The sequence below is a fragment of the Camelus dromedarius genome, chromosome 5 (assembly GCF_036321535.1).
Source record: "Camelus dromedarius isolate mCamDro1 chromosome 5, mCamDro1.pat, whole genome shotgun sequence".
NCBI lineage: Eukaryota > Metazoa > Chordata > Mammalia > Artiodactyla > Camelidae > Camelus > Camelus dromedarius.
In genome coordinates, this window is record NC_087440.1 from 70,352,943 (window position 1) to 70,424,191 (window position 71,249).

Sequence of the window (71,249 nt, forward strand, 5' to 3'; positions counted from 1 at the left end):
TCCTTGGGTGAGAGATAATTCAGAGATTTCTATAACTAAAAACTCCAGAGGTAGGATTATGGCAGGCAAGGCTGGATTCAGGAACTCAGACAGTGCCATCTGAACTTGATCCGCCTTTCCCTCCTTTGCTTGGCTGTACTCTACTCTTCTTTGTATTAGGTTCACTCTCAGTAGACCCTCTCCACGTGGTGCTTCTGGCAGTTTCAAGTCCAGCTTCTGACAGCTTCTCTTCCCAGCATATCCACAAAAGTCCTAATCTCATCAGACTCACTTGGAATCTATGCAATCTCTGAGCCAGCCCACTGGCTGGGGCTGGATGTATTAGTCAGGACTTCTTTAGTTGCAAGTAATAGAAAACCTAAATTTAAACTGTGTTAGGCTGGGTCACTTGTCCATCTCTGAAAGCTAGTGGTAGTTCAGCTCCAACCAGTAAGGCAGGGGAAAGTGGGCCAGTGTCTATATAGATGAGCCAGTTTATGGTCAATTACTCCGGCTGCTTCCAGAGGCAGTGACTACGTAGAGGGGCCTGGTAGGGGGCAATGTAGTAGAGGTCTTAAAGCTGTGTATATGCAGCATTCTATATAAAATTAAAAAGCATCCATGTCAAATAATGGAGGACCCCTTTGGCTATTACAGGGAGATGGAGGGCGCTAAAGAGCTCCAAGTTGTCCCTTGGTGCCACCCCTGTAGTGTATTTACTTTGTAGGTGAAGCAAAGGCCCAATTGGACTCCTGGTGGCCCAGCCACACCCAAAGCAGGCCCTGGAGAGGATTGCTCGAACCACACACACTAATTATTGGTCACCACACAGAGATCAGGTTAGTTCTTCCAAAGTCCCAGGTGAAGACACATAAAGTAACATGGCCCTGTTCAGTGTTTTCTTCCATATGAACATCCAGACCTCAGTCTCATGGGGGAAACATCATAAGGCAGTTGCATAGCACCCAGTTTTGATCTTTGTGCTGTAGTAAAGGTGTAGTTGACCTTTCTGGGGTTGAGAGTCATGTTCTTCCACAAGACTATCACATTACTACACATTTTCCATTGTACATTCTTTCAGGACCATGCTTTCTTTTTACTTCTTACTTCAGTGCTTCAAGGAAGAGAAGGTGAAAATGGTGAGCCAATGCCATTGGGACTTGATCTGTCTTTCCCTCCATAAGACCAGTCTTCTTATCCAGAAAGATTTCCCTGCATTGGGGCAAGAAGGAGAGTAGAACCTCACTGTCCTCGAGTTGAAGAGATGTACTCTTTGGGCTCTGCTCACTGGCTCTCATCTGCCTCAAGGCTTGTTGTTTCTTTCACTCTGTGCATCTGCACTCCAAGAAGGCATGAACTTTTTCTTTCACTTCCTTTCTTCTATGGGTGATAATCTGACATCACTCCGAGAAGGAGGCTGAAGGTCACTGAATATAAACACTGTCACTCCTATCTGGCTGAGCACCCAGGGAGTGTGGAGGTAGGAGATGCCAACCACAGTGCCAAGGTTTTGGGTGCCACACGTGTGCTCAAGGGCTCTGTGTCTCTGTGCCTTTACCTGCTGAAGGCACGGTGGAGGACACAATTCCTCTGGGGTCACCTTTAACCACCTACCACTCCAGGAGGATAAAAGGTAGGAGCTGAGTTGGCAGTGGAAGTTGTAATGGGGAAGAATGCTGTTTGGGGTTGGCTGAGGGCTGGGTCTACTCACAGGAGTGTCCCTGAGCAGAAAGGAGAAGCCTGCTGGAGTGGAGAAAAAGCCCAGTGGTCAAATTGTGCGAGCCACCAGGAAAGCAGTCGGGCTAAGGCTGTAGCCCAAAAAGGGCAGGCCTCTTGCAGTGAACCACCCCAGGGCTTAAGGGCACCCCCGGTGGCCAGGTGGTCTGGTGGGTAGGGGTAGAGGCACCCAAACGCCTTAATGTTCTGCCCACCCGTCTGCAGGGAAAAATGAAACAGGCTTGCGAATGCACTTCCTCACTCACTCAGTGCTGAACAGTCCAAGGATGAAAATGTGCTGAAATCCTCTCTCTCGGTTTGGGAAGGACCGAGGAAGATGGTTCAACATAGGCTACGTCTGCTTCAAGGGTTTTTTGACTTGTCTCGCCTCTGCCTTCTCAATTCTCTCGGACTGAGCTGTGTCTCGGGGTAGGAGCCGGCGGCTGTGCGCGGGGGATGCTCTTACATAACCGCCCGCCGCGTCCTGCTTTCTCGCGCGCTCCTGCACCGCGGGCTGGGGGAGCCGGGGGCCGCGATGGAGCCGCGGCCGGCACTGCGGGGCCGGGGCCGCCCCCGCCAGGAGAGGAGCGCGAGGAGCCGCGGAAGGAGGGCGCGAAAGGCGGCGGGGGAGGTGAAGGTCAGTGGGTGTGAAGCGCCGGATCCACACCCCCCTCCTCCCGTGTCCCCTCCTTCCCTTCCTCTCCGTCCCCCTCTGACGTCTGGAGCTGGCAGCTTGGCCGGTTCCGCATTCCCGACCCCTCCCCGCCGCCCAAGGGCCGCTATATAGCCGGGGCTGATGCAACCCGTCCCGCCGCCCGCCACAGCCTGCGGGAGGGACGCTCGGCGGCCGCGACGGGGGGCGCTGGCGGCGGCGGACGCTGCAGCGGCGGCGGGGCTGGCGCCGCGGCGGCTCCCGGGCCGGGACGGGCCTGGGCACCGGGCGGAGCTCGGCGGCCGGGCGGCAGCGGCGCTGAGCAGGCACGGCGCCGGCAGCCGGGCCCCGGCCCCGGGGGCGCCGCCTCCGCTCGCGGCTTCTGCACGGTGGGTGCCAGGACGCGCGCTGGGGGCTCCGGGCCGGGCCGGGCCGGGCCGGGCCGGGCCGGGCCGGGCGGGGTGGGGCGGGCCGGCCGCGGACACCTGGGACGGCCGTCCCCGCGCGGGCGGAGCGCGCCGGGCCCCGGAACCCGCGCCCCGCAGGGAGGCTCCCGCAGCCCCGGGACTCCGCGCTGTCCTGGCGGGGGCGCTGCCGCCTGTGTCCCTCCCGCCGCGCGCCCGCGAGCCGGTGGCTTTCCTTCGGTTCCCGCCCTGGGACGGGAGGCTCCGTCCGCTCCCGGGGCTGCCGGGGCGCTCTCTCTGTCTCCCTCCCGCCTTCTCCTCCCCCGTCCGTTTGCAGGGAGGTGCTCTTCTCGCGCGGCGGGGCAGGCGGGTGAGTGAGGAGAAATCTGACCGGGGCGACGAGCCGTGGGGTGGAGATGAAGGGTGAGAGTCTAGGGAGGTGCAGGGTGCTGGTCGCGGAGGGATGACAGGGACCTGCTGGCAAGTCGTGTCCGCCCCACCCCCTCGCAGGGAGGAAGCGCGGCTCCTTGAGGACCTGGAGGAGGGCACTGAGAAGGGCTGGGGCTCTCCATACAATGAAGAGGGCTTCTCTCTGGGCCGTTGCTCCGGCTTTCTGAGCTGGGAAGGGGTCTGGGGCGGCCCTGGTTCCCTCTGGGATCCCCTAGCTCCCAAGCCAGGTTACATAAGGAGGCAAGTCAGCTCCTCTAGGTAACCAGTTCCTTCTCTCGACCCAGCCCAGTTTAGAGGGCCCTCTTCTGCCCCTCCCCTCCGAGGAGGCTGAGAGGTGGGGCTTTATGGCCTGGACCTCTGACCCTGGGGTTGCAGACCCAGGTTTTGCCTGTGTCGGTGGTAGAGTGGGGAGGACAGGGAGGCCTCTGCTCTTCTGCGGGGATGAATGGGCCATCCACGAGGCTGGAGATAAACAGGCTGGTGGAAAGGGAGCTCAATTGACCCCTTGGGTCAGCTCTAGTCTCAAGGTGGCCGACCCTTGCCCAGTGTGTTGCCCTCCCTACTGGCATGCAGTACACCGGCCTGTGGCCTGACCACATGTGCTCAGGGCAGATGTGCTCAGGTCTGCCTCTTAAAAAAGGACTTGCAGACTGTGTGGGTGTGTGTTCCCAGACTTAAATCTTGGTGGACTCTCCTCGAGGTCCTAGTTTGAGAAGCATCAGAAACTGAATCTTTGAACCATGATTGAGTGTCTGCTTGTCCTTTAAGGCCTTGCACCGAACTGTGTTCACATGTCATCTCCCTTCCCCCAACCTCCCTTCCCTGAGGGTTTTAAAAACACCTCCCATTACTTTCATCTTTCCAGCAAATCTGGCTGCAGCTTGGATGGGCACCTTATCTTCCTTTGCAGGTTTCTAGGGGAGAGTTTAACCAGGTATCAGGTGTGAGCATGGCTCTGATTTTATATAAACCTGACGACCAGGGAAGAGAAGCAAGCTCTATTCTCGTGCCTCTGGCTGGCTAAGGTTTTGCCTTGTTTAAAACAGGGAGGACGGATTTCTCAAAGACTCTTCTGTTCCCCTTCTCCTTTGGCTTTGGTTCAGAGCTGCAGGCAGCTCCAGAATCTTCCTGAAGAGCCGGGTGCTGTGAGATTTGAAAGGCAGCTGGAAGGCATGGATGTGGAGGCTTCTAATTTTTCTCCCAGTTGGTTGCAGCCTTCCCAAGGAGGTGTGTTGATAAGTGGCATCAGTGTCCCCTAAGGAAAGATTTGGACAAGGATCTCTCCACCAACTCACTGCTTAGCTCTTGCTGCCACCAGCGTCTGTTGTTGCCTCCTCCACCTGTTTGCAAGGTATATGGGCATCTTTTCCAACCTGCAGGACCCTTTGCAGCATCCTGAGAAGGGCAAGGCACTCCAGGCTTTGTTTGTTGTGGGGCTGCTGGTGTTGTGACGGGCTGTCCCTTGCACTACGGTTTCCAGCTCCGCTTGGGAAGAGAAGGGCCAGTGCAGACTCTAGGTTGGCCTACTCTGTATTCATTCAGCCCCAGCTCAACTTGAGGAATCAGAGCCAGGGCTGAGGGCAAGAGACATTCTTTTCTGCTTTTTGCTGCAGGATGCAGTTTGCTTTTTTTCCATGTGAATGAATTATGCTGGAAATCGAAATGGGAGGAAGAGAAAAATAGAGTGAGTGTGTACAGGCGTGTGTGTGTGCATACCTATATAGGCAGGGGGAGAGCAGCAGGCACATTATTTTTCCATTTTCCTTTAATTAAGGCTCTGTGGAGGTGTGTTTAAAAACAGAGGGTCTCCTATGTCTTTGAGGAGGGTGAGAACACTGTTTTGGCTGCGTCCCGGGCCATATGCAGCGTATGGTGGCCAATGAAACTGGGCCTGGCTCGTTCTGTTGCTTGTCTTGGCAGTCGGTTCCGTGGCTTGTGTTACCAGCTCTGGAACTTACGGGCTGCCAAGCTCCGTGTGCCTGTGTGTGTGTGTGTGTGTGTGTGCACACGCATACATGTGTGCGCGCCCGCACCCTTGTGCGTGTGTGTGGTTTGGCCTCTCGAAGCTCAGCAGAGACAAATGCCTTAGCGACCCAGGGTTGGAATTTTCAGCCTGTGTTTCTTTACACTCATTGCTGGCTGTGGGAGGCCCGGCCAGAGCTCACCATTCTAGGGCTTTTTTTTTTTTTCTGTTTTCTTGCAGCAGTCCATGGGATTCCTCTTGTGGAGCTCCATTTCCAAAGCTTTCCCTGGCCAATGGCGTTTTTTAAAAAAGGCCCAAAGGGCTGACCACATGCTATGTGTGTCTATGTTACATATCATACAGTGAACTCCTGGCACCAAGGAACAGAGATGGGACAAGGTGGGAAGACATGCTAGAAGGCTGGCCCCCTGGCAATTCCTTCCCAGCGCTGATCAGGATAAGATCCTGGCAGAAATGACTGAGTGTGTATTTATTGAGCACCTACGTTATTAGGCAGGGGAAAAGCTGTGCTTACAGGCAGGGCTTGTCAAAAGCTTTTCTCTGTGGAGAGAGGTTCCAGTTTCTTCTGGGATGGCTATGCAGGGATCATGGCGTGTCACTGTCATTTTCTTCTTACAAAGATCTGAGGAGTGACCCCTTGTAAGCAGTGCAGGGATATGGTGGATTGAAGGACGTAGGAGGAGCTGGCCCTCTGCTCCTTGAGGCAGGTGTGGGAACCCGGCCAGCTAGGAGTGCCCTGTTGCCAGTGATCTGTGCAGCTGTGTTCTGGCGAGCAAGATGGAGAAGAACTTAGAAGAAACCTAAGCAAAAGGCAGGTGTTCGGCCTTATTTCTGCACCTTTGTACCCAGGCCCGGTCTGGCACTTATTGTTTCTGTTCTGCAGTAACTGCCTGGATGCAGGATGGTCCTGCCCCCTTGAGGTTTAGAGCTGGAAATTGGGAGAGCAGAGACTCCTCTATGGGGGAATCCTCTTCATGGCCATAGGAAAGGGAGATCGGTGTTAGATGAGAAATGGGAACTGTACAGAAGGGACCTTAAAGGGTCATCCAGCACTAGTGTCCCTACAGAAGGAAGGCCCTCGAAGCTACACTGACTTCACGCTCACCAGGTACAGGCACTGTTCCAGGTACTTTCCAAATATTAACTAATTTAATCCTTTTCTCAGCCTTACAGCCTTACAGGGCAAATAATGTCATCATTCCCATTTTGCAGCTGAGGAAAGTAAGGCACAGAGAGGTTAGGGAACTTTCCCAAGGTCACACAGCTAGTAAGGGGCAGAGCTAGGATTCACAGTCAGATGATCTGGCTTTGGAGTTTCCACTCTGAACCCGTCTCGTTCTCTTGCCTGCAGAACTGAGACAGCCATCAGAGCCCGTCTCTTGCTTCTCTCCCTTGTTCTCCATCATGGAGCTCTCTGTCCTTTTGCTCCTTGCCTTCTGGAGCCCCTTGTCTTTGGGAAGCTGGTTGACCTGCATCATTTCAGATTCCAGGAGAGAGGTCATCCCAGACGATCCCTTAGCTCCAAGAACAGGTTTGGTGTTTAATTTTCCAAGACTTGTGATAGTACTATGCTCCGCGATGATGGGTCTGGCACCTTTCTGCCCCCTCTTCCCCAACCCTTGGCATGGACTTCCACCCTCCGCATTTTCCTCCCGGGAATCTCCCCACGCTCCAGCTCCCATGACCTCCCAGCTGTTCTTGCTGGCTCTCAGCTGCGGGCTACTTTCTCTTGACTTCCATCCCTACTAGGTAGTGCTCCTGGGACCTGACCCTTTGACCTCTCTTGCTTCTTGAGCTGCCCTCACTCACCTCCGCTTTCTCTTAGCCCCAGGCCTTGCAGCCTTAGACCATCTACACTCATCTGCACACCCACCCCTGGCTTCTGATGCCAGCCCAGGCCAGCTGTGTGCCAGGGATTTTAGAGCCTCCCTTCAACTTTTGTTACTATGGACAGGAAGTTCATGATGCAAATCCTAACTTTCTCTTAACCTCTCTTTCTCTTTCATAAAAAATCAATCTTTGCCATTCTAGGCGGAGATGCTGATTACTGGGCACTTTCTAAGAATAATAGCCTTTTATAAGTTTGACCCATCAAAGCAAGACTGGTGTTTATTTGTAGTTACTCCCATTAAAATATGATAATATCTTACAGATTTACATACTGTAAACAAGGGAAGAAAATAAGAGGGAAAAACTTAAGTTACTTCTACCCTTCATTCTTTCAGCTGAAATGACTTTTTTTTTTTAAACATTTTTTGTTGAGTTACAGTCAATTTGCAATATTGTGTCAAATTCCAGAGTAGAGCACAATTTTTCAATTATACACAAACATACATATATTCATTGTCACATTTTTTGAAATGACTCTTCACATTAATATCTCGCCCATTTTCTGGACTTAAAAGTGTTTTGTGGTTTTTCTTTTACTTGGTATAGGGCAGCACCCCAAATTATGTGCCTACAGGTCCCTGAGGAAGTCAGAAAAGAGAGATACAGATACTAGATCTTTTCTTTAGATCCACCTGGTTCCTATTTCTTTCTAGCTAGCTTTTAGGGAGCTGCATCAAACCACCCCAAATCTTAGGCTCAACAGCAGCTTAGGGTCCACTGTGACCTTCTGAACACTTTCTGTCTTACTCATGCCTTGACTATCAGTCTCATCTTGGATCTGTGCATTACCCCGTTTTTCTTCATTGGCTAGTTTCCAAGTTGTTCCTGGTCAGCATCCTGAATTGCCAAAGTCTTTTTGGATTCCAGGCCCGTCTTTTGAGGCACAAATAGGCCATGTGGGTCTCCTGCCGGTGTATAGCGCCTGCTCTTTATTTATGCGTCCCAGTTACTAATGGAGACATGGCAGGTGTTTATCTTCCTCATGGACCCCTGGGCCCTGAAGGGAAAACTCCAGGTTCTTCCCTTGAAACTTTTAGTGTATAGTTCTCCTTTTCCTCTTAAATTGTTTCCGGATGGAACAACTAGTTCGGGAAACGATTTCACCTCTTGTCATCTTTCCTATGTCTTCCTTGAAGTGGGTAAATTCTTCCTGGCTGTTGTTGTTCCCTGCCACCGCCCCCTCCTCCATTTTTTATAGACCCCTAAATCACATCAAATTGTTTTATTTTTCAAATCACCAAAAGTTGCCTTGCAGCCTTGGATCGTCAGCCAGCTCTTTCCAGTTAATGGGGATCCAGTTATGAAAGGCAGCTGCTCCAGCCCCTCCATCTTCTGCCCCCCGCCCCCAGAGCTGTTTAGGATGACTTCTCACTGGTAAATGTCAGCTGTTGTGGTTGTCTCCTAGGAATGACATGTGTTAAGGACTTTGTGGTTTGTATCGGAGCAGTTCGGGGCGCCCTTGATGGGGAAGGAAGGAGAAGGGGATTTTTTGCTTCTGCAGAGGAAAGCCTGGTGCTTGATCCCCTGAGTGAGGCTTGTCATTGGGATGGGTTCTCAGGGGAGCAGGAATGGCAAGAATTCATAAGGTTGATGCTCCCAGGGTAGGGGGTTGCTCCCTCTGCCAGAGTAGCAGGGAATTCATTATATTTGGGGATCATTTGTCGGTGTCTCATTTATACCATCTGTATTAAAATAAACAGAAGCTGCAAGCTGAGCCTATCATTCCTGGAACAGAGTGGGGTCTGGCTTCCATCTCCCAGAGATGGCTTAGGCGGGGAAACAGAGAGAAGCCTCTGGAGGATCTTTCTTGGGGTCTACTGTGGGAACAAATAATATGGAGGTGGATAATGAGCACATAAACTTCCAGAGACGGATCTTTACCCCACTCACTGCATTTCGCTCCACTGTGAATTTATCATTTGCTCATTCCTTCGTTCTTTCATCCGACAAGTATTTGTTGATTAACCTTTCTGTGCCAGAAATGAAGCTAGGCACTGGGGTCACGCAGGGTCACGCTCATCCCTGACTGCTACTCACTCCCTGAAATCACCTCTTCACTTGCTAAGTGCTGCCTGCGCCCAGCCATGTGGTACATTTTGCCACACATGAGTGGGTCCTTACAGGACAGGGAGGTTCTGGGGGCTTCTGGCCAAAGAGGGGATTTTGCACTAGATTTTTGCTTAGCTCCATACCTGAGGTGTGGTGCCCTCCTCCCCTGTTAGCGGTTTGTGTTCAGCTGAAGCACCAGGCATAGAGCATTTTCCAGCCTCCCATCACCTGACCATTTTGATGAGCTCAGCTAAACATCCTTCCCGGGGTAACTGACTCCTTGTAGCATCATTTCAGGTCTAGAAGAGAGGGTTTTGTAGGGTTTTTTCCTCTTCTGAGAAAATGTGAGTTTCCTTTGTCAGTTTGGCTCAGGTAGACTGAAATCACCCTCCTCTGCCCGCTGAGTGTCCACATGGCTGGGCCCGGGCAGCATTGTGCCACACAGGAGTGAGTCCTTACACTGGCGCCTTTCTTATTCTTCCGGGAGGAGACCCTGAGAGACCTACAGCTAATCTACCATGCCCCACAGTAGCCTCCTGCCCTCTCTGCGTTGCAGGCCTGGCTTGGAAGATGGAAGAGGTGACTTTCTTGCTGACCTTGGTTTCCAGTCCAGCTCAGGCTTAAGGAGGGTCACAGCACATTAACCAATCACATACGAGAGGTCCCAAGGACCATTTCTATGTCTGGACCCCCACCCAGGATTCCATGGGTTTATTCAGGGAACTTCCTAAATCAAGATCTCCATGGGAGACATAGTAGAGGGTCCTTTGTGCAAGAGAATGATCCGCCATTATGGGCTAATGTCTGAAAGTCCACCATTAGAAGGTCATTCCTTCTGCATTGACATCTCTTGGATCCTCAAAGGGAAGCAAAAAGGGCAAGGTAGGAAAGTTTGGCTTCTAAAATCCAGGGACCAGGAGTCCAGCCCTGGCTCTGTCCTTCTCTAGCTGTGTGACCTTGGGCAAGTCATTTAACCTCTCTGAGCTTCAATTTCCTCATGTGCAAAATGAGGATGTGGTTTAGATGAGCACAGGGCCCCCTCCAGTTTAAGACTATAACTTGATGTGAATGAGTCTCAGATCCTTTTCTGAGATGGCCCAGGGGACACTGGGTGGTAAGGAAGGGGAGAAAGGATGTGGGGTGGGAAGGAGGGGCTGAGGCACCAGGTGCGGGAGGTGAAGCAGGTAGAGTGCAGATGAAAGGGCCTGGGGCACTGAATGTAAACTTGGCGCAGGGCGGGGAGCTGTGTGCAAATGGCTTCATGGCAGATGTGGCTGGTGCTGAGGATGAAGGGCAGGTCCACTGTCTCGTAAGCACCCTCCTTTAAAGAAAGTGATGTTAGTGGAAGTCTTTGTGGTTTGAGGGTGCAAATCACTCATATGAGCTTCTCCCTTCAGAGTGCGGAACCCATTGTGAAAGAAATATGGAGCTGAACGGGAACAAGTTTCACCTTTAAAAGTGAGATGGCGGTGGAGAATGCAGCTTGCGCTTGTGGCCCAAATGAACTCCCTAATATGCCCCTCTCTTGAAATCTAGATGTGAGAATCTGGATGGGGGCAGGGGGTTTGGGTCACCCTCCAGGGCCACTCTTGTGGGAAGCAGAGAACCCAAGACGACGTGGTCATATGATTGCATTAACTGCCCAGCAAAGGCACGTGGTCTGATGGACATCACATCTCCCGTCTCGCCGAGTTCACCCCTCTATGTGGGAAGAGAGAGTGAAGACAGAAGAATAGGTCAAAACTTCTCCCCCAGAATTTTCAAGACAGATGAGGTTTTGACTTTATGGCCCTGTACAGAGAGATGGGAAGGGGGAGAAATTATTTTCTTTACAGAACTAGAATCCAGGAGCAGCTTTGTACTAAAATGCTACAAGGCTGCTTAGAAGCAAAGGCTGTGTGCAGATGATCTCCACAGCATTCTCAGTGCCTTCTGGATCAGAGTAGGTGGTCAATTGGATGGATGGATGGATGCATGGATGGGTCGGAGCCCTGTAAGTGACCAGAAAGTCTGACTTTATTGGCAGACAAGCTCTCTTCCCTGCCATGTGTGCCTTGAAGTGATCATTTCTTACCTATGAACTTCCCCCAGTAAAAAGAAGGAAGAAAAAAGAATCCCCTTGGTGTTGACCTCTCTAATTTATCTTTCATGCTTGAATCTGTCTTCCTTTGCAAAGCTTCTGGGTCTGGCAGAGCTAGAATATGTGTTCGCTCCGAAAGTGAAGAGCCTGTGGAAGACTTTTCTGGTACTGGGCTCTATGGGGGAAGCACGTGCTAATTAATTCCATCTCCTTTGCCTCAGTCTTTTCCTCAGAGATGCCAGATGCACACACTCACTTTTAACTTAGATTTGCTTCATCTCATATTCAGGGTGTCTTAACAAGTATGCAGAATGGGATGTGTGATTTGAGGGGAGGCACCATGCCAGCCCCAAAATAGCTCCCTCTTAAACAGGTGCAAAGGTGCTTGAGATGCCTCCATCCTGATCCATTTTCTTCAGAGGCAGTGTGCTGCAGTCTAAATGCAGTTCCTCCAGTTTTAACTGTGTACAGTCTTGAGAGAGTTCTCTTTCTAAGCCTCGGCTTCTCCCTCTGTGTCATGGGCTCTGACCCAGTCTGATGGGGCTGACTGAAGGATTACTGCCGTGCCGAGCACATAGCAAATGCTGACTCAATGTGACTTATGCTTGGGGTAGGCATTGCTGATGTGCCAAGGATAACCTTGGTGTGAATTAATTGATCAAGTTTCTCTCAAGAACAGAATGAACTTAAGGGCAGGAAGAGCACCTTCAGGTGGGGAAAGGGTTTAGGGGAATATGGGTGAAAGAAAGGACACGGTCCTGGCAAGACCTGGGGATGTAAGCCCCTCATGGAACCTGTCATCCGGCTAACAGTGCTGGTACTGCTCTTCTGCCCACTCCAGGCTGGACTGCCGCTCCTCCTGCTATGATGCCTGGGCAGATCCCAGACCCTTCCGTGACTGCGGGCTCTCTGCCAGGGCTTGGCCCCCTGACCGGACTCCCCAGCTCGGCTCTGACCGCGGAGGAGCTGAAATACGCCGACATCCGCAACATTGGGGCCATGATCGCCCCTTTGCACTTCCTGGAGGTGAAACTGGGCAAGAGGCCCCAGCCCGTGAAAAGTGAGGTGAGCAAGCCTTGTTCCCCCAGGCAGGATCCCAGGGTAGGATGCCTGAGTTAGTGTCCCGGGTCCAGCCCTAAACTCACTGTGTGACCTAAGCGTTGCTGTTTAATGTGGGGTCTGAGGACCAGTAGCATCCATGTCACCTCGCAGTTTATTAGAAGTACAGAATCTTAGGCCTCACACCAGACCTTCTGAATCAGAGTTTGCATTTTAACAAGCTCACCCAGGGAATTCATGGCCATGTTAACATTTGAGAAGCATGAGGTTAGGGCAGGATGCTGACCTTGTCTCTGGTTCTTCAAGGGGCAAGGAAAGAGTGATTAATAATACAAATATTGAATAATAATATTTGGTCCTCTCTCTGGGGTGTTGGGGCAACCAAGGGAGATAATGGAGATGTGCACATGCTTTGAAAAGTATACAAAGCAACGCCAGTCTTGGGTTATCTTTAAAAATTATTATCATTAGTCACATCATTGCCTGTATCACTCTTGGCCCCAGGCTGGAGCTGAAAGCAGGAACTTGGAGGAGGGGTGGTGTGGGCTCCCTTCCCAAGCCGTTGCCAGAGCTGGACTTGACCTCAGTCGCTCAGCATTGCCTACCTCAGCTAATGTTTGCAGGGGACCCACACATGGAGACACCCTCCTTGGGTCCCTTGCAGCTGCAGCTTTCCTGAAGAGTAGCTTTTCCCTGGGGACTGGTGAGGAGCAGAGGTCCCCAGCATGGGTGAGCATCTGTGCTGGGCCCTGCCCCCAGTCACTTCCCCGGGGCTGATGATTTGTCCAAAGGTCTGATCCAGTGAGAACCCCAGCAGGCCATTTCTTCAGAGGCCAAACAGGATAGCTGCCCACCTGGAAGGGAGGAGGAGCTGGTGCTGGGAGCTGGAGAGGTGGCTGGGTGGGGAGGGCTGGTTGGAAGCATCTGAGTGTCAGGTGCTAGACCGCTCAACAGGGAGGGAGCATTCACAGGCAAAGGCGTGCCTGGAGCGGGGCTCATCCTGTAGGATGGAGCTCGTATGGCTGGACATTTCTGAGAGAGGGACTCTTGAGTGGAGAGAGGTGTCTGGGTACCCACAGGGTATTTTATGCCATTCCTGCTCTCCTCTCCTCTCCCCATGAATACCATCAAGACTGCACACAAGGGCTGCCGGGGGCACAGACCAGGATGGTACGCTGGCCGTTGGCAGATTGGCCGTGGCTCTCAGATGTGTTTTGTTAGGCCTGTGCAGTGTTTTAAAAGAAGCTTGAACCAACATTTCATTTGAAAATTGGGATTTTAATCTTTGATTACAAAATAGGAAGATCTGGCCGCACGGTGCCCTGTTCACTTCTTTCCTGTCTCCAGTCTGCCACGGGCCCCCACAGCGCCCCGCTACGCTTGATTCTGCCTATACTGTCGGGCTTGCTCTTTGTCATCACCAGCTAGCTGCCTTCATTTACCTCGGACTGCATGGCCCCTGCCATAGGCATTTCTGCTGGGGACACCTGGATTAGGGGCACTGTAGATGCCCACTAAAGACTGGTGATTACAAGATGAGAGTTGACGGTAATTAGATTCTTCCGAATTGATTTTGTAAAATCAGCGTGCTGTCAATAGCACTCCCTGGCTTAGTTAGTCCTCTGTTTTTTTATTATGGAGAGCCCTTGTCTTTGGTTTTTTTGCTTTTCACCTTCCCAGGCCCAGAACTTGAAAGCCCCTGTTTCTGGGTGACTCCACAGTATTTAAAACCATTTAAAACCAGTAGCTGAGCAGGTTCACTGGGGTATGGAGGCTGTGGGATTGATGGAGTCAGGTGCCTTGGTCAGGGGCTGGCCCAGCGGGGATCTGCCTGGTGGCGGCGGCTCAGTTATCACCTCTTCCCTCTGCAGAAGGTGCTGGGGGAGATTGCTTGCTTGCTTTTGGAAAAGGCCTTTATTTGGATCGAGTATTTTTACATTCACAGCCTCCCCCAAAGTGGTGGCGTATGCCCTGTACCTGACAGTGACGTGCCATCCTCACAGGCACCCACAAACACACACCATCCAGGCTGTGAAAATAAAAAGCCATTTTTAGGGTGTATTTGCATGTCCTTTCCCTCACTGTCAGACTGCAGCATTGTGGGGGCGTCGAGGCAGATGGAGCCACGTAAGAAGTGCTGGCACAGAGTCACAGCCTGGCACTGGGGTCTGACCTGCACTGCTCTGGGTCAGACCCAGGGCGGGCAGGGGGCTTGTTCCTAAAGTTCCCAACTGAAAAAGAAAGCAGGTGGAAAGAGAAACTTACATGGAGAACTTTACATCCCAAAGACTTATTTGCATATGGCAAACTGCCTTTGGTGGATTTTCACATTGGCATTTTGGACTAGTAAAAGTCCCTTGATTAATAATAAGATAAAGCTCACATTTATTAAGCATTTAATATGTAGCAGGTCCCGGTGGGAAGTGCTTAACACGTGGGATCTCGTTTATTCCTTACCCGATCCTGGCGACTGGGTTCTCCCCCATCTTAAGGAAGAGGAATTTGAGGTCCCGGGAGGAGGAAGTCAAGTCACTCGGGGTCACATGGCTGGAGAGTGGCAGAGCTGGGCCCTGCGTGGGGGTGACGATGTTGCTATAACAGTGGTGTGTGCGCCAGGCACAGTTCTGGGTGCTGTCTGTGAAGTATGTCATTGAACTCGCCCAAGAACCCTTCTGAGGTCATTATTATTCATTATTATTACTGTTGTTATTGTTAGGCGCACATTATGGATGAGGTCAACAAGGCTCGGGGACGTCCAAGGTCACATAGCTAGGAAACGAGCCCAGGCAGTCTGACTCTTCAGCCAAAGCTTTTAACCTTATGCTGTGCTGCCTCCTGTGCTCTCTGCTTGCCTTCCAGGCTTCTAATCAGCGCTCTTTGGGGCTGGGGAGGCGGGATGAAGCTGGCCCCGGAATGCACCATCATTTTGATGACATGGCCCCATTAGCGCTGAGCCCGGCAGTTCTGCAGCCGGATCATCTCCCAGGCCCCCGGAGGGAGGACGGGCCAAGCCGCTCTGCAGCCAGCTCTGTCCGAGCCGGTCTTGGGCTGTCCGCCTTGCAGAGGCCAGCAGTCACTTGGGCCATGTACACATACATGAAGCAGTTGGGTAAAAGAAAATCGGAGGAATTATGTCAAAGGACAGATTTTGTAAATGATAAAGTGCTTTGTGCTGATGTTGTTATTATATGGTTGACACATCACGTGAAACTATTTCACTGCCATCTGCTTGCCTGCAGTCCATTCATCCAACAGATACTTGCTAAGCACTTATCATGTGCCTAACACTGTGTCAGACACTGGGAACGAAATCATACAAAGCCTCCCCACCTCCTACCCTTCTCTGGGACTATGTATTGTAGTGGGGACATCCAAAAACAAGCAAATTCATATACACAATAAAAGGCCAGCTAGTGGTCAGTATCATGAAGGAAAACTAAACAGACCACGTGGGCGGTGAGTGGCCGGGCTGCTCACCGTGATGCCTGGCTAGGGAACCTGAGCATGTTATATTCTGAGTTTATGGGATTTTTAGAGCCAGTGCTTCTCTCTTGCCTCTTTGTTCTTCTTTCCTTTCCAGTACTCCTTTTCAAGACAGCTCTGCTCTCTGGCTTTCTCCAGAGCTTTCCTTCCTTCCTTCACTTTTTGTTCTGCAGCCCCTTAGAGTTGGACTTCTCCATCAAACACTCTGTTGTCCTGGAGATCTCAGCCCTTCCTGTGTGGGTCATCTCCGAGTGGGATGCTGTGGTTGCAGGGGCCACGCCCTGCCTCTGGGCCTGGAATGCATTTCCAGAAGTGGGGGAGGGAGGCCAGAAGCCCCGCCCTTGCACACACATGCACACACACACACAAACACACACCAAGTACTTACTTAACAACCTGCTAAATGGGACCCCTCATCCTCTGTGCCACCCTGCAGTGCTCTAGAGGGGACTCAAGTTCAAGGGAGGTTGGCCTGGATGACCTTTTAAGAAAAGGTTGCAAACCATCATTCCATGGGCAGGAGTCAGCCTACAGATGAAATTTGGCCCTTACAGTGTGGTTTTCTTTCATTCTTTCTTTTGTACAGTGTGGGTTTCTTTTCTTTCTTTCCTTTTTTCCTTCCTTTCTTCTTTGTTTCTCTCTCTTTCTTTCCTTTTCCTCCCTTCCTTCCTTTCTCTCTCTCTCGCTCTCTCTTTTTTTAATTCAATGAATCACTATATGTAAAAGTTGGAAAATGTGGACTTTGGGGCTTCTTTAAAAAACCCAGACTGTCTGGCTACTCTAGGCCCACACCCTTATACGCACTGCAAAGCCAGAACTGAGCAGCAGACACTCACTGAATTGGCGTGCGATCCTCAGTTCTCCACAGTCCTCACTGCTCCCTGATGCCTTCTCCCCAGCCCATTTCATGCTCTCTGTGTCACCAGCCTGCTTTTGAGTTTGCATCTTGTGTTTATATCCCGAGGATGGGGCCTGCAACTCCCATTCCTTTTTACTTCTTCCAGACAGTGGACACAGCCTTACCTATAGGCTGTATGTTTAACACAGACTTGTTGGTTGGAACATTAATTAGCTATGTCAACTCAGCAAGTCACTTAAATTTTCTGTCCCTTGATTTTGATGTCTCCCAGTTCTTATCTCCAAGCATCTGTCCATTTGTTTTTCTATTTCTGAACATAAGTAACCTCAGACAGAAGACAAGAGGACACCATGAAAATCAGACCAACCATTCCCAAACTTGGTTGATCATCAAAGCCACTTGAAAACTTCTTATGAATACAGGTTTCCAGACCCCACCTTGGGCCGATGGACTCAGAATCTCTGAGGGTGGAGTCCATGGGATCTGTAGGCCCATTTGGAAACCTGACTGTCTGTTTATACCTGTCCTCGGGCTCTTTCCTCCTGTCGGGGCGCATCCTGAGGGTTTCCCCTTGAGGAACCAGTGTGTGCGTTCCATCGCGGACCGCCTTTCCAGCACGTGGTGACTGGATCCTTGTCCTCGCGTCATCTTTGGAGCAGCTGTTTGGGGATTTCACACTGGTCACTTCCCAACTTCTCCAGGGGGCCCTAGAGAACATTTAGAAGGTTTTCACCTGTGGAAGAAGTGGGCCTTTGAATCCAGGGACTGTTATCTCGGGTGGCCTTTGAAGGTGTGCTCACTCTCAGACTTTGCTCACCAGAAAGACCAAAATGTTCATCCATGTTTAGCCTGAGCACAAAAAGTTGCCCCAAACCAGCTGATGTGCTGGGTAAATGTTGGCGTAAGCAAGCTTGTGTTTTTAGTGATTTAAAACAAAAAGGCAGCCCACTGACATTTTTTAGCAAGCCTTGCATAATTGCTTTTTAATTTGTGGCTCTTTGGAATAGCATTGGCCTTCTTCCCTCTGACTCAGATGCTTTTTCTGTCTCATACTTGTTTGGCAGAGAGATCCAATCTGTCTCTTCTTGGAATAGAATCTCGCAACTCATCTTTGAAATCCTGAATTTCCACTTTAGTTCCATCACTTTGTTAGCACATTTTCGAAGGCTATTAGCTTTTTTTTTTTTTTCCCCTTTAATAGTTTAATTTGAGGAAGAATGAGTGATAGCCAAAGGCAGCGCTGCATGTGTTTAACTTTGGCCCCTGTAGTATTGAGTCTTATTTGATACCATACCCCAGGCATTCACAAGGGTTCTGAACCTCTTATTTAACATCATGGGTTGGTCACACCCGTTGTTGTTCTAGCACTGGGTCCCTTGGAGAGATGGTGTTGGGGACATGGCTGGATCTGTATATTCTTAGTAGAAATCAGACACTTCTAAAAAGTTCAAGGAGTCCTGTGCTGCCTTCTTAGATCTCTATCTTAAGACGGGGGTAATAGCACCTACCTCCTAGTGTTGTTGTGGTAAATAAAAATGAACGAATGCAGGCAAAGAAGGGCTTCACATTGATGCCTGGCACTTAATAAGATACACAACAAATGTAAGATACACAACAAATGTAAGATATAATGGTGATTATTTTTCAAATGTGTCGATCAGGCAAGTTAGTTTTAATAATTGATTCAAAAACTGTTCCTTGGGCTGTCATTTGCTTGAGGGATTTTGCCTTTGGAGGTGGTGAGTGGTGAATACTCAGGTATTTTGAGGTGTCCGGGTGTCATGGGAGCAGGGCATTGTCCTGGCTTCCTAACCAGACAGGCTGCTTCTGGGCTTGGGTTCAAGCTTCTGGATTCAAAACCTGGCTCTAAAGAATTAAAAAAATAGAGAGAGAGAAAAAAATCTGGCCCCATCACCTACTTCCTGTACAAGCTGGGACAAATCAGCTGGTCTTTTTTGGGTGCAATTTTCTCATCTGTATAAGGAGGAAAATCAAATTCATGGAATTTCATTATGAAGATGAAGAAAGGCACGGTGTACAAAAGTAACCTTGACTGCAGTCAAGGTTCTGGATGTTTATATGGTTTAGATGCAGCCAGAGTTTTAGTTACCTTCACAAACTGTAAATGAGAGACCCTCAACCCTCTGGGTTCCCCTAAGCAGCCCTGTGGGGCCCTTTATGTTGTTTCCTGTGTTGTTAAGATCATTGCTAGATTCCCAGGAACCCTCAGTTTTGTGAGCAGCTCTGTGAAATGGCCCGTCTGTCAATGAAGGTCATCTTCCTTTGGTGTCCCCAGATCCATGGCAGTGTGGACTCAGCGCTGGGAAACTGAGTCCTCTCATGAGTCCTCCTCTGATTGAAGGACTCTGGGGCCAGCCAAGTCTCTTTCCCCTCTTGTGCCCAAAAGACACCAGACGACCTCACCTGAGGTTGGAGCTCTGAGACCTAGAAGGACATTTGGGCAGAATCTAGCAGGCTGCAGAGATACTTGGATTAAGTTCAGTGGGCTTCCTCTCGATTTACTGACCCCACAAGGCTGCCATCCTGCCCCACATGGGGCTCATTGACTGTGCCCTGTGTTTTGGCTGCAGGATCCCCCTTAACTAAGCACAGTGCATATGCATGTTCTGGGTGACAAGCTCCTCCACAGTTTGCCTCCATGGCCCTTCTCCTTGCCCCTCCTTCCACCCCCCACCAATAAGAAACCTTGGCTCTTTGGAAGCTGTGTCACCAAGCAGGACCATTGCATTGGAACAGTTTGGCTCTGGAGAGGTTATTAAACATTTGAGTGTCAACTTCCTCCCTTGTAAAAATGGGAGGATGGTAGCTAGACCCCTATGTTACAACATGTACAAAAATTAGCTCAAAATGGATCGAAGACCTAAATGAAGAGCTAAAAATCACAAAACTCTTAGAAGAAAACAGCCACAAATCTTTGTGACCTTGGATTAGATAATGATACCAGAAACACAAGCAACAAAAAAATAGATAAACTGGGCATCATTAAATGAACAACTTTTGTGCTTCAAAGAACAAAGTGTGAAAAGACAATCCACAGAATGAGAATTTTTGCAAATTCTACATCTGATAAAGGACTTGTATCTAGAATATATAAAGAACAATTACAACTCTAATAAAAAGACAAATAGCCCAATTTAAAAATGAGTGAAATATCTCAACGCACATTTCTCCAAAGGAGATATATGAATGGCTAATAAGTACACGAAAAGATGCTCAACACCATTTGCCATCAAAGACACGTAAATCAAAACTACAATGAGATATCACTTCACTCCCACTAGGATAACTATCATAAAAAGAACAGATAGTAACAAGTAAGGGTATGGAGAAGTTGTAATCCTCATACACCGCTGGTGGGAATGTAAAATGGTGCAGACACTTTAGAAAACAGTCTGATATTTCCCCAAAAGGCTAAACATAGTGTTACCATATGACCCAGCAGTTCCACTCCTAGGTATATGATCAAGAGAAATGAAAACATATGTCCACACAGAAACTTGTACAGGCATGTTCGTAATATCTCAAAAGTGGAAACATCCCAAATGTCTGTTATTTGATAAATGGATAAATAAAATATGATAGAATATTTTTTGGAATACGGTGGAATATTATTTGGCCATAAAAAGGACTAAAGTACTGCTATATGCTACAGCCTGGATCAACCTTAAAAACATTATGTTAAGTGAAAGAAGCCAGTCACAAAAGACCACATATTGTATGATTCCATTGATATGAGATGTCCAGAGCAGGCAAAGCCATCGAGACAGAAAAGAGAACCAATTCCCTGGTGCCTAGGGCTGGGGGAGATGGGAGAATTTGGGGGTGATGGCTAAAGGGTATGGGGTTTCTTTTGGGGGTGATGAAAATGCTCTAAAATTGATTGTGGTGATAGTGATTGTAGGTGATAGATGAACAACTTTTAAATAAAGAACGGCTGTTGAATTGTACACTTTAAGTGGATGAATTATATGGTATCTGTAAATTTTATCTTAATAAAGCTGCTGTAAAAATGGGGAAGAATGATATCTACCTCACCCAGGTACAGGGAGGATTCAAAGGGATAATGTATGTAAATCACCCAGCATTTATCGGTGCTCAGAATTAGTAGCTATGGTGATTAAACCCCCCTTTTCAGCCAACAGCAGTGAAAATGCCAAAATCTGGTTAGGGCTACTTTCTCCTCTTTCTCTTTTGTAACTAGTGGCCATCCAGAAGCAGTGGGAGCAGTCTGGCAGAGTTTTGTATGGAACTCGGGCAGAAATATGGAGTAATCCTGGCTACTTATTAGAGTCCCCTGGAGAATGTTTAAAAAATACTGACTGACGTGCCGCCCAGAGATTCTGGTTCAGTTGGTCTGGGTGGGGCCGGCAGGTGGTTCTAATCTGTGGCCATTGGTTGAACTCTGTGGTGCAGGGTAAACCGGCCCAGGTCTTTGAAGGAGTGAGGTCATTTGCGTTTAAGATGGAAGGATCACATGAGCAGAGCTCTTTATGGTTTGCATATTGCTTTTCTGGAGATTATCTCCTTTGATCTGTTCAAAAAAACTTTGTGAGGTTCGTGTTTTTAGTACCATTAGTTGTTAGGGAGCTGCAGCTCAGAGAGATTAAGTAACTAGCCAAGGTCCCGTTTTTAAAGCATAATTTTATCTAATCTGTTTTTTCAAAAAAGCAAAAACCACACACATGCTCATACCTATTAGTTATCAAATCAAACACCTTGGAGAGCACTGCCAAGGTGACTTCTGGTGCCAGGTTAATCTATTTTGCATAGACTTCAGAGCAAAGCCCTTTCAGCTATTTCTCTTTAACTGATGAGCATTCTGAGAGTGCAAGGCAAGCTGAACGAACATTATTTACATATATGTGTGTATGTGGATATATGTACACGCATGCATGCACATGTACACCATTTGTAACAACTGCTGATCTGTGTGTGCAAGGAGAACGTAAGAGGAATCATTTGGATCCTGAAGCTGTCAGAAACCCGTGACTGTCCCCCATAACCTCTGAGTTAAAGGTTTTGCATCCACCACAACACACCTTAATGTTCTCATTGAATGACGATAGTAAGTATATGATACAATTTGAGCCTCTTGAATCTATTTATTGTGTTGTGGAATTATTTGAACTAGAGACTTTTACAGCTGAAACCGATCTGAAATCCACTGGTTTACATCAGCGCTACTCAAAAGTCAGGTGTGCAGGCCAGGGGCGCCAGTATCTGGGAAACACAGACCCTGGGGTCTCACCCTAAACCTACTGAAGCGAACTCTCTGGAGGGTGGAGCTCCCAAATCTGTGATGTAATAAGCCCCCCAGTGGGTTCTGATGCTCTCTGAATGTTTAGAAGACGTAAACATCCCTTCCAGCTCTGGCTGGCAGTGATGCTGTCTCAGAATGGCTACAAGTGTCTAAAGCCACTTTTTTCTCCAAACCTATCTCAAGTTTCCTGGAGAGACCTGCACGCCAACAGATATTCATTAATGTGTGTGGTACCTGAATCTGTGTAAGGCAGGGTTGCTCTCTGAGTCAGCAAACACTTTAGTATTTCCAAACCACTTACTTCCAGGTCTTGAGATGCTCCCGCTGCCAGCATTCACACCCTAAGGGACTTCCCAATTAATTAAGCTGCTGAGCTTGTCAAAAGGCCGGCTCCTTTATTGTTTTTGAAGTGAGAAATCAGATAAACTGTTCTGATGCCAAAGGAGCCCTCATTTGCTGTATCTGGCCTGGAGTTCAGCAGCTCTGGTCTGAAAACTGGAGCTGGGGGAGCTCTCCGCACCCCCTCATCTGTCTGGGTGCTGCGAAGCCCCTCCTTCCCTCCTCTCTGAACTTTGACAGCATCTATTTCATTACGTAAATCACTCATGGTGAAATCACCTTTCCATCCTCCAGGCCAGGCATCCCTGGTTGTGAGTTCCTTTGACCATGTCATCTGGGCAGGATTTTTATTAGCTGGCAGAACGAAGTAGAGGTCATTGTTCTGCTTGGTGATTTGTCTGTTATCTGTGCCTTGTGCCTGAAAGAAATTGGCTGAAATCCGTATTTTAGCTGCACATCCTGCATACGGATTAAACGGAACTGCGTTGGTGGGGAATAATTAAGCCAAGGACCTTGTTTTTCACCTTGAGGATGAAAGACAAATGACTTCCAAGGCTTTAACAGGAGGATGGCACTTGAAATGTTCTTCTACTTTGGCCAACTTGGGACTTGCAGAATAGCCTTGTTCATGAATATTCTTTGCAACAACTGCATTTTCATCTAATTGTAGACAGTCATTTTGCAGGAGCCCTTGTCTCTGTCCAACCCCTCCCTGACCCCCCATCAGGCATAGCACACTGCTTGTTATTGCTGCTGTTAAATATCCAGTTTCAAGTGTGTGATTTACTCTTTTGGAGAAGAAAATGCATTTTTCCCTGCCAGATATATTCTGTTTCCTACCAGTCTTTTGGGGGTGGGGAGACTCTTGTGGGGACCACTCCTTCTCTTCTTTTCTCATCTTTTGAAGCAAATGTCAATTGGGCAAAGAAAATTGATTGACTGTCTAGTGGGAAACCAAACCTCCCTAAACCATACATATGAAACGGGCCTGAAATAGACATATTTTCACACACAAAAAAGAGCCGTCATTCTTCAAATAGCTCTTGTCCGCAAAAGGATTTCCCGGCAAGTATTGTCCATTTTCTCTTCAATGTTAGGTTTCTGCCCAAACCAAGGTGATTTTTGCTCTATCTCCTGGCCTCGCCCTCACTTCTGCAGTAACAGTGTTTGCTCTTCCCTCGGCAGGGCCGTCCACAGGTGGGGGCCACCCTGCCCAGCCGGCTTTTTCAGGCTTTGCTCCAAACACAGTGATGCCTTTTCTGAGCAGTGGGAACTGCTGTTCTCCACCACTTTCTGAGAGAATGGCCCTTTCGTACTCTGTACATGTAAACCAGCCCCAGGCTTCAGAGGCCTATTATTTTATGGGCTCTCTTAACCCAGGAGAAGATTTCTACTGAGAATGGTTTGGTGGGAAGGAATAGGGGAGCCAAGGTCAAGGAGACGCTTCCTCTTGCTGAGATGTGATGAGTCAGGGAAGTTGGTTTGGACGGATCCCCTGTAGCTCTGATGCTCAACAGTGAAAGTGGAGGTGGGCTTTTAGCTCATAAAGAAGGGGCTCCCTGCTTCCTTCCAGAAGGCAGTGTGGTCTGGTTGGTCTCACCGCTGTCTGACTCAGAGACCTGGGTGGACTCACTCCTCTTTCCTGAACTTGAGTTCCCAGGCCTGTGGAAGCAGCAGGGAACAAGGATCTCTAGGTCTTCTTAGGTCCAGAACCTCAGGATGGAGCTTGGTTTACAGCCAGGCTGCTCTCCACCGTTCCCTGCATATGCCAAGTGCACTGAGCCATCGCTTCTCCTGCTGCGTGCGCGCCCAGCCAGGAGAGCGGAGTGAATCGTCTTGGCAGGTGGAGCCATGGCCTCTGCCAGCTCTTGTTCAGAGCCTTCACCTGGTAGTTGGCTGGGCTGGTGCTTTGAGTGAACACGGCATCCAGTGTGTGGGTTTGTTCATAGGTGGATGTGTTGGATCACAGCTGGCACTGGGGGCAGCTGGAAAGGGCACTGGATGGGGAGTCAGGAGTCCTGGGTTCTTGTCCAGGTCACCAGCTCTGTGGGTCAGGCCTCCCTTTAACAAACATTTATTGAGTCCTGCTGATAGCCCTAAACTCTGCAAGGTGCCGGGCACACAAAAAGTCAACAAGACGTGGACTTTGCCCTCATGGAACTCTCAGTTAAGTGGAGGCAGAGACTGAGCACGGCTGGGGCCAGAATCAAGTCAAAGTTCTATGGGAGCCCAGAGCAGAGGGACACCTCCCCAGCTTGGAGGGGATGAGAACAGGGAGGACTTCTGTACGAGGTGATGCTTGAGATGAATGTACAGCATGAGAGCAAGCCAAGGGGGACAGCAGAGACAAAGGCATGAGGCCAGGGAAGTGTGAGGGCTAACAGAGGCTCAGTGTTGCAGGAACATGGTGTGAAGGGTAGAGATAGATGAGAGGTGAGGCCAGAGCAGGTGGGGACAAGTCACAGGGAGCCTTGCTGGATACATTAAGGAGCTTGGGCTTTATCCTAAGGATGGTGAGGAAACCCCTGAAGGCCAATGACTGCATCAGATTTGCATCTTAGAAAATTCCCTCCAGTGTCTGGGATGGAGGATGGTCACACAGGGTCGGGAGGGAGGTGGTGTAGGAGAGAGAGACAGACAGAGACAGAAAGAGACAGAGACGGAGAGAAGAGGACAGCCTGGAAAGTGGTAGTGGGAATGGAGAGCAGGGAGCAAATCCGAGGAAGATTTAGAATGTAGAATTGGATGACTTGTCTGGTCAAAATTGGAGAAAAGGAGCGGGTCAGGTGGAGGGTGCGGCCTGAGTGTCTCCCTGCAGTGCATGGGTGGGAGGTGGTGCCCACTGGGGTGGAGATGAGAGAGGAAGTCACCAATTGAGGATAAAGACTTTGAGGGGCTGCAGGACATCTGGAAGGAACTTCCAGAGGGCAGCTGGAAGTTTCGGTCTGAAAATGAAGATTTGGTTGGCATTAGAGTGTAGGTGGTAGTTGAAACCACATGAGTCGGTGAAAACGATAATCTGTAGGTGGTGCGTATAGAGGGTCCTGGGCAAGAGACAGAAGAGGAGAGGTCAGAGAAGTAGGCCAGACAAGGTCATGTTGAGCTTCCAGGGCAGAGAGGATTCCAGAAAGAGGGGGCGATGCACAGTCAGGTGGAGCCGGGAGGCCCGGGGACTAACCCAGCAGTCTCCTTTGGACTTATCTGTGAGGACCCAGGCCCTGCCCGCAAGTGTGAGCCTTGGAGCAAGCGTTTTCTTCCCTGGGCTTCAGTTTCCTCATCTGGAAATTTAGGGGTGGGCCTCGGTGTTCCCAAGAGACTCCTTTCTGGCTCTTAGAGGCTGCGAAGTGACTATTTCTGAAACTTGTTAAAAGCAGGGAGATGTCCTTCCCACATCACCCGCCCTTTCCCCTCAGTACAGCCAACACTGACCCTGAGGGTTGGATGAACAAAAACCCAGGGAAGTCAGAGCTGGATGGGGATTTGGGGCGATCTTGGTCCAGCCCAGCGTTTGGAAGGCAGCATGATGTACGGGAGTCGAGTCGTCATCTTTTCCCAGCTTGGTGGCCTCGGGCAGATACTTCATTTTGCTTCCTCACCTGTAAAAGGAGCCCCCAGCACCCACCTGCAGAGGTGATTGAGGGTTAGGGGAAGTGGGAGCCATCGGGTTTATTAAAGGAGAACCGCAGGACTGGGAGATGGGCCGATTGGCCCCAGGTCACGGAGCAGGGCAGCGCCGTGACTGGAACCGGGTGTTTGGTGACCAACCCCGCCGGGTCTGTTGCCTGCCAGGGCCATAAATTAGCAGCCCACGGCCGGGGCAGCCCACAGATGTGTTTTGTTTGGCTTACACAGAGTTCTTTTCAAAATGGCATTTGTTGCCAACATTAAAAATGGGGAGATTTCACCTCCAAACACTTATTTTCAGCTAGTCTTGAAAACTTGGAAGATTTGGCCCTACTGAGCCCACCCTGCCCTGGGGCTAGTTGAGGTGTCCCCTCTGGGGGCTGCAACCCCATCCTTCCCTCCTCCCCTACTAAGAGTTATTTGCTTGGCCCCTGGGGGTGACTTGAGTTTGCAACTCCAGCCCTTCGACTGACCATTTGTCTTGAATTTTCTCTTAGAGCCCTGCCCACTGTTCACTGAAACTGTCCAATATTTCATAGCTGAGGTCCAGACCTTGGCCATTTGGAGTGAGAGGGCCTGGGTAGAGAAGGTGGGAGGGAGAGGAAGGCGGAGTCTCCAACAGCTCAGCCCCGAGGGAAAGTGCTGGGAGGGGGTGCCTGGCCCCTGCGGGCAGCAGAGGGTCAGCCAAGGTGTTGGATGAGGGCCCCTGGGGTTGCCTCATTCCTCCCTGAAGGGGTGGGAGGAGGCAGAGGGGACCCTGGGCCCCTGCCTGGCCTACTTTGCTGATGCTTGAGGGGTAGGGTGGTGGGGGCAGAGTAGTGGGGAGGGACAACAGCCCCTGGCTCAGAGCTGCCCTGTTTATGTGGGAGAATGTCTGGTATGTTTGGTATCTGGGTGTTTACTTCCCAGGGTGCTCGTGGGTCCCTGGTGTTGAAATGTGGCTCCGCCATGCAGTGGGGAGGGCCCTCAGGGGGCCTGGCCAGGACTTGATTTGGAGGCAACAGGGCAGTTACTCCAGGTCTGCCCACTGACAGCTTGGGAGCCCTGAAGCACCCCCACCTGCACCCGCCCCACCCCCTCCTCTTATGCCAGATTCTGCCTGTGCGGGAGGCGGGGTGTGCCCCCCTGGCAGCAGAGCCTTAACCTCCCTGCCTCACCTGGGAAGCTGGCATTTTCAGAACCCTTCCTGTGTCCCCAGCTCTGGGCGGAGACTCCATCCATCCCCATTACAACCCTCTGCAATAGGGCCTTGTGCTAGCAGTGAGGGGTGGAGACTCAGAGAGGCTGAGTAACTTGCCCAGGAGCACACAGTAGAGCTGCTGGGGGGACCCAGGCCTCTTAGGCCCCAAAGCTCATGCTGACAACCCTGATGCCTTGAGCCTCAGATAAGCCTGTGCCACCATGCTTAGTCTGAGATGAACCTTTCAGACCTTCGCGACTCTGCTTCGTGCTGAGGGGGTGGATCTGTTTTGTTTTTTGTCCCACCCCCTCCATTCCTGCTTGTCACCTGCTTTATTGCTCATGTCGCTGTTGCTTTGTCGATGTGGAAGTTTCTGTATTTGCAGTGCCTGGGGTTAAAAGTGTCATTGCCCTTTCTTATCCTGTCTCTTTGTGGGTCCCCCGAGGTGCATGTTTGGAAATGCTTATGAAATGTCAGAATTCAAAATCACATCTCGGTTATGGTTGCCACCGAGGGAAAGCCACGTGTCTGGCAAACGGGGCCTGAGAAACATGACCAGGGTGAGGGTGAGGCCTCCTCCTTTAAACCGTGCTGCTTTCGTGATACACATTTGGTGTTAAATTGTGCAACAAATATTTTTTACTTAAAATCACCCAGGTAGGAGAAAAAAATGAAATGGTCATTGCCCTCAGAGTCAGATGCTTCTGCTGCTGCTTCACAGTCCCATCACCAGGGTGGGACTGAAAGGGGGTCGGGGGGTGGAACTTGTTACCCAGACCACCCACCCTTCAAAGAGCAGGAGGCTCTCGGGCCCTGGAGCCAAAAGACCTGGATTTGAAGCTCTCACGGACCTTCTGGGCAGCCTCAATATCATTAGTTTCCTCATCTGGGAAAGTGGGGAGGATAACAGGACTAGATTGTTTACTGAGACCATTTAACTCCCTGGGACTCCTAGTCGCAGGGATTCGATACCTACTGAGGTGACCAACCTCGGTTTGCTTAAGGGCCCTTCCGCCTCCACGCTCTGCCGCTTTCCCAATGGTTCCTTGGGTAGGTTTTCTCCCCTGGATTCCTGGGACCACCTTCTGCACCACCTGGCGTCACCTGACTTCACAAGGCTGGGACCCTGGTGTCCCAGGCATCTTTCAGTGGCAAGAGGCAGAAACCTTCTCAAACTGCCTCCAGGCCAAAGGAGGAATTTTCAGGATAGATTCAGGGGTGCCCATCGTGGCCCCCAAGGAGACAAAGCAGAGTCAGGCCCCTCCAGTAGGACCCAGATATTTTCTTTTTTGGTGTATGCTTTCTGTCTGTCCCTCGGTCTGTCTGTACCATCGGCCTCTGGCCATGTCCCTGTGTTTCTGTCTCTGTGGCTCTGCCTTGTTCCTCTGTCTCTCTCCAGCCACCTCTGTCGCTGTGTTTCCCTGTCTCTGTCTTTACCTTTCTCTGTCCGGAGCCCCCCTACTCTCTTGGGGCCTGGACAGAGTGAGGCAAGCAAGAAGCCTAGGGCATGACATTTAAGGAGGCACCCACCCTCGGGTGCTGACCCTACCCTGGCACGAGGCCCAGAGTGAGCACCTCCCTAAATGTGTGCCCTGGGCACCTCGTTGGCTGCACCCTGTCCAGGCCCTGCATTTTTTCCTGTCTGTCACCTGTTCCCTCTCTTTGTCCGACCCCCTCCTGGAGCTGAGACCCCCTCCCTCTTGCCACATGGTCTCTGGTCTCTGCTCATCCCTACATGTCAGCAGCTTGCTGTCTCTGCTTCTCTGGCCTCATGGCTGAAACTGGTTGCCTGGCCTGCATGGCCTCCCAGCGCAGCAGTCCAGTTTCAAATTTCCAGGCAGTGTATATGGCCCCGCTTGGGCCTGCCACTCACACATTGTCCAGTCGGCTGTGGCCAGGGGATGGGATTGCTTTGGCTTCAGTGGGGCCTTGGGAACAGGCTCTCTGAGGAGGCACTGCTGAACATGAGGGCTCTGTGGGCTGTGGATCCCCAAGTCTGTCCTGTGATGTAACATGTGGTACAGGGGCCCCCCTCACTGCCAGAACACAGACAGCTTTGTCCCGGGGCCTTCCGGGGAACTGGGGAAAAACAGAGCCAGAACCCAGTTTGAGAACAAGGAATGATCTGCCTGCTGCACCCCCTGCCCCCATCTCATGGTTTTTACAGGCATTGAGGCTCAAGCTGCCTCCTCCTCAAACAATCTGGATCTTCCAGCTGTATCTACAGAAAAAAATCATCGTCTCCCATTCTGGGTTCCGGTTTTTGATGTCTGAGCCGTGTGTGGTGAAAAATGGTCTCTCACCCACTCAGGACCAGATGCTTTAGAGGAATGGGGGAACATCAAGGAGAAGGCAGCAGCCTCGACTCTGGGGATGAAAGGAGGCCTAGGGGAGAGTTGGAGGCAGTCTCCAGACAGCTTCAGTCTGGGAGCGCAGACATGCGGGTCCCGGCGAAAGGAGCCCGGGTTAGCCCGTGAGACTGGAGAAGGCCAAGGGCACTTTCCAACCCCTACCTTATTTCCTGCAGGACCTCAGCATCTGTTTTCTGTGTGTCCTCTGGGAGGCTCTTCAATAGCAGGAGGATTTAGGGGAGATGCAGCACAGCTTCAGAGGGGAAAGTGTGTGATGGGGCTTTGGGGCCATTTCTTGCCTTATTGGGAGATGTTAGCCAAGGTGGGACGTGGTTGCAGGAAAAGCCCAGAGATGGACTTGGAATCTGGTAGTGCTGTATTACGGGAGGGCTTTTGGCTTAGGTGCACAGCCTGGGTTTTTTTAGGGCCTGCTTGGGATTCATGCAGACCTGCCACAGCCATTAGTGGCCTGCGCCTTGAGTCTTGACTCTGTCTTTGGCCGAAGTGCTTCTGCAGAAAGCAGCCCCCACCCCCTAATTTTTGCTGGCCTCCTGAAGACAGAGAAAAGGCCATTCTTGGAAGACAAGCCTCCTTACAAGCACTGGAGAAGAGGTTATGCGGACGCAAGCGTAGGCAATAAATCACTTTTATAATGATAGAACCCAAGCCTGTGAAGTGCAAAAAGCAAAAAGCAATTCATTCTCTCCGGGGAGTCAAAGGAGCCTTCCTGGAGGAGGTGGCATTTGCTCTTGAAGATTGTAAGAGTTTACAAGTGGGAAAGGAAGCTTATTTCAGGAGGGCCAGGCTGGCTGGGAGAAGGGTGAGATGTGGGAATCGAGAGTGATGGCAGGAGGGGATTGATGTGGCTGCAGAGGGAGGGTGGCAGCCCCCTGTCTGGATGTCACCCTGGCCCAGTTGATCTCTTAAATTTCCAGCGCTGAGCCTCTTTGCATCTGCTGTGACAGCAGCTTCCGCTGTCCCCCAACTTTATGTAGGCTGAGGCTCTGCACAGGGCTGGGGTGGGGAGCTGGGTCTTGGAAGACAGAGGTTGTGTCTCCTAGGAAACGGCGGCTCTGCCAGAGCCTGGGGTTGCTCCGGGGTGAGGGGCTCGAGGCCCTGCGAGCCCAGCAGGGACCAGGTTGCACACATCACCTTGGCAGTTTGTGGGCAAACCCTCTTGGCCGAGGGGAGATTGCATTGCCAGCCACTTCCTCTAGCTCCTTTCCTCTGCCTGTTGTCACGGTTACCTCGGCCTTGTTGGGGGTGAGGTAGAGGTTGGGTGGAATCAACTTTGTCCGGGTTTCTGTTTCCCTAGATGCGGGTCAGCCAGAGGAGCTGTCACTTCTGGTTCTGTTTCAAAGGAGGCCAAGGGGCTGGGAGGTGCTTGGGTGTGGCGGTGTTGACAGGGCGCCTCTCCAGCCAGCCTTCCAGGCTTGGTGGGAGAAGCTCCGAGGTGGAGAAGGAGAGAGGGCTGCCCTGCCAGGGCCCGTGCCGAGGGCCGTGGGTGCTGGTCCCCGGCCCAGGCCCTCGGTCCTGAGCTCCCAGAGCATGCCGGGAGTGCAGGGAGAGAGGCTGTTGATTTTCCTGGCATGAAGCCCTTTGGGCTGAGACCTCGTTCCAGGCCTCAGGCTGCCAGAAGCACCCCCACTGGCTCCAGAAGTGAGAGAGTTGGCACGCCCAGGGCAATCCAATGACTTCTCCAGTGGCCTCGGACTATAGGCTGTCCCCAGCCCGCTGGCTCCGTGTGTCCTCCAGATTCTTCTGGTGGGTAGTGGACAATGAGAGGCATTCCATCAAAGTGACCCTGATGGGCTGGGGCTGTGTGGGCCAGTGGGCAAGAGCGGGAAGGTTGAAGACAGAGAAATCTGAGTTGGAATCCTGCCTCTACCGTTTCCTAGCTGTAGGGCCTTGGGCAAACTGAGCTGTTGAGCCTTAGTCTCACCATCTGTAAAATGGGGCAGTAATAATACCTTCCTCATCCGACGTTGATTGTGAGAATCACATGACCTGTGTTTAAAGCATTGAGCAAAGTGGGCAATAAGCAACAGCGCTGGTTGTTATTATTATTAATGAAACAATAATAACTGCAACTTGGAAAGTCCCTGTTGATGGGCATTGAGTTTCCTCCTTCCCATTCGATGGGCCCTCTTTCACGCGTGGTGAATCTCCTAGTGAGTCTGGGGGAAAAGCTGGCCTGGTGACTCCCGAGACCCCTCTGCCTGTGTCCTGCGCAGGGCACTTTAGGGAGCCCTGGGATCCTGGGATGCAAGTGGGTATTCTGGGGAAAGAACATGCAGAGGCAGAGAGAAGGATTAAACCCGGGTGAGGGGGCTGAGGAGACTGTTCCATTACCAGGAGACAGATCAGAGTGTTTGGAAGGAGTAAGAGGGAGGAGGGAGGTACCGCAGGGAGGTGAAAGAGTGGGGGTAGGAGGTGAAATCAACACTCATGCCCAAGGTGTTTTGAAAGGAAGTGCCTGGGAGCTGCTGGCCTGGAAAATAGTGCCCTGAGGGCTTGGGCTGGGTGAGAGAACAGACCGCCACCACCCGTTGGGTATCACCTCTGCGTGAGGAGGTCGCCAGGCTCCGGGCCTCCTGAACTCTGGCAGAACCCAGGTAGCTCTGCCCTCCTGGGGCACTGACTCCTCCCAGGCATGCCCACCTGCCCCAAGAGCATCCTTGGACCAGCTGGGAAAGGCCAACAGGCTGGCAGTGGGGCTTGCTCACGCAGGAAGTGGGTTAAGAAGGGGCCTGTCCATCCGTCTGTCTGAGTGTCAGGACAAAAGCTGTCCTCCAGGCTGGCCTCCATGTCTCATCAGTGGCTCTTTGCCCTCACAGCTAGATGAGGAAGAGGAGCGAAGGAAAAGGCGCCGAGAGAAGAACAAAGTCGCAGCGGCCCGATGCCGGAACAAGAAGAAGGAGCGGACGGAGTTTCTACAGCGGGTGAGCGGGGCCGCAGCCAGGGTGGGGCGCCAGCCTTGTTCTCTAGTGGCTTGTGTACTTGTGGACTGAGAGACACCATCCAGTGCCTGCAGAATCAATGTGTACCCACTGGCATCTGCCCAGGTGACCTCGACCCCTCTGCTCCTCCCTGTCGCCTAGCCAGTGCCCCTCCCTGAACCAAGATGACCAGGGCAGCCTGCAGCTGTTTCTGCCCACCCAGATCCCTGGAAGGTGGGAGGAGCCAAGTTCCCAGCCTCTTACTGAGGTTAGACCCTCGGTGCTTATTGATCCAGATGGCCCAGGACTGGTACTGCACATGCTGGTACACTGAGGGCTACCACAGTTGTCTGGGGTGGGTGCGAAAAAAGTAGGTGACAATTCCATGCACATGGGCAGTGGATGCAGCGACAGGACAGAGATAAGCTCCTCCCTCACTTGCAGGAGGCTCTTCCAGCCCTGCTTCCCATCTGCCTGGCCTCGGTTCCCCCAAAGATGACCCTCCAGCTCTTGGCTGCTGCCCTCGAGACCAGCGGTCAGCTCTGCATGCAGAGGCCAGTGGAGGGCTGCCTTGCCTTGGGTCCCTCGGGGCACGCCCCTGCCCTTCCATTTGGAATGTGCCAAACAGGCGTTCATTCTTTTTCTGGTCTCTGAGGCCTTCCCTGCTCCTCAAAAACAGTAGATGGCAGTGAAGGAACATGACCAGCCAGTGGTCTCCAGCCTCCCCACCCCCAATCCCTTATTCATTTCTAAATAACAGTAGTAACGCTATATAATAATAACATCATGGGGCAGGCTCCTGTTCTAACGTGTGCAACAGTTAACAGAAGTTGCTAACATCTGTAAAGTTGGGCACTGTGCAAAGTGCAGTGTGTATCTGAAGTATATGATCTCATTTTATTGGCGTAATGATGGTATGAGGTAGGTGCCTTCAGATTTCTCGTTCTGCAGATGGGGAAACTAAGGAAGGCGTGGTGAGGTTAAGTAAGTTGCTCAGGTCCTTCAGCAACTAAGTGCTAGAACTGAGATTTGGGCCTGAAGCTAACTGCAAAGTGTTCGTCCTCCACACTGCGCTCTGCTGGCTCTAATTCATTCATTCATGAGTTCGTTCGTTCATTCATTCATTTGTTCACTCTTTTGCTCATTCACTGATTTGCTGACAAGTAGTTTTAAGTACGTACTGAGTGACGGCCCTGTGCCGGGTGCACACACAGGCAGGCCCGGCTGTGGTCCCTCCTATGGGAGCCAGAGAGACAAGGCTGGGTTGGCCTGGGTTTTCTCTGATGCCAGGGGATCTATGGGTCTCTTCTCATGCTTAAAACAAGCAGAGAGCAGATCTGAGGTGATGGGTGCTGACACCGTAGGGGCGTGTGTATACCTACTGGCTCTGAGCATCTAGGGCGGGAACCAGTTGTCATAGGCAGGAGTTAGAGTCCTGGAGCCAGGTGCCCTGTTGGAAGAGATGGTGGACCAAGGCTGGGTGGGACGTTTTCAAGAAATTTCTAAGACATGGGTCTCAATTATGCCTTTAAGATGGATGGAGTGGCACATACCTCATTTTCAGCCCTGAGTGCTTGCTGAGCTGGGCGAGGCACAGCAGGAAACAGAGAAGTCTCACATCACATCACATCCCTGCCTTCAAGGCTTGTCAGCCAGTCAGCAAGCGAGATGGGGCAAATGAGCGCACACCAGTAACACACTAGTGCAGGGAACAGGGCTGGTGCTTCACACGTCCCAGTAACAATGGCTGAGCACCTACTGTGTGGCAGGCATTTCACGTGTCTGGTCTAATCTTATCACATTCCACTGGGCTAGACATCAATCATCCCCATTTTAGACTTGGACCTGTAGCGCAGAGAGGTCAGGTTACCCGCCCAGGGTCATATCGCTAGCGTGCACTGGAGCTGGGATTCCTCCATTGATTTGCTGACCCATCCGTCCAGCCAGTAGTGTGGAAAAAGTGCTTGCCGCACAGTGGGCCCACGGGCCATGTCTGCAGTGGGACAGCAGGTGGGAATGGGATATATGCTGAGCGTTGGGTTGGGCAAGCCCAACGGGCTGTTTGAACAGACGGAGGGGTCCTGTCCTAGTCTTGGCTGAGGAAAGACTGCTGATTGAGACATAAAACCGGAGCAGGAGCCAACGTGGGGAAGGACAGGAATGGAGGGTTACCACGAACAGCAATAGCAGAGGCCGGAGGCAAGAGGTGTTGATTGAAGGAATTGAAAAATGGTGAAGGAATTGAAAAGAATGTCTGTGGCTGGAGCTTAGAGTCTAAGGATAAATGGGGGTGCAGGCAGGCCCCAGATCCTTCGTGGGTCGGGTGGTGCTGGCTGCGTTGTCTGGGGCAGTCCCGCTTCTGCCCGTTGTCCTGGCCTAATTCCTCACAGCACCTCCCTTCACTCTCCCCATTAGGAGGATGGAGCATGTAGCTATGGGGAGCCATGGGAGGGTTTCTGGACGAGAGAGATACACTCTAAACAGGCTGCTGTGGCAGCAGCGTGGGGCACGGATTGGGACGCCAAGAGGAGAAGACCCGTTCCGTGGCTGTGGGGTTGTCCTAGTGAGAGGAGAAGGCAGCTGTATGGCCTCAGGGTCTCGGAGGGAGGTTTGGGCAGGTCCTCCCCTCTGGCCTTGGAAGCAGAGGTTGGGTGTGAGGTTGAGAGCATGGATGCAGATGGCTGTGTTGTCAGTGCCTGAAGACATGGGGGATCCTCTTGTAATTTATCTTTTAACAGGTCAAATATTTACAAGGCGGAGGTACAAAGGGATGGGGGGGGTGTGTGTGTGTGTGCGCGCGTGCGTGTGTGCATGCATATGCACACATATACACATACACACGTACACATATATGAATAATGTAAAAAGTTACCCTCCTGTCGTTGACCCCTGAACACTCAGATCCAGCCTGGGAGATTCTGTAGCATCTCAGAGTTCACCTGCCTGGACCAGCGAGGCCCTGAAGGAGGCAGGAGGCAGGCCTCTGAATGCGTGAGACCCACACCTGCAGCCCCAGAGCCGCCGCAGTACCTCTCTTGCCTGCATCCAGGTGCAGCAGCCCCAGGGCTTCCCCCTGCTGTACCGCCGGCCTCTGTAACTGCCTCACACGGTTCCCTGGGAATGGGGTACGGTACCACCATCTCCCATGGCGCTCCTTGCTCTTCGTAGCCACTCTCTCCTTGATGGTCACAGTGACTCTGGGAGGAGGCAAGGCCGCCCCATTCCACTGGGGAGGACTGTGAGACTCAGAGGGGTTAAAGTTTGCTCAAAGCCACACAGTGGCTGAGTCAGGGCCAGTACCCAGGGCTTCCTCTGCTGCCCAGCACTCTGTTCAGGTTGCCCAGGCTCAGAGATCGGGTATCTGGTTCACAGCAGCATAGCTGGCAAGTGGCAGAGTCAGGATTTTAATTCAGACAGGTCTTTTGGGCTCAGAAGACCCCACCAGGCTTTTTTTTTGTTTCCTTACAGAAATAGTTGAGAAGTGGAACTCTATCTGAACTGCATTAGGGTGACTTTTCAAAATAATACAGTCAGAAAATCTTAATGCTTAAAGTCCCCTGGGCCAACCGTTATATTTGCTTGGGGGAAACTAAAGGCCAGAGAAGGGGAGTGACTTGGCCAAGGGCACACAGCCAGGACACCCAGCCCTTCACCCTGTGTTTTTTATACTGCCTTTTGCTGACCGGAGTGGAGGAGACAAAACCTTCACTTGGCATTAATTCTATTCTCAAACAACAAATGGTTTCATTTTCTCTAGGGCAATAAATATCTACCAGAGGCAAAACGATAAACAAAAATGCCATCAGGGTCATTCACTTCATAATTAAGGTGCGAAGATCCTAGCCCACGTTCCTGAATTAATTAGGAAAACAGATCAGGTAATTGCTGTTCTAAAACCACAAACCACTTCTACAATCATGGTTAAATAAAGATTCCTCTGAACTCAAATTATACTGGCACAATAAATAAATATGTAGCACCCACCTGTAAAACAGAAGGGACTAAAATGAAAAAAGCAGTTAGTCACCGTCCGACAGCCAGACTGTCAGAGTTCAGGATAGCCTACGATGTACTCATACGTTTTCAAACCAGCAGAGTGTCATGCCGTTCCTATGATAAATGCACAAGGGAACCAAGTTGCCACATACCCACTCGGTCCTTTTGTGTAATACAGACGTTCACACGTAAGATGAGTTTGACGTGAGACTTTTCAAGGACGTGGATCTGTGTGCAGGGCTGCAGGATGCTGCATGTCGGACCCTGCCCCTTGAGGGGCCTGATCTAACTTCCACTCCCTGTACAACCCAACTCCTTCCCTCCCCTCCCCACCGCTCTCCAGAACAGCACCCTCCCCTTCCTTGGACCCTTCCCCAGGCTCACAGGCAACTCTCTTCCTGGCCTCCCAGTCTGCAAATGCAGGCAGTCTCCAAGACCTGCCAAGTTTTCTTGGAAACGGCCTCCTCCTCTGCTTCTCATCCTCCTTCTCTTCTTCATATTCTCTTGCTCATGGCTTTAAGTAAAAATTCCTTAAGCCTCGCTAACCCTTCAGTTTACAGAGTGCTTTTCCCATGTGAAGTCATTTAATCCCCCTGATCATCATCTTTTCACAGATGAGATAACTGAGGCTCAGGAGCTAAGAAACTTGCACTAGACTCTGATTCCAAGCCCCGCCAGCTTTTCTCGGTCTGGCTCTAAACCCACCTCCCCAGCTTTGTACCCCACTGTGTCCTAAAGTGACCTATATTCACAATGGAGGATTTTTCTCTCCTCAAAACATCTTAAGCTTTCCCATGGCTGTGTCCTTGTTGGCTCAGGGCTCCCTTCTCGAAATCCACATCCCTCCCTCCATGGACTTTCTCTACTCAACTAGAGTCAACCCATTTTTCAAACCCAAGGTCAGACCCAGACATTTAGCACGCTCTCTGGAGGTCTTCTAGACCCTGGATGGCTGATGGGCACATGAGCAGCTTTGCCCTGCCTCTCCCCTTAGAGAGGAATTGCACACAATCCACAGGGGCTCCTGGGCTCTGGATCCCCCAGAGCCTTCACTGTAGACAGCAGGTCCTCAACAGATACTCGTGGGTGGATAGGTTGAACAGAAACTCCTGAAGGCAGAGGCTCAGAGGCTTTGAAGTTGGAGCTAAAACCTTGGCTGGGGGGAAACCAGATGGTCAGAGATGTTCCCAAGGTCACTGGCTTGTGGACCCAGTGAGCAGGTGGCCGAGATTAGCACCTGACTGCCTGGGACTCACAGTTCCACGCAGGGTCTCCCCGACCCTGAGAGATGCACTTCCCTTGGAATTCTGACAATAGTGAACCGGGCTGGCCTCCTGTTGCGCCTCGTCCTGTTAAGCCTAAAACCACCATCACTGGCTTTTAATATTTTCCCCCTGAGCATTTTTTCCTTTTTTGAGTCTGTTCTCCCTCAGCGTCTAGTCACGAGGACCACACATCTCAGCAGTTCTGAGTTCCCCAGGCGCTCATGCTGCCACCTCAGAGATGAGCACAAGGAACAACTCAGTCAGACTGGCTGGTGTGGGGAAGACAGCAGCCCCGAGGCGTGTGTGGGCCCCCCACTCAGGGCCCAGGAGACCCTGGAGGGAGGCTGCTCAGCCATGCCCGCAGGCGGAGCTCTGAGGCCCCAGGTGGTGCCCACTGGAACCACGACTCATTCTCTGTCTGCCCAGCCTGGCATGCAGGCTGCCCAGCCTCGCTCCATGGATGTCTTGGACTAGACAGTTCTCATTGTGGGGCGTCCTGTGCACTGAAGGATGTTTAGCAGCATCCCTGACCCCCCACCCGCTAGATGCCAGGAACACCCACCCTCCTCAGTTACGACAACCAAAAACATATCCAGACATTGCCAAAGGTCTCCTGGGGGAGGAAACTGCTCCTCATTTGAGAACCACTGGTCTAAACCATTGCTGGCCCTTGAGTAAATTCCAACCCTCAAACTGACAAACTCAGACAGAGTCCAAGAAAAATCATTCAGGTACTTCTATATTCTACTGTTTTGATCCCCTGAGCCTTAAATTGGTATGCCCTTCACCTGTCCACATCATGAACATGTAAACCCCCCACTTTGCCCCAAATCAAATCTACATCCCCTCCTTTCCCTGGAGTCTCTCCAACTGAGCTGGAAGTTTTCTGGGAATCTCATTTGAGGTCTATATGAAACCAAATTTTGGATCCAGAAGGATGACTGTTGATTGCCTCCCAATGGGCAAAGCTTCTAGATAACAGGGAATAAGGAAGAGGTGGTTTGAATAATTATAGACTAATAACCGGGGAGCTCATGTTTTGGGAAGAATTATAGGACCACTGGGCTTGCGGATCCCACAGGCCAGTACATCCCCAACACATATTTATCATACATAAAGCACTTTGCCATTGCACTGCCATTGTGGGCCAACTCGAACCCCTCCGTGGACCCTCTTGCTCTGGATCTACTTGGCCTCCATTCTTCTCCCACTCTTTGTTTCTTGTGCAAAAGCCCTGAGGCAGGAGGGTGTTTGGCATATTTGCACAAGAGCAAGGAAGCCACTGTGGCTGGAGTGGATTGCGTGGGGGGACAGAGATGGGACATAAGCCAGGCTGGCCCCAGGATATAACGTGGGTTCATCCCACTAGTGACATGGGCCAGTGTCACAGGTGTGATGGGCACAGCCTGAAGAAAGTCAGTTACCCCAGGGGGGATCAATCGCAGATTCTGTGCTTCCTCCAGTGGGAATCTGGTAGACAGAAAACAGGCAAATGCCAGCCTGGAGTGCCCTGTGCCTACCCAGAGGGAGAGCTTCTCCCCAAAGCTGGTCCCCAGTGAGGGACTAAAGCCATGTTTCTGTTTTCGCACACAGGAATCTGAGCGGCTGGAACTCATGAATGCAGAGCTAAAGACCCAAATTGAGGAACTCAAGCAGGAGCGACAGCAGCTCATCCTAATGCTGAACCGGCATCGCCCTACCTGTATCGTTCGGACCGACAGCGTCAAGACGCCCGAGTCAGAAGGCAACCCGCTGCTCGAGCAGCTAGAGAAGAAGTGACCATGGGCTGGGAAGAGGAGGAAGAGGAGGAAGAGGAGGAGGAGGAGGAGATGGCCAGAGGGAGAAGGAAGAGGGCACCAGAGGGCCCTTCCTTGGTGCATGAAAAACTTTACAACAAGGCTCAGCACAGCCAGTAATTGGCCGGGCTTTTTTGTGAAATTCAGATCAGCCACACAAGGGGAAGAGCAGGCTGACGAAATCCAGAAGGACCAAGCGCTGAGACCAAAGTAGACTCGAGGGTGGGGCTGTCCTGCTGGGGCCCAGCTCAGAAGAGGCAGGACAGAGGCACCCTGGCCGGCCAGAGAGACGCCCAACCAGGCAGCCTTGGGCACTCCTCCGGCCTCTCTGCCAGGGCACCTACCCCAGGGACCTCCGAGCAGCCAGGAAAATCCATGAGTTGCAACCAAAATGTGGCTGAGGATGGAACCGAGTGACACTGCCATCTGCCTGCCCTAGCCCTGATCCTTGACCCTGATGCGGGGCTGGAGAGGGCTGTGATGCGGGGCCCCATGTGGCCCTGCCCGGGAGCCACAGCTGGGCACACCCTCGCTGGCCCTGCCGGAGTTTGCTGTGGGCACGAGGCGCGGGCGCCCTTCCAAAGCACATACTCACTGAATGTTTACAGACTGGCTGTCCTGGCAGGACTTTCAACTGCACATGTTTTTTATACTTTCTTTCCTTTTTTTCTTTTTTTAATATTTTTTACAAAAAAAAAAGATTTTATACAAGCAATATATATATGGATTTCTATAATCACTCGATGTGATACAGTATAAATATGCTATGGTTTGTTTGCTACGAACAGATATCCAGCAGTTATGGCCGTTGTGTGTAACTCCTAAGTACTGTAGTCTCTGGGCGTTGGTGGGTGGCTGGGGCGGGGGTGGGGTGCATTTCCATCCTGGTAAACCCTTCATAGTACTCAGTCCTGTATCGCTCAGTAAACGTTACTCTTACTTACCCAGCCGCCTCTTGTGTCTGCCTAGGGAATGGGGTGCTAGGCCCACACTTGGCGGGCCTCTTGGGGTACAGTGTGGGAGAATGTTTGGAGCATCTGCTGTGGGCTCTTGGTTTGCATAACTCCCCTCCTGGGTAAGTATGTATATGCCCATTTTACAGATGTGGAAGTTGAGGCTCAGAGAAGTTAAATCTGCAGTACTTACTTCATTTATTTGCTCAACAAATGTATCCTGTGTACCAGCCATGTGTGTGCCAGGCACTCTACATGGCACTGAGTAGTTGCTGGGGAATCACACAAACCTAGGCCCTGTGCTCATGGAGTTAACGGTCACGAGCTAAATCCTGCGCTTGCGCCAAACACTGGCTCTGTTCATCTTCACAACAACCTTGCTGGGGAGCAATTGTCCCCGATGGTAGATGAGGAATTCAAGGCCAGGGAGATTAAACTTGCCTCCACTATTTGCTGAAGACTTACTGTGTGACCAGCATCTACAGTCTCATTCATTTCTTTCAACAGCACAAAATAGGTATCATCACCTCTATTTTACAAACAACTTAATTGAAGCTCAGAGCGGGTAAGTGACTTATCCAAGGTCACCCAGCTAGCACGGGGGCCAAGCTGATGTGTGAACTAGGCTTCCAAAGACCAAGACTCTCCCCCTGTGGCCAACTGACTACACGATTGTCCCCATGGTGGAACGTCTCACCTGATTAGAACAGGAAGCCAATGAGGCCACGGTTGCAGATCTAGTTTCTGGGAGGGCTGGAGGGAGTTCCAGGTTGTGCTGTGATCATGGAGTGAACCTGTGATGTGAGCAAATGGTGCGGATGACTTGGCCACACCCTCACCTCCACAGCTGAATACCCACCCCCAGGAGCAAGCTCTGTCCGGTGCCATAGGCAACGAGCTGCCATTTACTTGGCTTGTGACGGTTCACAGGGCACTCATCCTTGTTATCTCATCTGATATTCAAGCTCTGTGAGGTGGATGGGACACGTGTTTTGGTTCCGTTGTATTTTTGTGCAAACTGAGGCTTACAAAGATGAAAGTTCACCAGCTAAAAACAGGCAGAATTAAGCGCTGAGCCCCACCCTCCTGCCTTCTACTTGTGTGTCCGCTCTTCTCTGTCACTGGGCTGGATAACTAGCTGCTGCTGCTGCCGTTTCACAGCAAGAATGGCAGTGACCTGGGCTGCTCCTCCAATCATGAACGAGGCCTTCTGGGATGGAAGAGAAAAGCCTGGGTCATTAATCCACCTTCGGTTCCTTCCTTACTCATCTCAGGTCCCCTCTACCCAACATGCAGAGTGTGGCCCCCTCAGCCCTATCTTGGAAGCAGGGTAAACCCTCAGGCTGCAATCCTTTGGTCTTTTACAAGCCTTGAGAAAAACAAAGACGTGGACTTACAGGCCCTTCAAGTGACCTACTGGATGTTCCTGCAGGACTGCCACCTGCCACTGGCTGTGGTTCCTCTGGTCCTGTGCTGGGTCAGGCGAGCCTGTACCTCCAGCACCGAGCCCTCCTTCGCCTCTGCGAATGGGCTGGCTCTTGGAATCAGGGACAGGGGCTGTGCAGAGGCCTGCCCCTCCTCGTCGGGACCACCACTCCCTGCAGTGGGAAGCCGGAAGTTACAATCACAGTCTTTCTCTTCAGAGCTAACATTCGAGTGTTTTCTGTGTGCCCAACACTTTAGATATGCTACTGCAGCCAGTCCATGTGACCTCGCTGGGAGGTGGGTGTCATCATCCTGAGGCAGGAAGCCCCATAAAAAGACTGGCAGGACCCCCAGTCAGGGCCACTACTCTCCTGCCAGCACCGTCCTGTTCCCTGACCCAGAGTCTCTATCTCACTTTTTGCCTCTGAAATGGCTTACTTACCCCTAAAATTCTGTTGGTTCCCTGAGCTCACTCCTGATTGGTTATTTCCCTCGCTCCTGATTGGTTATTTCCTTCACTCCTGATTGGTCCATTTCTACAAAGCTTGTTCTTAATTAGTCAACTTTTGTTATACCTCATTTGCATATGATGTTGCAGAAGTGTAAACTGGCAGCTTATAAAAGCCAGTGTAAACTTACAGATGGGGTCCAGAGCCTGGAGTGTTAACTTCTGTGGGCCTGCTCGCGTAATAAACCTGAGTTCTCCAACTCTCTGAGTGCTGCTTGGTCTCTCACTCCGATCCAGGTTGCTGTCACAACTGAGCTGTGACACCAAGCTGTAACACTGAGCTATAACACAGAGCTGTAACACATTTTTTCTGCAACAATCCCCATGTTTCAAATGATAAAACTGAGGCACAGAGAAGTAGTAACTCACCCTAGGTCACAGTCCTTTGGGTGGCAGAGGCAGGATGTTTTACAGTCTGACTCTAAGTGTACAAAAGCTGGCCCGGGCCTCACTGGGGGGACACGCTCCGTGTTTGTGGCATGACGTCAGTTGCTGGGAGAACTTGTGTGCAGGAGGACAGAAGATACAGCACAGGTTGAAAATTCCCAACTCTTGGACACCCATCTCCAAGTGTACGTACAGTAGACATATTTAAAGGCAAGTAGGTTCAAGATCTCATCTTCTTTTGACTAGTCACGAGCCTCACTTTTCTTATCTGTTAAGTGGGCACAGTAATAATCCAAGTCTTTCTTATGGGGTTGTTGTCCGGGTCAGATGAGGAAGGCATGTGAAAGTGTTTTGTGAAATACAAAGCTCTAGAAAACAGCAATTATCTTGCCCTCCGTTGGAGGGGATAGTCATCATTTACCACAGAGTACAAATTACTTGAATATCTTATGTTCTGCAGAGGCGGCTGCAGAGTTTATGTTCTGGCCATGTATCCGGTTCCCATGGTGATAGATGCCTGGGATCCAAGACTCCTGGGTTTGTTCAGCTCCTGAGCAGCCACAGCCAGCTGTGTTGGGCTCATCATCCTCTCTCTAGGCCTCCCTATGCCCTCCTGCTGGGTGGTCATAAATAAGACTTGTGCCACCTCTGCAAAGGGTTGCTGTGAGAATCACCTGGGCACTCTGAGGAAGACCAGACCCATCAGAAATCAGATGAGCAGCAACTCGTATGTGTTGATCAGGATACAGCAAGGGGAACTTACAGACGCTGCCGGTGGGAAATTGATATGACCAATATGTAAAGCAGTCTGACAATAATGGTGGCACTAAAGCTAAACACATCCTTTGACCTAGCCATTTCCTGCCTAAGTGTACACCTTGGAGGAACCTAGAATATGGGGCACAGGGAAAAGTACAGGCATGTTCACAGAAGCTTTGCATTTAATAAAGAAAAATTGGAGACAGCCTAAATACCTGTGAACAGAAGAGAAGGTAAATTGTGTTTTCATAAAATCGAATATTATTTAGCAGTTAAAAAAGAATGAATCAGAGCTATGGGTATCAATGTGGATAAACCTCAGAACTAGAGAATGGGGAGCAAGTTACAGACAGATATATGCAGTATACCATTTATGTAATGTTTCCAAACATATACATTGATAGTTTATTATTTATGGATACACGCAGATCTGAGTAATAGAGGTATAAAAGCATGCACAGGAATGCTATAAGTATTAAAAATCAGTAATAGGGAATTCCTCCTGGGGCTGGGAGGAAGGGGGTTGGGGATGGCATCTGTAACGGTAAAGAAGACACTGGGTTTCAACTATACATGTAACATCTATTTCTAAAAGGCTGCATCAAATGTAGGCTAATGTTCGAATTTATCAGAGCTGGGTGATTTGCACACAAACTCGGGTTCTCCTCTCCACACTTCTCTGTATGCTTGGCATATTTCATAATAAAAAAGATCAAGCCACAACACAAACAGAAGGTTTTGTTTTTCCATTCTTTCCTTGGCAAACTCAGGAAATTAAAACAAAATCTGAAATTACAATGGCGTTGCAGCATATGCTCTTTGACTTAATGCAAATTTAATTGGATGCCTTGAACGAGAGAAAGACGATTCAATGTGATTTGTTTAGCTAGCCCTTCCAGTTAGTAAGATGTGTGCTTGGTGGTGAGGATGCCCCGGGGTGAGGGCACCTTGGGGAGTGTTGCTCTGCACAACTTCAGTGGGTCCTGGTCCCTGCATATTAGGCCACTGAATACACGTTCAAGGTTAATTCAGACTTAACATTTTCTTGTTACATCCTGACTTTTCAACCCACCTCCTGTGTAAAATGCAACTTCACTGCACCTTTAAGAGCAGCTTTAAAGCAAAGGGTTAGACTTTTAAAGACAGGAACCCAATTCTCACAGGTATATTGGCTTTCTATTGCCTCTATAACAAAGTACCATAGATTTAACAGCTTAAAACAACACAAATTTTAATATATTAGAGTCCTGGAAGGCAGAAGTCCAAAATGGGTCTTTTCGGGTTAAAATCAAGTTGCCAGCAGGCCAGCGTTCTTTTTTGCAGGCTTTGGGGGAGAATCCGTTTTCTGGCCTTTTCCAATTTGTGGAGGCTACCCACATTTCTTGCTCGTGGCCCCTTCCATTTTCAAAGTGAGCACTGGCTGGTACGTCTTTCTCCTGTCACATCTCTCTCACACTGACTCTTCTGCCTTCTCCCTTCCATCTTTTAGGGACCCTTGGGATTCTATTGAGCCCACTTGGATAGTACAGGATCCTCTTATCTAGTTCAACCAATTAGCAGCTTTAATTCGATCTGCAAACTTAATTCCCCCTTGCCATGTGACATAACATAAACAGGGGTTCCATCTTTGGAAGGCCATTTTTTCCACCTACCACAATAGAAATTTAAGAGTTGGAGACTCTTTACGGCAGCTGTCCTTGCTCCCTGGCGAGATAGACTGCTTTCCGTGTAAGTGCCGTGAGGATGGAGTCTCTACACAGGCATCCCCAGTGCTTGGCACATAGCGGATGGTCAACCCACACAACCCACACAGTGAACACAGACACACACACAAACCCACAGATATACTCAGATATGTGATACTATATAAGCAGAGACAAACAACAGTTAACATACACAACACACAGATACATAGACACACATTTATAAAACATGACTAAGCATAAAGCAGTGGGGTTGATGCCAATCTTCTTCCTTTATATGACATTTCTGCGATTTTGAAATGAACTTGTTCTTCATACTGGCAAATTGTCTTCCTTTGGTAACAGCTAAATTATGGTTAATGATGAGATTACTTAAGCTGGGCATACTGTTTTGGCTTAAAAATTAAATGTTGTAAGAAACTGAATTTCTTGTTTAGCTCCTAAACTGGCTCTGTGGGTGATTCCTAAAGAAATGACTCCTAATGGTTTGGACCATTTGCAGTGAAGTTATTCTTAAGCATCAGCCTCTGCCACTCTGAAGGACAGTGCTCAACTGGGTGGGCTAGACTGGGCACCTATTGTGCCCCATTTTAAAGCATCTGACTACACCTCTAACAGGGGACCAGTTTGGGGCAGGTGTGAGCATCTTCACACAGGTGCAATTTGATGGTTCCTCCCACTTCCCGCCTGGAGACAGCCATGGCCACCCCCTTGGCACACACACATATGCAACTTGGAAATTTCAAGGGAGTCAATGCCTGTAGGGTCTCCTTTGATTAACTGGGGGAAGGGAAGAAGGACAAATGCTTTCCCCTTTCATCCTCTGAGTGGAGAGTTCTGAGGTGACTTTCCTAAGTTTCCTCAAAAGCTCCTGCAGGAATAAGCAATACCTGTAGGAGTGACCTGTGGAGGTGACCCAACTCAGCAGTGCATCCTGCATTGGTTTTCCTTCTCCCTGTTTCACTCCTCTGCTCCTTGGCATCATCTCCGAAATAAACCACCTGAGCACAAGTGTTTGTCTCAGGCTCTGCCACAAGGGGAACCAAGGGGAAAACCAGTTAGTATCAGAAGTCGAGCTAGAAACCAGCCCCTCAGGATAGGGTATTTAGAGCTGAGTCTACTTGCCAGGAAGGTGGCAGTGACGGTGGGCGGGGTGCGGATAATCCCTGACTAACTGTAGCGTCAAAGTGACTCATTCCCTCCTGAGAGGAGTGAGAGGTGATACAGGTGGGCAGTGAAGTGATATCTGTGGCACCTGAATGGTGAGGGGACAAGTTATAAAGCTGGAGTTGGCCGCCCTTTGTTAACCATTTTGGCAGCCTTGGGAAAAAAAAAAATGCAAACCTTAGTTCAGGCCACCATAAACTCATGATGTGCTGTGAAAACAAGAACGTACCTCTGGGAGGATTTAAGGAGACACTTGTCTCTTCCGGCCCCAGGGCACACTATGCTGAGAATCAGATCCAGAATCTAACTGTAATGATGACAGACCCATTGTGGGGAATCACTGTACTCTCTTGATAAATTTTCTGTATCAAAGTCAGGATGCTAAAAGGGAAAAATGTAGGATCTTGAGACCTCAAATGGGACATCTGGGTAAATGAGACTCAAACCCCTAGAATCCTGTGAGCCCTCTGGACTAGCAGAAGCAGGCCCCTGATCCTTAAAAGCAGCCTCCCTTTGCTTGGAGACCATGCCAAGACTGCACTCAGAGCAGAAATCCTGCAGCGCAATGTTTATCCTCAACATCCACCTCTGCACACTCATTACTGCCAAGCAGATAATCAGGGTCACATCTCAGTTCAGCCCAAGTAGGGAAATACAGTCCCTGCTCCAGAAGGAAGTTGCTTATTTGTTAAAGGAACTGCAGGACCTGGCTGATCTTGTTAGCAGGTACCAGTGGAAGACATATAAGAATGATTGAGTCTTGAGGGTATTGGACCAAAGGGGCCCAGAAAATGTCTGGAAAGGGGATAATTTTTTCACACGGGAACACTCACCTGGGACTTCAGGGTCAATGCCATGGCATTGCCATTTGGATCATATCTTGACACATGGCCATTATTGCTTCTCGAGGCTCCACATAATATGAACCTGCAGTGAATGAGGCGGAGATGTTGCCACTGCCTTGGCAGAGATTAGGAAGGGTCAGAAGGTCCAGGCAGAAGGCCATGGTCAGATGACTTGTCACGTGAGACTGGAGGCTCCATCACCCGACCCTGCTCCTCAGGATGGACAGAGGAGTGTCACTAAGACACTGACGAGGTACTACAGAGGTGCCGCTAGCATCTTGCATAAGCCCTGAACTGGCCACCTCTGCAGGCCTGGCTGGACAGCAGGAGATGCTGCTGTAGAACTGGGAGTCCCTAGGGTCAGTGGGGATTATGGGATTCCAGAAGGTAGAGGCCAGATGAAGGCAATTAACTGGCATCGTGAACAGCAAGGCCCCACCACACACTTTCCAGATCTAAATCAGTTCACAGACTCAGAGCCCACTGATTGAAGGATAGGTTGGGTCCCCTTGAGGAAAAACCCCATATTACCATCACACATATTCAATAAACTTTTCCCTGATCCTTCCCTAAAGAGTAATTATATAGTGGGAAAGGGGAATTCTCACATCTTTTGAGGACCATTGGATCCTAACATCCTCATTAAAACTAAGAGCATGAGATGACACTGATACCAGGGCCCCTGCTCTCAGGCTCTTCTGGCTGGAGATGGGTTTATGGAGGCCAGGAGATAAAAAATTTTCTGCCTCAAGTCTGCCTCTAGTGGGTCCAATGGGCCCACAGACCCTCCCTGTAGCTCTTTCCCCAGCCCCTGATTGAAAAGAGGGTTTTGGTAGGAAAAGCTGAGTGGAAGTGCTTAATACTAGACCACCCCCAGCTAAGACAGTAAATCAGAAATGATGCTACATCCTAGGAGGGATTGCAGAGAACAGCGCCTCCAGCAGAGACAAAAGATGCAAGATGGTGGCAGCGGTCTCTATCACAGCCCTGTTGGATTCACTCATTTGACCTCTGTGAACTTCAGGTGGATGGTAGTGAATGATGGTGGACTAGTATAAACCTAACCAAGTGGTACTGCCTCACACAGATGCCATGCGTGATGTGTCACCCTTATTAGAATAGATCATGCAGCCTCTGGCATTTGGTAAGCAGCTATTAATGGTAAATGCATTCTACTCTATTCCCATCAGTAAGGAAAATAGAAACCAGCTCACATCTACAGGAGACAGTGCTCATTTACTGTCTAGCCCAAGGGCTATATTAACCCTCTTGCCGCCCCATCAGAGTATAATCCGCAGGCCCTTGATCCCCTTACCATTCCAAAGAATCCAACTGCTGCCATTATATTGTTGGTGCGGTGCTAGTAGGATCTGGAGAGCAGAAGTGGCCGATGCTCTGGATGCCATAGTAAGGTACATGAGCATGAGAGGATGGGAGAGAAACCCCATGAGGAGTCAAGGGCCTGCCACGTGGATGGTGTTTCCAGTGGTCCTGTGGTCTGGGGCATTTGCAAGCAACCCTTCAGGACAAAGGACAGGTACTTAACTGCACCTTGCACCCACCACTGATAAAGATGCACAGGGCTTAGTGGACCTCTTTGGATTTTGGTGGCAACATATGTACCTCACTTAGGAACACTGCTCTAATCCATGTCTCAGTGCCTTGGAAAGCTGCTCTGAGTGGGGCTTGGAGCAAGAAGGAGCTCCACAGCAGGGCCAGACTGCAGCACCAACTGCTCTGCCACTCGTCCTGCACCACCATACACACGGCCACCACGTCACCTGGCAGATCCAGCGAGGCTAAGAGATACCAGGGTCCACAAGATGCGGGCTATTTTGAATGCACAACTCTAGCTAAATTAAAACACCACTTAATATGTTATCTTCCACCGAAATATCTTCTTGGAAATGTATCCAAGAGGACCATCTTCCCCTGACCTGAATGAACATTCCAGCAGGCCTGGAACTTTTTTGCTGACTTTCAGGTAAGAGACAGTCCTGTGCTGTTTTAAGTCTCAACTTGTTAATTAGAAGGCCTAGTTTAAGGAAAATATCAAACCCCCAAACTTCGTATGCTCAAACCATTTCTTCTCACCAACACAGGCGTCTTCAGGCTGACAGCCTGCAGCCGGGGAGGAAGAGCTGGTGGCTCTTCTCCGTTTCTGCTCTGGCCTGTCTCCCTTTTCCCTCCCTTCACCCTAAGCGGACTGGCTAGTTTCTGGCCCCTCACGAATGGAGCAGGAGTGGGAGCAGAGGCCCGCTGACCTAGAACTGTTAGGATCCTAAGCTGGCTTTGGGTGTGCTGGTCCTGGCACACGTTTAAAGCTGATCCTTTCATCGGTTCTTTTGTGGGTTCTTCTGATTTTCTGTCTGCAGGGATCTCTCCTGCGTGTCCCTCCACCTGGGCACATATATCCGCAGGAAGCACTTTCCAGAAGCCCAGGAGACTGTCTCCCGCATCCAGCTTCTTGCTGGTACATCCTAGGGTCTTCTTGATGGGGTTATCAGACAGACCCAGGCCAGCCCGGGCCAGCCCACACCGACCTTAGGAAACTCTCAGTCATGCCCTGCTCAGAGACGCTGGGGCACATAGCCCCAGACCAGCAGAACCAAGTCTTCAAGGGCCCCATGGCAGCCCCCTCCTCACTTGGCTTGAGGGAAAGGAGGCAGCAGCCCCTCCCTCTGGCCTGGTGGAGGGTGAAGACACAAGAGTTTTCTCCAAAAAATAACAGCTCTTCAAATTCTATTCCCATCTCTCCATGCCTGGAGCCCCCTTTTATATTTGCAAATCGGATAAGGTCCAGTCATCTTGAACCTGGTTCCTTAAAATGTGTAAAGTCTGCCCTTGGTGAGGTGGCCTTACATTTCTTGTGCTTTGGTGTCTCAGTTGAAACTTTAATTTTAATATTCTGATACATTGTTTTCTGAGCTAAAGGGTAGATAATGATGAAAAAGTTCCACAGACTCCTGATTACGTAGCCATAAAAAAGAAATTGTGGCACAACTGCAACAGATATTATGACTTCACAATGAACTAAAGGGCAGATACCACTTTTTATTGAGCATCTACCATTTGCTGGGTTCTTGTTATAATTTTAAATCCCATTTTAATGATGAGGAAACTGAGGCAGTTAGCACCACTGGATTCAATTCAAGCAACATTTTGGTGAGCCAGGCTGGAAGACAAACAAGGACCTGTCGAAATCCCTGCCTTTAGGGAGGTCACAGGCCTTTGGGGAGGTGGAGCGGGGAGAGTCTAGGATTCTGCCCTGGGTCAGGTGACTCTCGGGCCTGTGCTCTTCCTTTTGAGGGGAAATAAAACCCCATTTTAGCTGAGCATACACTTTGGTTGGTGACCATCTTATCACTTTGTTCCCCCCAAAATAGTACTCATGTCCATGTTTCAATTTTTGACAGCAGTCCTGCCCCTCTGATCCGTGATTGTCAGCCAACAAGGCAGGAGCCCTTTCTTCTCAGCCATCTCACAGGAGACTTGCCTCTCTTAGGAGACCAAGAGCTGCCCAGCAGTGGCGGCTGTGTCCTCAGGCATGCTGTTCCAATTGGTGCCCACTCCAGGCCCTCAGTCCCGGCTTCTCCTGTCGTTTCTGCGGGAGTATACCGCTGACGCATGCGCCGTAGGCCTCACCGCCAACTCAAGCTCCCCAAAGGCCCCAACTCCTTCCCTTCCAGCCCCATTTACTGTGGTATTTATAGTCCAAATGTGAAGGTTATTATTAGTCTCCTTCCCTGTCTTTCTTTGCTTGAAATAAAAATTCAATCCACCCTTCTCTTCGATTTGCGTAACAGCGCCTCGGAAGGAACCTCGTCCAGACCCAGGGACCAGTGCCTCTGAACTCTGTTTTATTCACAGTTTCTAAAAAAGCTCTGTTCCTCTTTGAAAGCACAGGGGAGACCAGGAGAGACTTCCCTCAGCTGCTTTCCCCTCAAGTCCCTGAACCTCTGCATTTCTAAAGCAGTTCCCAGCCCAGCTCTAGAGAGCCCGTCCCCCCATTAGAAAGGGAGGGAAGGGGTGGGTCTCGTGAAGTAAGCTCAAGGGAAACATTCAGTTTCTCAGGGAGCTGGTTTCTGGGGCCTGGTCAGGTACCCCAGACTCTGTGTCAGGTAGATGGAGGCACAGGCAGCCCCTCGCTGGGCTCCCCATCGAGGACCAGATAACCCACAGGGGTCCCCTGGAGTCTGGTTTCTACCCCTCCCACCTTACCAGACTGCAGTTCTTTAATTAGGCCTTGCCAAAAAAATGGGGGGGGGGAGGTTCTTTAATCATAAACTACAGATAAACAATGAATGGGATTTACTAAAATAGTTACAGAAGTACAAAAACTGTTTATAACACACATGTGTGGATTCCTCCTCACTAGGAATTAGTACTAGTTGTCTAGCCAGGTAAGGGAGGCTAAACTAAATCATTTCTTCTCACCTTCATCTTCTTTTGTTGTTGTTGTTTGTCTGTTTGTTGTTGTTTTTTTGATTTTTAAATTTTTTTTCGATTTACAGTGTTGTATTAGTCTCTGGCTTACAGCATAGTGATTCAGTCATACATATATATATATATACTGTGGGGCCAACTGACATCCTTCAAAGTCTAATGACCCCCCATTCCTGGGCTCTCAGATGTCTGCCTGCGATCCCTCAAAAGATAAAGCACATTCCTTACTGGGCATGTTTGTCCTAACAAACTAATAGCCCTAGGCAATGCCTCACCTCACAGTAGCTCAGCCTGGCTTATTTCAGGCCACCTCATCAGAGTCATAACCCCACGCCCCTTCACAAACCAACCCTAAATTTCTTACCTCACCTACAGCCAGGCAGAGAATTGTACATGCACGCAGCCCCCAACCCAGTGTGTTCACCAACCCATTACCCATAGAAGACCTCAACCCCCGACCCTCGGTGCTCACACAGGCACCTCTCGTCTGTGGCCCACTGCTGTCTGCGGCAGCGTAAACTAATCAACTTTTCCTTCCATCTTGCTTTGTTTCTGGTAAATTCTTTTACCGTCTGCACATAGGCCCACAGTGTTCCCCAACATATATATATATATATTTATATATATATTTCATTTTCATATTCTTTTACCTTTGTCTTTTTTATTTAAACATTTACTTGAAAAACACAAAAATTAAAACTGGCCTATTATTAAGAGAATGAAAAGATAAGCCACAGACTTGGAGAAAATACTTGCAAAACACATATCTGATAAAAAAAATTTATATCCAAAATATACAAAGAATTCTTAAAACTCAACAATAAGTGAACAAACAACTCAGTTAAAAAATGGGCAAAAGATCTGAACTGACACTTCCTCAAAGCAGATATACAGATGGCAAATACGCCATATGAAAAGATGCTCCGCATCCTGTGTCACTAGGGAATCACAAAACAACAATGAGATATTGCCATACACCTATTAGAATGGCCCAAGTGCAAAACAACAGTACACCAAATCCTGGGGAGGATGTGGAATAACAGGAGCTCTCATTCAGTGCTGGCAGGAATGCAAAATTGTACAGCCTCTTTGAAGATGGTTTGGTGGTTTCTTACAAAGCTAAATGTACTCTCACCCTGCAATTCAACAATTGCCCTTCTTGACATTTATGCACATGACTTGAAAACTTATGTCCACCCAAAAGCTTATATAGCAGCTTTATTCACAATTGCCAAAAATGAAAGCAATCAAGATGTCCTTCAATGCATGAGTGGGTCAACAAATTCTGGCACATCCAAAATATGGGATATTATTTAGCAATAAAAAAGAAATGAGTTATCAATCCATGAAAAGTCATGGAGGAGCCTCAGGTGCATATTACTGACTGAAAGGAGCCAGTGTGAGAAGGCTACATATATATAGTTTCAGTTAGGTGACATTCTGCAGAAGGCAAAAGTATAGAGACAGTGAGAAGGTCAATGGTTACCAGGGGTTGAGGGAAGGAAGGAAAGATGAATAGGTGGAGCCTGGGGATTACTAGGGTGGTGAAACTATTCTGTATGACATTGTAATGGTATATATATGACATTATACATTTGTCAAAACTCAACGTACTGTACAACACACACAGTGAACCCTAATATAAACTATGCACTTTCGTTCATAATAATATATCAATATTGGTTCATCAGTTATAATAAATGCACCACACTAATACATGATATTAATAATGGAGGGGACTCTAAAGGGAGGAAAGGGAGCACATGGAACTCTCTGTACTTTCTGCTCAATTTTTCTGTAAACCTAAAACTGCTCTAAAAATGATCTATTAATTTTTTTAAAAAATCTGTAATTCCATCTTTTTAAAAAATCACATAAAGTAAGAAGTAGATATTCCAGCTTACTTCATTCCCCACTCTACACATTCCCAATAAAGCCAGCACTGTTTATAATTTGATGTGCATACTTCCTAAAAGCTATTCCAACATTTTTTCCTTGGTCCTACCCTAGAACGTCCAGGACTATATGATGACATGCCCAAGAACATGCAGTCAGGAAGTGATGGAGTTGATTCAAAACCAGATTGGTTTCACTCCAAAGCTCGGGCCAAAGAGAATTCCCTTAGGGGATCAGTGGTGTCCCATCTATTCAGGTGAAGGAAGCAAGTGTTATAAATCCAGGCAGTGTGATGCCCCCTCCCTTCACCTGGTGAACACCTGTGTCTCATTTAAGACTCAATTCAAGCACCACTACACTTTCAGTGGGTTTTTTTATTGCTGTTGTTTTTTAGGTTTGACGTTCACTTCTCAATGATAAAGGAGGTTGCAGAGTAAGGATGCTGTTGCTTTTCTTTGGGAAGAGATGGTCACACCTGAAGACCAAGAAATGGTGTGGAGGCTCTGTGTCTGGAGAGAACAGGCAGGCCCATGGCTGCTGCCTGGATTCTCACCATTATGGTGCCTCCGTCTGGAGTAAAAGGATAATGTAATAGCGTGGAACCAGGAAGTGGTAACTCCTTAAACCTTGTCACTCCTTCACACCTTCAGTGTGACTCATTTTGATGAAATTCAACGAACTCTGAGCACCTGCTTCTTAGCTAGAGTCTTTTTTAGCTAGAAAGCTCCACAACTGCCCTCCCCCCAAGATTCAGGAAGCTTACACCTAGACTGTGAGGAGACCCAGTAGAGTGATCAGTGGACCTCACATGACACTGGTCTGGCCCCAGCCATCCCTCAACATGCTAGTTCCCTCACCCCTATGCTGGGTGCAATGGGGACTGGCCTTCAAGGGGCTCACAGGTGAGCAGGTGAGAGACACTTGTACAAAAGACACACACATTTTTTTTTCTTGTTGAGTACACAGGCACATATAAATACATATTTTGCTTGTTGAATTTAAAAGTGGATCGCCAATGTGTATATGGTATTCACTTTATTGCAGTGGTCTGGAACTGAACCCACAATATCTCTGAGGTATGCCAGTATACTGATTGATATCAGTTTCATGACTCCAGAATATATGTAAATGTACACTTATGTGTGTGTGTGTGTGTGTGTGTGTGTGTGTGTATACACACACATGTATGTAAATCTACACCTATTTCTACATCTATCCAGAAGGCTATTTATTAAAATATCAACTAATGGTGGTTTTCTCTGAGTGGTGGGATTAGAATGGTTTGACTGACATGTTTCTATTTTTTCCAGTTTTTCTACCGTCACCATGCATTAGCTACATGATCTGAAGAACAAGGCAAAGCCCATTCTCTTTTAAGTAATTTTTATCCTCTTAAATTTGTTGAGGCTTGTTTTATGTCCTAGTATGTGGTCTATCCTAGAGAATGTTCCACGCACGATTGAAAAGAATGCGTATTCTGGTTTTTTTGGATGTAATGTCCTGAAAATATCCATTTAAGCCTAACTGTTTTATTGTGTCATTTAGGATCTCTGTTGCCTTATTGATTTTCTGTCTGGAAGATCTGTCCATTGATGTCAGTGGGGTGTAAATCTCTAACCATTATTATATTCCTGTCAATTTCTCCCTTTATGTCTGTTAGTATTTTTTTTAACATATTTAGGTGCTCCTATTATCATGTAAAAGCCTGGGATTCCAAGTCTATGGGATGTTTCTTTGGTGACAGATGAGGCCCTTTCTCATTTTTCCTCTTCCACCTCCCATCCTTTGAGGATGGTTCTAAGAAGAACCTCAAATGGGCCTCGGCCTTCTCTGATCAATGTCTTTGCCGCCCCCTTGTGGTCATTTGAGACCTCAGCAAGTCCAACGTTTAACCTCTCTTTCTTAGTGTGCTGTTACTTCTACTTTAGGTTTGTCTTCTTAAATTCCGTTTCTTAGAACTGTCCCCCCACCCCCACCCTGGGTTGAACATTCTTTTAAACTGAATGAGATTTGCTCCAATGTAAACTTTTTTAAAGCTTTTGTGAAAATGTCATTCTTGTAAAAACCAAACCAAAGCCCCTCAGCCTTGATTGCACAGCCAGAGGGCTTAAGTTTCATCACTGGAAGGGCTCTGGGGTGTGCTCACCTGCTGCGTTCTAACAGTTGATCAAAGTAGTATTTGGTTTTGGTCAGTATCTTTACTGCCAAAGCCACCTGCACACCTGCTGAAACACGAAAGGCTGGTGTTTCTCACGGTCCGAGAACACTCTGTACTCCCACAGAATCACAATAAGTAATAGCCGGTTCTAGGATCCCCAGCCCGGGCCGCTTTGAGATGGTGTGGCTTTAAGCAAATTGTGTTCTTCTCTGTTCATTCATCTATAACAAGGGAATCATAACCATGCCTGCCTGGATTTAAAACCCTGCTCTACCGCTTATTACTTGGACATGTTACTTAACAGCTCTGTGCCTCAATTTCCTCATCTGTAAAACTGGGGTAAAATAGTGCCTAATTCATAGAGTTGTGAGGATGGAATTAATTAATACATATGAGTGATTAGAACAGTGCCTGGAACATAATCAGTTCTCAATAATTTTTTACTAATTTTGTTTCTGTTACCAGTTAACAAACATATTACTAGTTAAATGTCATTTTAAGGATGCATATAGTTAGGAGTAAGGGATTTATTATTCAATAAGCCTTTTATGTCTTAGAAACCATTCTAGGTATTATTTATTTAATAGTCACTGAAATCTTTCAAGGAAGGTGTTATTATCTTCATTTTATAAATCAGGAAACTAAGATTCAGAGAGATTAAGTAACTCACTCAAGATCACACGGCTAGGAAATCTGGAACCAGAGTTTAATCCCATTGGTTCAGCTCTGGAGCTTCTGTTCTTCCCCATTTGTTAGATTGACTGCTACCTCCTAAGGTTAGCTTGTTTTTACTAATATTTTTTTCTAGGATACATTACCCCCAACTCCAACTTGGTTAAAGTTAGGATGATGCCAGTTGCTGTACCAGATTAACCCCAAGTCTCCGTGGCTTTGTGTAATAGAACTGTATGTCTCATGTGTGCAGTAACTCATGAGGGCATTTTCATTTGATGGCAAGCCTTCCACATGGTGATTCAGGGACTCTGGTTCCTTCCATCTCATGATTCTGCTCTCCCCTGGGGTCCTCTGCATTCAGCTGATAAGTAAGCAAAGAACATGGACCAGGTCTGGAAGTGGCACTTATCAACTCTGTCCATATTCCATTAACTTAGAGCTCAGTCACATGGTCACTCTTAACTGCAAGGGAGGCTGGGAAATGTAGTCTTGTTCTGTGTCCAGGAGGCAGAGGAAGCACAACCTGCCAGCTGGTTTCTGCCACACTTGGCTTATGTCTTAAACAGACTTGAGGTCTTGATTTAAATTTCAATTCCTCCAGTAAAAATTCCTGGCCCCTCGGTTCTGGATTGGGTGCCCCTCCTCAGTACTTCTTCCCTTGTGGAATTCGGTGCATGGAATTATAATTGTTTAATCATCTGTTCCCCTCATTATTCTGTGGGCTGCTTTAAAGCAGGGGCGATGCCAATCTCAGTCACTGCTGAATTCCCAGCTTTTACATGGAACCTGGTACATAGTAGGTGCTCAATAATTTCTGAAAAGTTGACATCTGCTGCAAATGGCTGAGAGGGCAGAGGAAGTGGTTGGGAGTGGTCTCTTGGGCTGCCCTACTCCCTGCACCCCACCCCAGCATCACTGAGTTTCAGAACCATGGACGGCTCATCCGAGAATGGGACTGGAAAGCCCTCTGAGGTTGAGGTCAGGGCGTCTGTGCTTTGAGAGTGGAACCGAGACGTGGAGTGTGGTCACAGGTTGTCTGCGCCTCTGCACCTGCTCCCAGGGAGGACCCCACACTGACATCTCCTCCTGCAGTCTGTTCCGACAGATGTACCGGACCCAACAGGGTCTGGCTTTGCATTTAGGAAACAAACCACCGCCACAATGATGAAACGATTCAGCACGTTTATCTATCTGTTTACGATTTATAGCCTCTCCATTTCCCAAAAAACTTTGCAGTAGCTTACGAAATGAACACGATAAGAGAAAGCAACATGAATAGCTGGGAAAAAGCAGTCCTGGTGATATTAGATCATTGATATTAGATCATTAGATCATTAGGTAGCTTGAGATGTAGTAAGTGTTTTTTCCTCACAATCCAAGTCTCTATTTTGGGACAATATTTAGCATTTTTTAAAATATTGATCTCTTTTTGTTTACCGCCCCCCCCCCCACTGCCCCTGGTTGTCTGCTATTTGTAAGTCTTTCCCTGTAGCTGAGATTGGGGTTGGGAAGGAGACTGTGAGCAGCTCATAGCCTCTCTTTTTGGGATTCCAAGCCCCACTTCAGCTCCAACCCCTTAAGCTCATTCCTTCTCCTGTTCCCTGGCTATAAATCCCCTTTCACAGCTTGGTGTTAAGATGAAGGTAGTATCTATGGACAAAAAGACAGTCCCAGTATGCTGTAACTGCCCTCATATGAGATGAAAAACCCAATTTAACAAGACAGAAGGGGATGGTTGGGCATGGGGCAAGAATGCCAGCCTGGGGTCTGCTGGCTTGTAGCCTTGGCAAGTCACTTCATGCTTCTGAGCTGGCATCACCTCATCTACCAAATGGAATAATTGGGCCCAAACACCCAATTATTCAAGTGGGTGTAAGAGTTCAATGACACAAAATATCCTCAGAAGGGTGACATGTTTTGCAAACATGTCAAACTTAATAACATGCAAAGCTTAATAAGGGCACGTGTATCAGGCTACTGCTCTCAGTGCCAGCTGTGGGATGAGGGACACTAAGCCTGGGTGGGAGCGGGAAGGGGGCTGGGACGGTGCGGTCACTTGGCTCGGGGCTTTTCCTGGAGAGGAGGCCAGGGTACGTCTCATGGTGCCCCAGGGGAAGTTGAGTTAGTTCCCCCACTGACTTGTCCCTTCATTAAGGCCTGTAGATCACAGGGACCCTTCAGGATGCCTCTGGGATTGGGGGACTGAGCGTTTGACTCTGAGCCCAGGCTCCTGGGGGCAGGGAAGGTAGGAGGCAGCTTGGAGCCTGGCCTGAACAAGCCTGGACCAGTGAATCTGAGGGAGGAGGGGGGGTCTGTAGGCCAAGAAGCACTGGGATCTCAGCAAGATTTCTATTCCAGAAGCTTCTCTGGCCCACACAGGCCAGTTCCGTGCTGATTCATAAAAGGGAGGGAAAAAAACCCCTAGGTTCCAAAGGAGCAAATTTGCAGTCAGTTTTAAAAAGAACCAAAGCCAATCTGAGCTGGAGAAGGGGTTTCCCCCAAACTGTCCCTCCACACATCCAGCAATTGACAAAGATGCTGAGAAAGTGCTGGGAGGTGGGCCCAGAGGGAAGGTGGGGAAGGGAAGGGGCAGCTGGGATGGGATGGGGTATTTATCACCAGGCCGGCAGTCCATGACCCTTCCCCACAGGCTTCCTGGCTCTGTCGTCCCCGGGTGTTTGCAATCAACTTCTCCATCCTGTAGTACAGTGCGCCACAGCATGGAAACAACAGAAATGTTTACCAAGGAGAAAAAAAAAAAAATCCCCAGAATCTTATCACCGCATCAAATCAACTGTTTTCATTTTTCTGGGCTTCCTTCCATCCCAATCTTCATAAGTTTATCATAGCTCTACTGCACTTATGATATTAACTTTTTTTTTTCCCTTTCTTAACATTGTGTGATGTTGGGCAAGTTTCAGTTTCTTCATCTGCAAAGCGGGATCCTCTCAGCATCCACCTCACAGAGTTATATGAGCCTTGAAGGTGATCACAGCTGTAAAGTGTGTGGCACATAGTAGGTGCTCAGTAAATGATAGCTACAATGATTATTTCTGGAAACATCTCTCTGGTTTTCATTATAAGTTCTTCTACACTATTAGAAGTTTTAAACTCTTTATATGTATTAATGTGATAAAGGAAACTGGAACTTATTTTAAAAGAAGTTGACAGCAATGAAATGTATTAGCCTTTAAAGATGTGCAACAGCTGGTGTCTTTCTGGCTGAGTGGACGGTCACAGGCCATCTTGATGTCACCTTTCTACAAATACAGATTCTACCTCCCTCTCCTCCCATCCCTGTGATGGTCAGAGAATAAAAACCACAGGGCCCCTGGGAATCTCTGCTCAGGTGTCTACTCCACTATATGTTCTTGGAGAAGTGATCTTTAGTCCTTGGTTCAGGGAACTCAGAGTGCTGGGCTCTTTTCCTACCAAGCTGCAGAGAAGGGTCTGTGTTGGGAAACTGTTCATGGGTGCCTCTCTGCATAGATGAGACCTGAGATGAGAGCCTGAGTTGCAAGCTCAGCTCAGATGCGGTAGATGGGGGCCCACTGAACACGGGATGCTGGAGGCTCTTTGATTTCAAGTGTGGCTTTGGTGAGCCCCAGGCTCCCAGAGTTGAAGTCTATTGAAAGTGTTTGTGCTGCCATTTCCAGCCCACCTAAGGGTGAACGGGATTTCAGGTATTTCTGGGAAGCTAATGGGAAAATATATATATATATATGTATGTATAGATAGATACAGAATTTAGGATTCAAGATGGTCAACCCAGACAAGGTGCCTCTCCTCTTGGGGACTTGGTTCTTTCGTTAGTGAAATTCAATCTGCAAAAATGACCAGTAGTGGAGTTTAATTATTCTTGACTCTGGGAGGTAACTGGCGGTGGGGTAGAGGTCACAGGACATTTGCTCTCAAGACCTGTCACGTGATATAACACCTCTTCACGCTCTAAGTTGGGGGAGACTTCAGAGGCGCCAAGGCCTTTGGTCCAGGGCTTCATCAATTCAATTCATTGAATGAATGCTGTGTGTCCAGACTGCTCCAGGCACTGCTGTGAACACCAGGGACGACACTGACTGGGCCTCGCCCTTAGGGGGCGCACAGTCGACTCACAGGGTGTTGCCTATGAGCATCTTAGCAATGGCAATGGCTGCCTTTCACCGAATACAAAACCTCATGAAATCCTCCAAAAGACTCTAATGTATACACTAATATTATCCTCATTTTTCAGGTGAGAAAACTAAGGTGCTGAACCATGAAATAATTTGCCCAAAGTGATATGTCTAGCCAGTGGTGGAGCTGTGATTCAGTTCAGTCTGACTCTAGACCATCACCACTCCTCCCCCAACTTTGCTTTTTTTTGAGGGGGGCGCGCTATAGTCATTAACTGAAATAAAAATGCACAAAGTAAAAGTTGTGGGTTAAGTTTTATTCCGGGACCTTTCTGAGGACCATAGCCTGGGAGACAACCTCTCTCAGATAGCCCTGAGGAACTTCCCCGAAGAGGTAAAGGAGGAGCCAGGATACATGTGAAGTTTTGCAGGGAAAAAAAAAAAAATCATGTAGTCAAATATCAAAAGATTAATACTAATCACAAAGAACAGACATCTCAAGTTAATGATCTTTGTGATTTTCTATGTATGGGAAGATGCAAGATTCTGGGGTCACTGAAAATTTTCCTTAGATACGCATCATTAACTATCTAAGGGCCCGGTATCCAAAGCACAGAATACATCCTATTTTTCTCCATCCTGAATTCCCCTCAGGGTGCACTGTCAGTGGGTAGCTGCAGTGGCTAATGGCTCGATCCTTGTAGAACAGGAATGGCAGGCAACATTTTTTAAATTATGTAGTAAAACTTTCTCGATTTCATTTAACACAATTTCACATTAAGTCTGTGCATAGATGAACATGAGAGAGAGCTCAACTCTCAGTGTAAAAGGGTTTCCTTTCCTATTATTCCTCTGAATAGAGTTTCAAGGCCCCTCCAATTTGCTGACATTTGACACCTTGAGATTTTATCTGCAGGCCCAGAAAGAAGCGACATCATCACTGTACAAAGACCCAACTGCGCGAGGGTGCAGTAGTCCTGCATCACAGTCACTGCCCAGACCTGTGGTGTTAATTCCTTTGTCTCAGATTTCACTGCCAGTTTCTTCTTCTTCTATGAAGTATCAAGATCTTTGAAACTACTTAGGGCTTCTGTTCTCATTTCTCTTCATGCATTAAAGTAATGGAAGTTGGCAGATTTCCAGTCCCACGACAGCTCAGTCACATGATATCACTGATGGGAATTTCTTTGACATTATAAGTCCAAGTTTGGCAACCCTCCTGGTACCAGCATTAGAGGCTGCAGACTTAAATTTTCTAGAATTGTAGAACCTTGTGCCATAACGCCAGTCAAGATCCCAGATGGAGCTGGGAAAACACGTGTTACTTGGATCATCCAGAGCTGACACTCTCCCAGGTGTGCAAAACCCCTGGAAGTGGGACACCTTCTGTTTTTGCAAAGCCAGTGGTACCTCAGGAAACAGCCATTCTAGACAGTCCATTCTAGATCATTCTGCAATGAGAAGAGCCCACAGAGCATGGCCAAGCCACATCCTCATGACCCATGCTCTTGCCCAATGCACCACATTGCATTTTTTCACCTTGAAACAATTCACAAAGCACCAATTAGAAGAGGAATAGTGTCACACAGACTTCACATTCCAAAGAAGTTCCAAGCATTTGAAGATTAAAAATTTCATAGACTTTTAAAGTTTTAAAGCTCCACAAAGCCTTCACTACAGTGAATCAAGTATCCTCAGCCCATAGATGAGGAAATTGTGGCTGGATGAATGATGCCCTCAAGGTTACACAGTAAGTTGGTGGCAGAGGCAGGACCCGGTTCCTGGTGACTGATGCTCAGCTCTCAGTTCTCTCTGTCCCACCACTCGATGTCCCTCTCTACACCAGAGCAGGTGTGGTGAGAGAAGCCTTCACCAAGGAGGAGGGGGAATGTGACCTGAGCCTTGAAGGATGCGTGGAGTGTGGGTGGGCTTGGAAGAGGGGCTGGGCTTCCTAATGCCAGTTTAGTCTCTTTTGTGACTTTTCCAACTGAGCTGTTAGCTCCCAGAAGGTAACATTTGTTTCCTCCACTTTCCGCCCGTTTCTGAGTTCCTGGTGTGGGGCCCGCACAAAGGGACTCTTGGGGGCTGGATGAGACCCACTCCTCCACAGCCTCTCCAGAGGTCTGACTCCGTATTTTAAGGTGATTGCCAAAGTACTTGGCACTGAATAGAAACTCAGCCTATATTTCCTTTCTGCTTCCTTCCTATGGATGACACTTTGGAGAGTGTGTGCCTAGCCAAGATTTCTGAGCACCATCCAGGACCTCCAGCCCTCATAGGACAGGCCTGGCAACCATGTTTGTAAGACCAGTTGCTGGCCCACTGTGAGGGGCTGAGTGGCACCAGGGTGGACCCCTGACTCATACTGGACCCATTGGAGACTCTCTCTCAATTTGGAACTGTGTCTTTGAGGGGCCCCTCAGGCTCCTCTGATGGTTTGAACTGAGGCAATGTCAGCTCAGGAGCTGGAAGACAGCCGTCTTCAGGCATGGAGAAGGCTGGTGCAGAGAAGGTGGGAAATGAAGCAGTGCTGAGGGGCAGCCGTGCTGAGAAACCCCAAGACCCCAGAGAGAAACTCCAAGAGCCAACCACCCTGTGCTGGGGGAGGACACTGCCCAGAGGAGACCTTCACCTCTGTTGAAGGCCCCTCTTCCAGTCACACGAGGCCAGTCTGTTGCCTGGAACCCTTACCGTGCTCTGATGTTATCGAGTTTCTGCAGAAGGAGCTCGCTCAGCCAGGTCTCTGACAGAGCCACCAGGGGAAGTCCTTGGTTGTGCTTTGTGCTGGAGGAACCACACTCCGGAAGCGGGTGGCATGTGGTTGACGGGGAACTTTCTTCCCTTTCTTGAAGAGAGAGACCCTTGGCCTGGTGGTCGCAATTTGACCCAGGCTCCAGAAGGCATGGGACTCTAGGGATGTTTTATTTTATTTTATTTTATTTTATTTTATTTTATTTTATTTTATTTTATTTTGCACAAAGATTTTGTCATGGTCTTCACAGTGGCGTGAATGGGGTAAAAAGACCCCTGTGGTCACTTCAGCCATCATGCTAGCTACCAGTGAATGGAGACAAAAGAGGACCTCCCTGCCTTATGGACATATGGACAGAATTTCATGGCAATGGGAGGAGACAAAAATACCAAGATAAAGAAATGCAAGAGCAGGGATGGTCCCCCAGGGACAGCCAATGTGGGGGATCAGAGATGTTTCCTGGCAGGGGCGATGATCAAGCGGAGGCCTAGGGGTGAGTAGGAGTTGGCCAGGCCAGTGGGTAAGGGACAACCCAGAGGAAACAGCAAGAATAGAAGAGCAGAGTCGAGAAAGACAAGGGTGGCTGCTGAGAAGTACAGTGGACGAAGCACAGCTGGAGCGTGAAGTCCCCAGGTTCTGGCCAGAAGGCTTGGCAGGAAGGAGAGTGACTTTTCAAGGGACTTGGGGCTTTGTCCTGCAGAGCTGTGCTCACCAAACCTCCATGATTGCGTGCTTCATCTGTTAAATTTTTCTGAGCATGCAAAAGACGTTTGCGTATGTCTATTTATAACATAAACACACAGCATGTGTATAATTGTTTGCAAAGCAGTACTGTATATTTATTTACAAAATATTCTTGCTCTTGTACTAATATGTTAAAGATGATTGTGGCTCTGTTTCCTTCTTACCTTTTTAGGGGAGTAAAAACAAATACACATGGAAATTCTAAACTGGTCTCCACACCCGGCGGCACATGTGGAGAATCGCTCTGGAGATGTGCTCAGGGCCCCTCGAGGGCCGGGGGCACGTCCTGCTCCTCGGAGCCAGTCAGGTGTGAACGGCGCTGGAGTGAGCTGTCCCAGCCACTGCTGACGGCCACCGGGCTGGCTGACTCAGATCAGGAAACCTCCAGAGCGGGCCCGGGCTCTGCGTTGCCTCCCTGGACATCTAGAAACCCCTGTGCCTGGTGATTCCCAGCCTGAATTTCTGGATGTGCACAGCACCGTGACAGTGCTTTTTCCTTTTTCTTTTTTTTATTTACTGTAACTGAAACCTGGACTTCATGGCTTGAGGGCCGACAGCAGCAAAGCACAGAACTCACCTGGGCTGCCACCTTCCTATCGACCATACATTTTCTTTGCCTCTGGCCTGAGTGGAAGGACTTTTGCAGCTCTGGGGCCCCATCTTGTCCTCGGGGCTGAGCTCCTCGCAGACAAAATGCCTATCATCAGGGACCTGCCGGTGACATCCCCCTGAGCTCTTTCAGGGGATTCCAGGAACCACTAAACAACAGCACAATGACACTAACACAATCGACACCGGTGGCGAGGTGACCACATGCACTGGACTAATGACTCTTTATATGGTCATTGCTCTGTCTAACTCTTCCCAACAAACCCACAGGTGGCTCTACGGATGACAAAATGGGCCTGGGAGACGCTGGCTCCTTGAGTCACCGGCAGTGCAGACTTGGGATAGTCAGGAGTCCCGACTCCCAGGCTGCAGGCACTCTTCCCACTGTGGGAGGCTCAGTGGGCTGGGCTTTGGGACCTCCTCTTCTGTCGTCACCCCTTTGCACGTTGCTCTCGTTTTAGGTTCTGCTAATCGAACTGGGACTAAACCAAGTCAGAGGAGAGGAGAACTTACAAAAGGATGGCCTGATGGGATTTCCTCAGGACTGGAGGGCATAAAATGGTTTAATTAATTAATTAATTAAATGGCAAAAATTTTAAAGAAACTTTTTATAGTTTTATTGAGATATAATTGATACACACACACACAAATCACACCTATTTCATGTGAACATCCAGATGACTTTGGACATATGCATATCCCTGTGATGCCAACACCACAGTCAGGGAAATAAACATAATCATCTCCTTCAAAAGATTCCTTCTGTCCCTCTGCACTGTGAGAGAGAGAGAGAGAGAGTGTGTGTGTGTGTGTGTGTGTGTGTGTGTGTGTGTGTGTGTGTGTGTGTGTGTGTTAAGAACAATTAACATGAAGGGGAGGAGGGTATAGCTCTAGTGGTAGAGCTCATGCTTAGCATGTGTGAGGTCCTGGGTTCAATTCCCAGTTCTTCCTCTAAGAATAAATAAATACTAAATAAACCTAATTACCTCCCCACACCCCCCAAAAAAATTAATTAAATAAATACATTTTAAAAAAAAAAAGGAACAATTAACATGCGCTATATCCTCTTAACAAGCTTTTACGTGCACAGCACCATACCATTTACTATCAGGCCCCGTGTGGTACAGCAGGCCTCCAGAACTCATTCATCTTGTGTAACTGTGACTTTATACCCACTGAACAACTCCCCATCCCATCACCCCTCTGCCCCTGGCAAAAGCCGTTCTATTTTCTGCTTCAGAAAATTAATTCATTAATTAAAAGTTTAAAATAAAATTAAAAAAAATTTTTTTAAACTCTAGGGCTAACTGACTGTACTTCAATTAAAAAAAAAAAACCAAAAACCAGCAACAACAACCAAACTCTAGGGCACCTCGTAAAGCCTGGTCGTTGTGCGCTTCCTTGGCTGTACTTTCCGACCAGGAAAGAGGCAGGAGAAGCCACAGGGTGGGTTCACCTGTTGGAAGGAGGTAAGAGGAGAAACTTTTTCCATGAGATTCCTAAGGCAGAGCTTTTGCATGGTCGCTATTGTTTTTAACTACTGTAAAAATGGCTCATGTGAGTGGTAGTAATATTTCAAACAGTTACAAAAAGGATAAAGAAAATGCCAAAGGGCTCCACACCTCCAGGCCTACCCCTAGACCCACCCTCCAGAGGGGAACATTTGACAGCAGATTTGGGGTTTGTGCTTCTGGTGGTTACATCCAGAATTCAAAAATAGGTTTATGTTTTTCTTTCACAACTTACCTACTTTAACTACTATTTAACTATCTCCTTACTTTAAATAATGTGGATATTGAATATTGAGGAATTTAATTCAGTTATGTTTCACCTCATTTTTCCCTTCCCAATTTTTATTGATTTACTTGTTTTTAGTCTATTGGTGATCTTTATCACTGGAAACAATTTACTTAAATCTGTATTTCTCGGTCTGTCACATTTTACAATGTCCTTTGTACAGTATCCCTTGCTCACACTTTGTAAGTCATTTGAAAGTCATTGCAGTGGGATTACCTGCAAGCTCCTGGGTTTGGTTCATCCTGGACCCGAGGTGTAAGATTATTTTGAAAGTAATCGTTAGATAATAACAGAATTGGAAAGTCCCCTGGTGCATCTACTTTTTCAGCCCCTAACCCTAATCCTACCACGGGACTCCATGGGCCCAAGGACACTACACTGACCAGTAGAACGAGATAGAAATAAGATTTGTGTATCCTCTAAGACAGAGCTTTGAGACTGGCAGTCAGCACAGAGGGGCTGTTACAGACTCTATCCCACCTACGCCCGGGGTGGTAACACAAATAAAATGCCCCCTAAATTTATTCTGCGCCTAATTCAAGACCACCAGATTCTGTTTACCAGTACATTCATGAGAGATTTCCCATTTAGGTGTATTTTTCTGTACTTCAAAGAATAGCTCATAAGGAACAATAATCCTTCCATTCCTGAGTGGCCCTTACTGAGATGACATGGGCCCAGCCACTAGTCTTGCCACCTGGATTCCTGAGGACCGGACAATTACCCCCACTGTGGAGGGAATGAGACTGAGGAAAGCTGGGAGAGCACAGAGAACACAGGCAGTACAGGAACATGTATGTCCAAAAAAGGAGACTGTAGAGTTAAGACAGATCACATCCTGTTTGCTGAAGAACCAGAGTGATGAAAGAGTTTCTAGGGATGTGAATTGGGAAACCTGACAGAGGGAGGGACACCTGAGACTGATGGGGAGGAGGGTGGCCAGTCTTGTATGAGTTCACCGGTTTTATTGAGCGACACAACCACCAGTCCATCCACACTACCACCCTTTCCCCCGAACAGTCACAGTCTTAGAAACGTCTGAGATTGTCTAAAATCCCAGTCTCTTGTTGATATGTAATAGTTTCAATTCATTTTTATTATTATTACAGTGTACATGCTCACTTGAGAAAATAGTTGTTCACATTGTGGTGCAGAGTCTCCCAATTATATACGTGAAGTTCGGCCAACAGTTCAGTCTCCGCTGCCTTACCTCTTTGAACAGCAGTCTTTTTTTATGTGTAGCTCTTTAATATTTTATTGCATATTGCCTATGACGGTTAACTTTGTGTGTCAATTCGACTACATCAGATATTTGGTCAAAGATTATTCTGAGTGCTTTTTTGAAGGTGTTACTACATGGGGTTTACATTTAAGCCAATAGACTGAATAAAGCAGACTGCCCTCCTGTTGAGAGTTTAGCTAGGTTTCTCCCTGGTATTGCTACCTCGGCATCCGTTTTTGGCCAGCTGGCCTGAGGGGGCCTTGAGCGAACACTGGCAAGGCCATGCCCTTGATAACAGCCCACAGAGTCACAAGTGAATGTGAGTTCCTGATATGACTTCCCCAGCAGTCCTTGTGATCAACAGCACCCCCCACCTCCCAGGGCCTTCTCCTTGGGTGCCCTTTAGATAAGACCCTCATGGAGCTTACAAAAACCCAGCTCTTTTTGGTTTAAATTGACCAATCCAGATGTAGCCGAGGACCCCCAAAGCACTTCACTCATGGACTCTAATAGCGGTCCTGCCACTCTCTCTGCCTGCACCCTACCTTGACATCCTCCCCTCCAGGTGTGCCCTGTACTTCCTCCAGGACCTATGAGTAATGAGCTTCTCCATTTCAGTTTCTCTTGTGGCCTTTTGTTGAACCAGGGCTCGCCAACCTGCACCCAGTGCTTTACTTAACAAATGTTAACAAAGTCGTAACACTTCCCTAATGAGGTGGGCCTCATCTGATCAGTTGAAAGCTTGAATAGAACAAAAAGACTGACTCATCCCTGAATATGAGGAATTCCTCCTGCTTGATTACGTTCAAGCTAAGTCTTTTGCTTTTTTTGTTTTTTTTCTGCTTTCAGACTTGAATTAAAATATCAGTTCTTTCTGGGTCCAGAGCCTGCTGGCCTTTGGACTGGAACTACAGCATTGGCTCTCCTGGGTCTCCAGCTACAGATCTTGGAACTTGGCCTCTATAATTGTGTGAGTCACTTCCTTATAATAATCTCATATATATATATATATATATATATATATATATATGAATATATCTCCAATTGGTTGTGTTCTGTTTCTTTGACTAATAAATTGTTTTTTTCCTAAAAAAATAATGACTGGAAAGGTGAAAGTGCTAAGACTAATCACAAGAAATGCAAACCTTCTAACTTTGTAGTAACTGAGATGAAAAGTGGAAGTCACTGAACATGCTGAGAGCAGCAAATCTTTACCCATTTGATGTAAAATCAGTCCACTGGATATTTCATTGTAAAGGGAGAAAATAAAAATAACTAATAGGATTGAAACACTAGAAGTATAACATCAAAGATGTGTCTAACAATCCAAAATTCCATCAACAGTAGAATGGATAAATAAATTGTAGAATGTTCATTCACTGGAATATCAACATCAGTTAGAAGGAATAAACTGTAACTACACGCAATAGAAAAATCGCGAGAGTGGACAAAGAATAGAGAAAATCAATGAAATTAAAAGATCATTCTTTAAAAAGGTCAATTAAATCAACAAATAGGGAAATCTATAGAGAAAGAAAGTACATTAGTGGTTGCCTAGGGCTTGAGGGGGTAGGGGCAGATGAGAGATTTGGGGAGTGATGGCTAAGGGGTACAGGGATTTTTTTTTTTTTTTGGAGTAATGCAAATATTCTAAGATTGTGCTGTTGGATGCACAACCCTGTGAATATGCTAGATGCCACTGTATTGTACACTGTAAATGGGGGGTTGTATGGCATCTGAATTACATCTCAATAAGGCTGTTAAAGTATGAAGGAGAAATTAAGATATTCACAGATAAACAACAGCTGAGAGAATTTATTCCTAGCAGACCTACCCTATAAGAAATACTAAAGAGAATCTTTCAGGCTGAAACGAGAGGATGCTAGACAGTAACTTGAATCCACATGAAGAAATAAAGAGCACTAGTAATGGCAACTACATAGGTTAAAAGAAAATATAAATGTACCTTTTGTTTACAACACTTTCTTCCTTTAATCTTATTAAAAAGATAGCTGCATAAAGCAATAATTATAAACTGGTGTTTACATAATGTATAAAGTAGTAATTTGTATGACAATATTAGCACAAAGGAGGGAAGAATGTAGTTATATAGGAAAAATCTTTTGTATATTATTAAAATTAAGTTTGTATTAACCCACCCTGATTGTTATAAGGTGTTAATTGTAAACCCCAGAGCAACCACTAAGAGAAAATAACTTTAAAAATATGGTAAAAGAAATAATAAGGAAATTGAGAAGGTACATTAGAAAATGTCTATTTTACATAAAAGCAGGAAATAATAGAGGAATAGAGGAACAAAAAAGACATAAGACATGTAGAAAACAAGTAGCAAAACGGCAGACATAAATTCTACCTTATTGGCAATTACATTAAATGAAAATGGGTTAAACACCCCAATCAAGAGGCCACAATTGGCAGAATGGATTTTAAAAAAGTGATCCAACCACATGCTCCTTATAAGAAAGGCACTTCAGATTCAAAGATATAAATAGGCTGACTGTAAAAGAGTGGGCAAATATATACCATGTAAATAGTAGCCAAAAGAAAGCTGGAGTAGTTGTTAACACAGAAAAAAATAGACTTTCAGACAAATATTAGCACTGTGACAAAGAAGGATACTTTACAATAATAAAGGGATCAATCTCTCAAGCAGACATACCAATTACAAACATATATGCATCTAACAACAGACTCCCTAAAATATATGAAGCAAAAAATGACAGAATTAAAGAGGAAATAAGGGGAGCATGTAGCTCAAGTACTAGAGTGTATGCTTAGCATGCATGAGGTCCTGGGTTCAATCCCCAGTGCCTCCTCTAAAAATAAATAAACTTGATTACCTCCCCCACCCTCCTGCCAAAGTAAAATAATTAAACAATACGATGATAAAGGGGAAATAAATAATTCAACAATAATAGTTGAAGACTCTAACACCCCACTTTCATTAATAAATAGAACTGGACATAAGATTAGCAAGGAAACAGAAAACTTGAACAACACACTAAGCCAACTAAACCAGATATTAATAGAAAATTCCACTCAACAACAACAGAATACATGTTTGTCTCACAGAACATTCTCCAGAATAGATCATTTATTAGGTCACAAAACAAGTCTCAACAAAGTTGTAAGGAATGAAATCATACAAAGTATGCTATCCAACTATGATAGAATGAAATTTGAAGTAAGTAACAGAAAAAATTGGGTAAATTCACATATATGTGGATTAAAGAAGAAATTAAAAGATAATTTAAGGTAAATGAAAACAAAAAAATAACATACCAAAACTTACGGGATGCAGCCAAATGAGTACTTAGAAGGAATTTTCTATCTGTACATGCCTATATTCAAAAAGAAGAGCAATCTCAAATAAATAATCTGGCCCTCTACTTTAGGAAGCTTGGGAGAAAGAAAGGCAAACTAACCTGAAGGAAGCAAAAGGAAGGGGATAATAAAAAATAGAGCAGAGGTAAATGAAATAAAGTAGAAAAGCAACAGAAAAATTCAACTAAGTCAAAAGTTGGTCCTTTGAAAAGATCAACATAGTTGAAAAACCTTTAACTAGTGTGACTGAGAAAAGAGAGAGAGAGAGAGAGAGAAAACACCCAAATTACTAAAATCAGGAATGAAAGGTGACATTACTATTGATCTTACAAAATAAAAGGGATTATAAGAGAACCCTACAAACAATTTT

General features: G+C 48.3%; 1 protein-coding gene across 2 annotated transcripts; it reads left to right on the forward strand.

The window, feature by feature from the left end:
- Positions 1-1,490: 1,490 nt before the first annotated feature.
- Positions 1,491-40,319, forward strand: JDP2 (Jun dimerization protein 2). Of its 2 annotated transcripts, none has more exons than XM_064486122.1 (4): positions 1,491-1,612; positions 12,046-12,269; positions 32,218-32,322; positions 39,174-40,319. In XM_064486122.1, the coding sequence occupies exons 2-4, from the start codon at positions 12,069-12,071 to the stop codon at positions 39,357-39,359; spliced, it is 492 nt and encodes a 163-aa protein (XP_064342192.1). In that variant the 5' UTR covers positions 1,491-1,612; positions 12,046-12,068; the 3' UTR covers positions 39,360-40,319. The 2 variants fall into 2 exon arrangements, with proteins under 2 accessions (XP_064342192.1, XP_064342191.1); XM_064486121.1 differs by lacking the exon at positions 1,491-1,612 and adding an exon at positions 2,634-2,736.
- Positions 40,320-71,249: the final 30,930 nt, after the last annotated feature.

Bases quoted from the DNA above. Each gene is read 5' to 3' on its own strand.
- JDP2 (XM_064486122.1), top strand. From the start codon at position 12,069: ATGATGCCTGGGCAGATCCCAGACCCTTCCGTGACTGCGGGCTCTCTG. The intron at 12,270-32,217 runs GTGAGCAAGCCT...TTGCCCTCACAG, and splicing joins CCCAGCCCGTGAAAAGTGAG to CTAGATGAGGAAGAGGAGCG. The intron at 32,323-39,173 runs GTGAGCGGGGCC...TTTCGCACACAG, and splicing joins GGACGGAGTTTCTACAGCGG to GAATCTGAGCGGCTGGAACT.